The sequence below is a fragment of the Cryptomeria japonica genome, chromosome 9 (assembly GCF_030272615.1).
Source record: "Cryptomeria japonica chromosome 9, Sugi_1.0, whole genome shotgun sequence".
Classification (NCBI taxonomy): domain Eukaryota; kingdom Viridiplantae; phylum Streptophyta; class Pinopsida; order Cupressales; family Cupressaceae; genus Cryptomeria; species Cryptomeria japonica.
The window spans coordinates 574,128,852-574,200,940 of record NC_081413.1 but is presented as its reverse complement, the minus strand read 5'-3'; the positions used below and the strand labels follow the sequence as shown (position 1 = coordinate 574,200,940).

At 37.7% G+C, this 72,089-nt stretch overlaps 1 protein-coding gene across 2 annotated transcripts; it reads right to left on the bottom strand.

The window, feature by feature from the left end:
• Window positions 1-31,029: 31,029 nt before the first annotated feature.
• LOC131062891 (uncharacterized) lies at window positions 31,030-41,892 on the bottom strand. Of its 2 annotated transcripts, XM_057996630.2 has the most exons (6): window positions 41,662-41,892; window positions 34,629-35,348; window positions 34,365-34,537; window positions 32,086-34,255; window positions 31,907-31,971; window positions 31,030-31,703 (listed from the first exon to the last, which is right to left on the bottom strand). In XM_057996630.2, the coding sequence occupies exons 1-5, from the start codon at window positions 41,689-41,691 to the stop codon at window positions 31,918-31,920; spliced, it is 3,147 nt and encodes a 1,048-aa protein (XP_057852613.2). In that variant the 5' UTR covers window positions 41,692-41,892; the 3' UTR covers window positions 31,030-31,703; window positions 31,907-31,917. The 2 variants fall into 2 exon arrangements, with proteins under 2 accessions (XP_057852613.2, XP_057852612.2); XM_057996629.2 differs by having other exon boundaries at window positions 31,700-31,971.
• Window positions 41,893-72,089: the final 30,197 nt, after the last annotated feature.

The following is a 72,089-nucleotide window of genomic DNA, read 5'->3' as shown; positions in this document are numbered from 1 at the left end:
CAAGAGTCCTACAATTCTATGTTGTCAAGGCTTGAAGCCTTAGAGTCAGATCAGAGAAGAAATGTTGACATGGGAGATGTGAGTGATGAGAAGGAATAAGAAGAGTCTCAAGAGGCAAAGGAGGAAGAGAAGATAGATCTTGAAGAGAAACAGATAATTAGGTTGTTAAAGGAAGTAAGAAGTGACCAATATAAGGTAAGGTTTGATTTACCTATGTATGGTGGGAATCTGAATGAGGAGGAACTACTATATTGGATTGCAACCATGGATACCTATTGTGAAAGTGAAGATGTATCTAATGATCAAATGGTCAAGGTGGAAAAGACCAAATTGAAAGGGCATGCACTTCTATAGTGGAATTATGAACAAGTTGAGAGGAGAAAGAGGGGAAAAGCCAAGATAACATCTTGGGACAGGATGGTTGCAAAACTGGAAGGTAAATTCCTCCTAGAGATTATGAAGTTCAATTGTTTAAGAAATTGTAAAGTTTAAAACAAAAGGATTTAGATGTGAAGACATACACTGATGAGTTTTATAAGTTAAGCATAAGGGTAGGAAGAGATGGTGATGAAGTTGAAAAAGTGGTTAGAGACCTTGGTGGCCTTAGGTTTTACATACAAGATGAGTTAGTTGTTGCTAACCCAATAACTGTGGAAGAATGTTTTCAATTGGCTATCAGGGTGGAGGAGAAGATAAAGAGAAGGAAAGATAAGTCTAATAGGGGAAGATACAACAATACAAGAGGAAGGGGATTCTTTTCTACAAGAAAGAAGCCATATGAGGAACAAGAAGAAGCAAGTAAGGGTAAGGAGCAAAGTGTTGATGCAAGAGGCGAATTTAGGGGTACAAGAGGCAAATTTGGAGGAGAAAGGAGCTCAAGTACTTGTACAAGAAGATGCTACAATTATCAAGAGATTGGACACCCAATATTTAATTGTCTGGAAAGGCAAGGATCCACATCAAGTGGTGGTGAAAAGAGGAGTGAGAAGATAGTACAACTAGTCCAAAAGGAAGGAGATGACAATGCCAACTCTCATGGTCTGGTAAATTATTTTTCAGAGGTAGGAGAGTCACTAATGCTGAGAAGAACTTTGTTGTAGGGCCCTAAGGAAGAAGACATCAGTCAAAGGAGGAGTTTATTCAGGACTACGTGCAAATGTAGAAGTAAGGTATGCAAAGTTGTCATCGATTTAGGTTCACAAGATAACATGGTCTCTAGGGAGATGGTAGATAAGTTGAATATAGATAGAATATCTCATGAAGCACCTTATAAAGTCTCTTGGGTAAATTATCATCAATCATTGTTGGTGAATGAGCAATAATTTGTTGAGTTTCAGATTGATGAGTACAAGGATAGGGTTTCATGTGATGTCTTACCTATGGATTGTTGTCATTTGCTATTGGGAAGACCCTAGCAATTTGATAAAAGGACAATATATGATGGTAGAGAAAACACCTACCTTATCAAGAAAGATGCAAAATCATTTATACTAACTTCTTTGCAGGAAGATGAGAAGGTGAAAGGTAAAACCAAGATTGTGATGTTTGGCAAGAAGGAACCTGTAAGGTGTGATGAAATTGAAGCCATTTCAAGGCTTGAAAATACTAAGACAACTGGGTTGCTTGATGGAGTGTTGATTGGGAGAGTCATGTGTCCATTTGTGGAGGAAAAAATTAGTCAACAAACAGAGATTCCAGGTACAACAACTTTGGTTCAGATGGGAAGGACAGAAGATTCAATGGAAAGAGTGCAAGTGCAAGCACCAAATGACACCTCTAGGTGTGAACCAAGGATGGCAATGGATTTTAACCCCATAATATCTGATATGTCTCTGTATTTTGGTTTATATCCTTTTGTTTCAAGTTTCAAAATATTTCAACAACAACATGGAGTTGGATGGTACTCATAGGACATGAGTTTTCCCTTAGGGGGGGTGTAAGCACCTAGATGGCCATATGCTTCTTTTTGGCTATGTTGAGTCATTTTAAGTTTCAAAGGCATGTCAAGATATAGTAAAGGTCATGAATAACCATTATCATGTAATAAGGTCCTTGAAGACCAATTTGTAATGTCTAAGTTCAATATGTGGTCCTACTTGTCTCATATTGTCAAAATTGTCCTTATAGGGTTGAAGTATGTCCAAGACTTCAAATGAGGTATTTTATCATGTATGAAGGATATTTTTTCCTAATTGGATGTATTAATGATTCTTTTAAGTCATATAGGTCTCATTTTGGGTTTATAGTCAAGTTGCACAAAAAATGTCAAAATTGACAATGTTGTCAATGCAAAATTTGTTGTAAAAAGGTGCATTAGGAAGTGGTTTGTTGGTAGTTGGTGTTCAAAGGGTGGTTATGAATGTTGGAGGGATGGAGAAGCCTTTAAATATATTAATTTCCATGGCCAAGTTCTGGTGGGATCATGTATTGAGGCATAAGCAATAAAAAATCAAAGCTTACCATGTTTTTTTCTTGTTTTATAGGTGTGGCAGTCTTATACCAAGTGGTTTTCACTGTGAAATCCTTATTGTAGACATATGAAACATATTTGAATTGAAATAGAAATGCGTCCCTGAATTTTTGGCTTTGGTTTTAATCATTTTCACTTTGTTTTGAGCAAGTTATCATAAATTTTGTAAAATCAGTCATTAACCCTTGCTAGGGTAACCAATGACATAAAAATATGTAATTTTTGGTCATCCCATCATTAAATGCTCATTCAAATGGTTGGGATGACCCTTGTAATTTTATATTTTCAGTTTTTCTTCCTTTTAGGGTGCCACATACAAGTTTGCATGTGCCAAAGGGTGACACAAATCTAAATTTTTTGTGTCTCAGTCTAAAAATGACAACAAGTTGGTGATGTGTGGGTTGATATAAGTGAAAGATTAGGCTCCCAAAGGTTTTTTGAATTCTTGGAGAGGTGTGAGGGGTTATTTTAGACCCTAATCAATTATTTGTTGCCCTTTATTTGTTAAAATACCTTTTTAATGGCTGTCCTAAAACTGGGTATGTTGTTGTCCTAATGAACTAGTAACCTAAGATTTTGTGAATATGATGCAAATAAAGGGTTTGGTGAGTGTAGGAAACTTGGGAAAGGTGTGTGGGGGTCCTTAGTAATCTCTGAAGGTGATAGGAAGCCTTGGTGAGAGGGTTTGACTCAAACTATTATGACTATCCTAAACAAAGTTATGGCTGCCACAGTGAACCAGTGATATAGCAACAAGTTTTCTTTATGGATTTTAGGGTGGATGGGAGGGTGAAGGATGATTATTTTCCTATGTTGAAGAGTCTCTTAAAGGGTGTCTTGAAGTCCCTTGGGTTGGTAAATATCTACTTGTCATTGTGAGTTATGCTTATGGACAAGTTGGGGTCCTAATAGGAGTTGGTCTTGTGTGAGTAGGGTTTAAGGGTTTGGTGTGATCTAGGGGTTGGAGAGACTCATATTTGCATTGAATTTTTTTTTAACCCAATGTAATGAATTTGAATGGTTGTACAAGGTTTGGGAGGCATGAGTACACTTTTGGGGTGTTGAAGCTTATTGAGCACCTATTAGCCTTGTGAGGGCTCTTAAGAGTTTGTGAAGAGTTGACACCTATTTGAATAGGTGAGTTGGGAGAAAGATCTCCCTAGTTTGTTGTGTTTGTTGGATTCTCTGCATCAGAGTGAAACTTGCTAGAGGACAAAATGGATTGGGGAAATATTACCAAAGATAAATATATGGAAAATTCTAATCAAAGTTGTCTTCCTTCTAATCATGATCTTCCCAATGGATCGGTAATATGGAACAACATTCTCAACATTATAAAAGTTTGTAGGAAAAGGATCAAATGAAGGATAAGGGATGGAAAATGAATTATTTTTTGGAATGACGCTTGGATGGAAGGCCCTCCTTTGTCTTCAAATAAAAAAATTTACTAACCTAGAGGAATTCTCTCTAGACTAAATGAAATTTTTATTCATGGGTATATTCATTGGGGGGAACGAAGACCTCGATGGAAAAAATTATAGGAACAAATGATGGGAGATTCTAGACCAAGGAACGACAAACAACAAATTCTTTATAATACTGTTCAACTACTTCAGAAGTTGATAGGTGAAAATATTTTGTGTTCCTACTCAAATATGGATGAAATTTTATGGACCCCTATCCTTCAAGGCGCTTCTTAGTGAAATTAGCTTATCCCTTATGTAAGACCATCAAAATCAAATTCCAAAATTTAATTAGAACATGATTTGGAACCCTCATTTGATCCGTACAATCAACTACTTTTGGTGGACATTGACACATAACAAGATCTCAACAATAGATCATTTGCATAAAAGAGGCTTCTAATTCATTAATAGATGCAGCTTGTGTTATCAAGTTGATGAAAACAGTGATCATCTGTTCTTTGATTGCACCTATTCAAGAGAACTTTGGTCATATATTCTACAATTCCTTCCCTACCACTGGATTTTTTCTAACTCTCTAAAATATTTCATGATCAATTGGTATTACAACCCTCCATTCTCTCATAATATTATATAGTATTTTTGGAAACAAATTTCCTCCATTTTTGGCTTCGGGCCTCTGGAAAGAAAGAAACAACTGCATATTTAGGGATAAGAAAAATGAAATAGTATGGAGCTATTTTAAAGTATTTTTAAAAGCATAAAGGATAATTTAAGCTCAAGATATTATGATTATTCTCAAACGGTGTCATCTTACCAGTATCTAAGAATCAAGTAAAATATGGGAAATTGTTTATGATCTTTCAAATATCAACTAGATTAAAATTCTCAAAATAAAAAATTCAACATGGACAACCCATGATGTACGATGATCAAACTAAATTTTGATGGTTGCTCAAAAGAGAATATTGGAGAGGTGGTTGCAAGAGGTGTAATAAGAGATGATAGAGGAGATTAAATAGAATCTTATGCTAAGAGTCTTGGTAAGAGCTCTAATAATGAAGTTAAAGTAATAATGGCTTAGCTCTCTCTCTCTCTCTCTCTCTCTCTCTCTCTCTCTCTCTCTCTCTCTCTCTCTCTCTCTCTCTCTCTCTCTCTCTCTCTCTCTCTCTCTCTTTCCACCCATCTATCTTCCCAATCACTATCTTTTCCTCTCTCCCTCCTCCTCTACTTTTATCTAGCCTCACTCTCGACCACCTTTCCTCCATACTCTCTCTCTCCTTCCCTCGCTACTTACATCTATCTCTCCTCTCTCTCTCTCTTAGCATACCTCTCTCTTCCTCTAAAATTAAAATTAAAAATCATATGGTAATTTCTTTTATTGAACACGTGTGGGAAGATAGAGATGGATGAGAAGATGTATGTTTCAAAATTTATATACAAAATGGATCTAATATTTTGGTTAAGACAATATTTGTAGAGAAGAAAATGGAGGTGATCAAGTTTTTTTCATGAACTTTATCCTCAAGTGAAGGATAAGACATTAAAATGAGGTGGATTTGCATTTTTCTAATTATTACTGAAATTTTTTTATTTTTAAAGGGTCTTGGGGTTCTTGTGGTAGTCCAATTCATAGTTCCTAGGTAGACCTCCTCAAGGTAGCATCTATTTGTGTGGAGGTTGAATTTCCAAAGAGGTAAAGGTTGTGCCTTGGACCCACCAATATCTATGTAAAAAGACATGATTTTGAGGAAATTTTTCTCCATATTCTATATTTTTTGGTTGAGAGGTTGTCTATAAAGATAGATAATCATTTGGTACGAAAAAATTTAGGGTAAAGACAAAAAAATGATGTTGTTAGATTTGGGCATTAAATAAATGGGATATTAAAGGGAGTATGGAATTATGGCTATTTACCTAAGGTAGTCTTCTTATTTTCATTCTTTCCAAGAATATGTTAGAAGTATTCTTATTGGTGGTACTTAGTTCTTGTGGAAGTCAACTATCTTTCTCAAAAATGGCTCTCAAATTTTGATCTATGAAAGGAAAATATTAATATCACATCAATCTAGGTGTGGCTCTCTAGGCTTGTCATGGAGTAGTATGAAGGGAGGTACTATTTTGGATTACAAAACCATTTGGTGGCTGATCAATGACAATTGATCTTGTTATGAGATATAACAAATTTTTGGTGTTTGCTAGAACCTATGTCAATATTGGTTTTCTTTTGTTATTGAATTGTATTTCTACTCGTATACTATTTATGTCGACTTGAATTTCATCATCAGAATACTACCTACAACATGTTAGTTTCACAAAATACAAAGGAAATGCTACAGGAAATCCAAACTCAACCAATGAAACTACACGAAATACATATTAAAATAAAACATTATTTTTACCTTCATGATTTAAGTCTCATTGTGTCCTAACTCCATTGTTCCTGGTTGTAGATGGTGCGCTCTCAGACAAGCATTGATAGCTTCCAAGATGGCATATGAAGAATGGACTGATAATTGATAGTTAGCTGATACTATGATATGTAATGCTAAATGATTATGCTATTTGCTTCAAGATTAAAACTCACGGATGCATAAGTTTTCTCAAATGATTAGCTTGAAAACTCATTTGAAGACAAACTTGAAGACTAACTCTTTCTCAACTCAAACTCCTGATTTTATAGACTTTGAGAGGATAAGATGATGTGGGTCATATCAATGGTCATGATCAGATCTACAGGGTGAAGGTTGAGAGAAAGGGGGAAGGAGAAGACAAGTGTCACTCATCTCACCTTGACTGGGTTGCTGACTGAGGGAATCTAGGGATGTTTGGAGAAAATTTAGGCATGAGAGGACAAGTGGACTCAAGTCCTTCCTAAGATGTAGGGATGTTGGAGAGAATATAGAAGAAGGTTATGAAATATGTGTACGTACACAATATTTCATTAAATTTGGAAGTTGAAGATAAATGATGAATTAATATTTAATAAATATTAATTTCCTTAGCCACATGATGGATGAGTTGGCAAAGGGAAGATGAAGTGGATATGGAAGGTGAGTTGGAAGGGATCAAATAATTTAAGAAATCATTTAATATTTGAGACTATAGGATAGAAGAATAATCATTAAATATTAGATACTTAATTGATTGAAGGAGATAATTAAATATTAGATATTAAATTAATTAGAGAAATAGAATAGATGAATTAATTAATAAAATATTTCTATTAAATTAATTAATAGAAAGACGCGAAAATGAATTAAATAAATTAATCCTTTCAAATTAACTATTTAATAGAAGAATAATTATTAAATAGATATAAAATATTTATTTAATCGCTCATAGCCATTTTTATGTGTATACATTTTGCCCCTCTTTAAAATGATGTTGAGACAACATTGTTTCAAAGATTAAATCAAGTCTCGATAGTGCGCCTGATGGAGATGAAAATCTTGATTGTGTGCCCCCTTGGGAGATTGATCGTGAAATTGTTGAGAATTTTGGTTTGAATGATTGATCTCATGATAATTGAAAAGTTCTGTCAATTAAATTCATTTGTGAAAAACAAATTAAATTGCCCCATTGAAAAGCATTAATTACCCTTTTAAATAGTAATTATAAAATTAACCATGGTTAATTTTAATTTCATTTTCATCCTTGTCAGCTTGTGAAGAAAATTGTCTTGGTGAGGTGGCGAAATGGTGATTCCTTTGGAGAACCATCGATTTGAGTACGTTTGGCGATATCAACAACCTCCTGAGTATGGGTATCCGGTATGTATCTTATCTCGAGCTTTGTTTGCAACTTGTCGCACAATTTTTCATGTTTTTTGGCGTGTTTTTGGATTTTTTGATTTTTTTTGCAATTTTCGATATTTGGTTAGCACTTTTGCATTTAGGTTTAGCACATTTGCATTTAGGTTAGCGCATTTGCCAATGTTAGCGCATGTGCTCATTTTGGTAGTGCATGTGTTAGGAATTTTAGCGCATTTGCTTAGGTTTGCGCATTCACATTTAAAGTTAGCGCATTTGGTTTGTTTCACGCATATGTTCTTGGGGTTATCGCTTTTGTTAAAACAGTTAGCGCATTTGCTTTGTTTAGCATTTGCGTTCAATAGGATAGCACTTTTGTTAAAAGGGTTAGCGCATATGCTCTAGATGAATGCTTTTGATAGATTTCATAGCCAAAAATCACTTTGTTGATTAGATTTAGGCATCTCTGATGCACAATTATGATGAGTAGGTACTTGATTGATTTATTGATGTTGTTTGATAGATCGATTTGATTTGTTTGGATAGATTATCTCTAAGAAACCGAATTAGTTTCTGATTTAAGAGCATAGTAGAGTTTTGATTGAACTCAGTGATTGATAGAAAACCATGTTTGATAGGTTTAAAATGATTTGATAGCCTAATTTGCTTCATTTTGAAAAGATTGATATGATAGATTAGCGATCTCTTTGATTTGATAGATAGATGAGTGATGATTGATCGAATTCTCTTGGTAAACGAGAGAAACTAGATGTTCTCTAGTGTTGGAAGAAATTCTTAGTGATGTGGCACTTAATGCCAGAGATTACACAGGCAGAGGTGAGACATATAGATGCATGTGGATTACGCCATATGTTATACATGCCTGATATTACCCACAATAGGGGTTTGTTGACAGCGTTAGCCGAGAGATTGCATAGCGAGCATAACACTTTCCACCTGCCCACGGGTGAGATTAGTGTGACCCTTGAGGATGTGTATAGGATTCTTCATATCCCCGTGACTAGCGAGCTAGTTCAGTATGATTTTTAGGATCGTGTAGGGACAGAGGCTTGCAAAGCCGTACTTGGCGATGAGAGCATCTCGAGAGAAGAGATCCGATGGGAGGATATGATTATGTATTACGAGACTCTCCCTATGATTCTTGCAGGTTTGATTGGGGGATTTATTTGTCCAGATAGGAGATCTCAAAGTTTTGTTGTTGGGTGGGGTGAGATTCTTCAGAGCATGATGCAGCATCAAACTCGATATATGTGTGGTGTTTGTATGCTTGCTCATTTATATCACAATCTTCATCAAGTTGTTTATGATGAGAGTGTTGGTCTGTCGACAGGATGTACACTTTTGCAGATCTAGTGCTGGGAGCATATTGCTATCACTCAGCCATCCATCATAGAGATCATGGAGAGAGGTAGCCATATTTTTATCTGTATGCAGGTATCCTTACTCAGCATAAGCTGGGTAAGATGGAGTATTGGCATTAGGTTCTTGATTCATTGGATAGTGTTATTTGGAGACCATATGTTGATTGTGAGCCATGGATGGATGATGCACGAACATTACCATTTATTATGCAGAGTAGATATATTATTGGTCGGACTCCATACAGTGTTGAGCAACAGTTGATGAGTTGTATTCTTAGACAGTTCAGTATCATTCAGTCTATGCCTACTGGTGTCACGATATATGCTTGGCGGTACAGAGATAGGTGAGATTGGGGACCTTCTTTGTCATTTGAAATTTTGCTCACGTAGAGTTTCTTGCTACTCCTAGGGTGGCTTATGATATGAGATTGCACATTCTAGATCCTGGGGTTACTGCAGATTATGCTTAGTAAATACTAGCACATCCATTTCCTCGTATTACTGTTCCAGCAGATCCTCCTCCTAGCTTAGGAGATGAGGATAATGATTCAGATGATCCAGTTATCAGGAGACGGAGACAGAGATGAGATCTTCGAGTTGCATAGGAGGCTAGAGGAGGTGGAGATGAGGGTGGAGATGGAGGTGGTGGCGGTAGGAGACCCAGACGGAGAGGAGGTCGATTGAGAGTCTGTGGAGGACCGTTTGGACTAGTTGGCAAGATTGGGAGACGGCTTCCTATGGGTGGGAGAGAGGTTGGACGGATTGGGAGGGATACTGGCAGGGTAGGGATGAGATCACCGAGAGGGTTGCCATTGATAGGAGGAGGCAGGATGACTGGATTGGATGGGGGTTACGGGAGAGGCGTTGATTTTGGTCAGATTCAGCTAGACCCTAGGGTTATTGCAGTGCATGGTGGAGAGGATGAGGATCCAGAGGATCATGTGCCACTCATTAGACGACAGGTTTTGAGAGCTACTCGGACTGAGATTCCAGCTAGTGGGAAGGGAGGTGGAGATGAGGGTATTGGGGTTCATGTGCTAGAGTAGGATGTACCAGAGAAGGAGACCATTGATAGTCTCAGAGCACAGATAGATCAGCTTAGAGCACAGATACAGACACTCATGATAGAGAGAGACACAATTGTTAGGAGACAATAGGATACTCAGGGCCTTCTTGATCATATTCAGTAGGTTGGATCAGGCACTCTCTCAGTTGATACTGTTAGAGCACTAGTTCGGGTTGGGAAGGAGACTTCCCATTGGCGACAACTATATGAGGATTTAGTCGCAGAGAGCGAGAGAGAAGGTAATTATCATACCACCGTGAGGATGGATACTAGTAGCGGTGGAGTCATGGGACCTCCTCAGAGGAGTGATAGTGGTACAGGACAGCCACAAAGACGGATAGAGTCAGGTGGTAGTGGTACAGGACAACCTTGACTTGACTTTGTATTGATGAGGCATTTGTACTTTTGATGTGATATCATTGTATACTTGGACTTTAATTGTTGATGATGATCTATATGCAGACATGGACTCTATATGATGATGATCTTTATTATGCATGTTACTCTATTTTATGATGATCTATATGCATTGATTATATGGATGCAGTGATTAAATGGATGATGTGATGATCTTTTTTTTCTTTATTATGATGATGCTTTATATGATGATGCAATGATAAATGTTTTTTTGATTTTTGAATTTGATGACCTTGGATGCAACTAAAAATGATTAGTAACTTAAATGATGCAAATGCAATGATCTATATGGGAATGCAAATGAATGATTATGTAATATATTATTCAAATGTTTTTTTGTTTTTTTATATGTAATGCTTACAATGATTATGAATCTAAGTGCAAAGATGCAACTAAATGATCTTAATGAACTTTCATGATAATGCAAATAATAATGATGATACACTACATGATTAATGAAATGAACTTAATTGAATGCAAACTAATGCAATGATTTAAATGCAACTAAATGAAATAGACGAGGATTAAAATGATTCTAAAAATGAATGCACCTATAATGATCAAATGCAAATTGTTTTTGTTTGTCCAAATATACACAATCTTTATTCATCACCGTTGATCTGTGAATGAAATGAGATGCTTATAATGCAACTGACATTGAATGCTTATAATGCAGATGAATAATGAGCTAATGAAATGATCTAACTAAAAATGGTACTGCCATTCTTCACATGCTTATCTTGTAACAGTGCTTGATTTCATCGTTGAGGTTTAAAATGTTGTAAGAAAATACAAGCAACTTGACATAATGATTCAAGATGACCTGAGGTTTTATTACATGGATTTTGATATAGCAAGTTAATACAAGCAACATGATATAATGAATCAAGTTTACTTGAGTATTTCTTGTAGAACAGACAAGGATTATCTCCTTTCATGCATGACTTTGAATGTCATCCTTGATCTTTTGCCAATCATATCCTTAGACAAGTACATACCTTAATAAGAGATAAACCATAGACAACAATCAAAGAAAAATAATCATGCCCCATTGTAGCTTCTCTAGTCATGGACATCCTTGAGTCGCATAGAGTACATGATTAGAAATAAAATCAAGATATAAACACTAAATCTTGTATGTCATTCACATGTTCTTATGGTCATTAACTGATGTAATCATCTTGATGAATGATCTTTGATAATCCTTTATTACTTTCTATTTGATTCTTCGGTTTCTGAGTTTCACGATTCAGTTGTCATGAAATGCCTTGATTTTCATTGCTTTGTTGCTCGTTATCTATTTCAAAATCCTAGGTGTTTTTGGTTTTTCTAAGTTTTTTGAATGTTTTGGATTTTCAAAGATTCAAAAGATCACCTTAGCAAAAGGAATTAGGATTTTTCCCCCAGCTGAAACAAAACTTTATTATGGATGTATGAATTGATCAAGATCTAAACCATGGAGGGATACGAATGCAGATTGATTGATTCTGATAAAATATAAAACAGTGACTACAACAAGTATGTCAAAGATTCATAACTGTTAGTAAGCTGCATATTTTCTACTAAATGGTTCAGAGCAATAGATGCGAAAGATGAAATGGATGCGCTAGGATAGATGGAAGCGATAGATGCGATAGGATGGAGTGGATAGGTGCGCAAAGAGATCTCATAGATGGAAGGACTCACTTTTTAGATAGCGCCTCTTTGCCAGGTTTTCACCACTTGTTTTTATTGCACATTTTGATTTATTTTTCTGATTTTATTTTTGTCTTTCCTGATTTTTGAGAGATGAAACATGTACTGCCATCAATTGATAAAGATAAGACTAACCAGAACAAAATCTAGTAGTCATACTGATCTATGTCATTGTTTTGGTTTGTTCGATAATTGATAAGAATGTCTGGTTTCAAAGAGTGAGTATCCCGTGTAAGACCGATTTGTCTGGTTTCAAGTGTACCTATCCCTGTATAAGACATGTTGATGCTGATAGATTTTGAGTGATGAATTGATTAACAAGACATGTGATCAGTTTGATTGCAAACTTTGATAGTTTTCTTGTTGTTGATTTGATGGATGTGCCATGCACTCATGCTTTGATTTTTAATTTTGTTCTTTTAATTTTTTTAATTTTTTTAATTTTTAGTTTTTGGACATTTTTTTATTTTTTTGAACTTTTTGGATTAGAAAAAAAAGATGTATTTGGTTGCCCTAATGTATAGAAAGACAAGGAATGGATGAATAGATGACTAAACCATTGAGGTAGAAATGTATAGGAGAAAGACGAAAGTAGCATATGAGGAGACACATCAAGAACTTCTTAAAATCATATTTTTGTCCTTAGTTTTGATCAAGATCAAGGATGGAAAAGAGGATATGGATGGAGACAGGATATGGATAGGAGAAACAAGATCATAGATAGTGATAGATGATGGAATAAATGAATAGTTGGGATAGATGGTATAGATTAGCATGAAGCAAGATCATAGATAGCAATGGATGAATTTAGATAGAGTAATGGATACTGGATGAAGGATAATGGGAGATGTGGTATGAAGAATAGAGTGGATGAAACTTTAACCCCAAGTATAGAAGTCTCCATTTGTAAAGAGGTGATGTGTAAGATTGTCACAGTATTTAGCACCACCTGAATAAGTGTTCCTGAACTTTTAAAAGATAGAGACCCAACCCACACTTAGAACCTCTGATAAATTCAACCAAGCATATCTAACCACTAGGAAGTAGACTCAAAAGGGAAGAAATCCCAAACTGGATCAAGGTACTTAGTCTTTGATTACCCATGTGTGTGCAATTGGGTTCATTATGGCTCATATGATCATTGTAATCTTCAGAATCCAACATGGCTAGCTACATGAGTTACCTTGACTTCAAAAGCATCCTGGATAGAGCCTCGCTGCCAGAAAGAATCCATAGCTCCAACAAGGTTATCGTTGTAATATCACAAATATTGCTCCATTGCTAGCCAGGTGTCCATATCCCCAATGGAGTTATTCACATATTCCCATAGCCAAGATTTTGATATTTCATTTTTTTTCTTTTATTTTGGATATTTATTTTCTTGATCATGCTTTGGATCTTTTGATATTATCTTTTTCTTTTCTTATTTTGATTGCATTGGCTTGTAAGTAATGAAACTTACATGGGTCTGATAATTACAGTGGTGCTGAAGCAAGATTTTAGATTTTTCACTAGCCATCTCTTCGACTAAGAGATCACAATGATTTAGAGCAATTGATTAAGTGTATGAGATATAGTAATCAAAAGATGTCGGTACCAAGATACGATAAGTGGTTATTTTCTGGATTGAGTGTGTATCCCAACCAAAAGATAATGTTGAAGAGGAATAACCTCAGATTCTGAAGTGTATCATGAATAGATATCTAGGAAAAGGATTGAACATGAGATTTGAGCATGGGCAAGCAAGTGACAAAATGACACAAATGCCTATTTCACAGATGATGAATTTATGCAAAGGATTGAATGAAAGGGATGGAAGGATAGAAAATATGTGTTGGATAATAGATAGAATGTTTGAAGATTTGTGCGAGGATAGATGGAAATGTATTCAAGATGAGTGTTGGTACACAACTTTAGAAGTAATGAAGATATGGAGGAAAATTGAATTTTGGGACATAAGAACCCAAAATAGATAAAGGAAATGATGGAAAAATAGTTTTGAAAAGATGTTTAGATAGATGTTTGAAAGAAGTTCAAAGATGTGTGCCTTTGTTGATCTTTCTTATGGATCATTTGAGGTGATGGAATGGTGGATGGAGGGAAGTAAGGACCCAAGATGGATGGAAGGGATGGAGAGTTTAAATTTGGAATGAAAGGACCTAAAATGGATTTGGAGGATGAAGAGTTGACTTTGGAACGAAAGGACCTAAAATGGATTTGGAGGATGAAGAGTTTGACTTTAGAACAAAAGGACCTAAAATGGATTTGGAGGATGAAGAGTTTGACTTTGAAATGAAAGGACCTAAAATGGATTTGGAGGATGAAGAGTTTTCTTGATCTTGATCTTGACTTGGAGTAGGATCATTTGAGTTTGTGCTTTTCTCTTGATTTTGAATTAGATTAGTGAAGGAGATGGAAGGGTATCATGCTCTTGCTTAGGAGGTGGATGTTGAATGGGACTCTGCTCTTGAGATAAAAGGGGGTCATCGTGGATGGAATACCAAAATTTTAGGGGATCATCATAAAATTCTTGATAGGTAGGATCTTGATAAAAAATGGGATTAGATTGGAGAGCCATCATATCTTGATCTTGATTTAGGCTAGGACTCATTTCCTTTGAATAAGCTTCTTCTTTTTCAAGCGACACGGGATGGTCACATGAGTGATCAAAGTTTCAATTTAGATAGGTTGATGTTGTTGAATAGATGGATACTTCATTTTAGATACTCAAGCTCACTAAATTGAATGAAGGGTTTGTTCGATAGGCCCCTATGACAAAGCACGTCAAATGATATGGATAAAGTCTCTTGATATGGAAACTTGATTTGACTAACTTGAATACCTAGCTAGGTATTGTTGTCGTTGAGATAGTTGGATGATAAACTCTTGATCACTTGGTTTGATACTCCCCTAATCTTGTTGGATGAAAATCTTTCCTAAAGATAGTTGAAAAGTTGATAACCACCTCAAAAAAAGTGCTTTGTTGGATTTTGAAATTCTTCTCTCTAAGGTTGCTCTTTTCTCTTTGTTTTGAATTGATTGTTGTATTGGTTGATTTGCAAGATATTTCAATGTTCATAACAAGAAGACATAGCACACATGAAAATAATGATCATCCCTATGCTAAACATTGAGTGTATGTTTTTGTGAGGATATTTTCAAATCCCCAATGTTTCACTGGTTTGATTCACAATAAAGGACACATCAGATAGACACTTTATTCAAAGGTCATCAACAATACCATAGCCCACTAGTCTCGATACTCCGTCAGCTCAAATAGCCTTGTCACCCCCTAGAGGGTGCCCTTTTTTTGCCTTTTTTCTAGAAATTAACCCAAAGTGAATTGCTTCATAGTTGGGTAGTTATCTTGGGAGATATATGGTGAGTAATCTTGGGGGTGGATTCTTCCCCACCCTTGCACTATGATATTGCCAATGTAAGGCAATTGGCTTGGCTCAAAGCTTCTACTTCTATGGTTCGTAGTAAGGATTTTGTTCAGCACGAAAAATGATAAAATCAATTAAGAGGCTTCCCAACCTTTAGAACAAAGGCTTTTCGCATCACAAGGATACTAGGGGAAGCCTATCATACACACTTTTGTTGGAGGGGATTTTCATCAGCCTCCACATTTGATTATAGTGGGTTGGTAAACTTGGTAATAAAGTTGTTGCCCACTTGGATCGTACCCTTCTCACTAGCCCTTTCGAGGCTTTGGGAAGGCAGACCCTCTAAAGGATTTAATTGCTTGAAAGTAAAGAAAGCATAAAAGAGTGGGTTTGGCTTTTTGGTCACCCAATTAACGGGAGAGCATATACCTACCACTTAAGACAAAGCAATCAAAGTTCTTTTTTAACTTTTTCAAAGCAATTGTTGGCTAAGTCTTATTTGGAGATGTTGCTCCAACAAGCATGGTGTTTATTTTATCCCCACATAGCAAATGATTTTCTAAACTAGAAATTGGAAATCCTGGTCAACAAAATGAAAATTGTTGCAAAAAGTAACTTGCTTCCTAAAAATGGACAAGTTGATTGTTCTTTTTAACTTGCAAAAAAAAAAAGATTGATTGTGTTTTTTACCTTTGCAAGAAAATGAAAGATTGTTGTTCTTTTTAGAGCCCAAAATTTGAGGTGTGAATCCCAACTTTGCAAGAAAGTAAATGTTTGATTTGGTTTTCTTTTTTCCTTGCAAATGTGATTATTTTTAGAGCCCAAAAACAAGTGAGGTAATTTTTAGAACACCAAATTGAAAAATGAAGTTCTTTTTACCCAAAAGGAAATATAAGTTCTTTTTAACCAACTTTGAAAAACCTAGAAAAGAAATCACTAAATCCTAACTTAACTCCTCCAGATCTGCATGAAACTGTTAGAAACCTACAATAAAAAAAGAAGTTAGTGAAAATCCAAAACCTTAGGTGGGCTTCCACAAGCCTAATTTCAAATCTTGGTTACAAATTTTTCACTCCTGATTCTGAAATGCCCTGAAATTTGACTAAGTCTGAAATTTGGAGGATCTTTCAAAAACTAGATTTTGCATTATAACTCCTAGAGGTCTGAAACCCCTCTCAAACATCCTGACAATATATATGGAATTTAACTTAAAGTATAAGAAAGTATAAGAAAGAGAAAAGAGAAAAGGAAATGTCACTTATACTTAAATGTTATATTCCATATATATTGTCCTTCCACAAGCCTAATTTCAAGATTTGATTACAAATTTTGCACTCTATTTCAAATGTGCTATCTTAGAAAACATATGCGCTAAAACAATTGTCAAATTAGCTAAACCATCTGTCAAATGTGCTAACCTATGTTCAGATGATGTGGCTTAGATCAACGCTCATGATTAGATTTGCAGATTTGGATGGTTGTGAGCAAAGGTGAAGGTTGAGAGAAAGGGGGAAGGAGAAGACAAATGTCACTCATCTCACCTTGACTGGGTTGCTGATTGAGGGAATCTAGGGATGATTGGAGAAAATTTAGGCATGAGAGGACAAGTGGACTCAAGTCCTTCCTAAGATGTAGGGATGTTGGAGAGAATATAGAAGAAGGTTATGAAATATGTGTACGTACACAATATTTCATTAAATTTAGAAGTTGAAGATAAATGATGAATTAATATTTAAGAAATATTAATTTCCTTAGCCACCTGATGGATGAGTTGGCAAAGAGAATATGAAGTGGAGATGGAAGGTGAGTTGGAAAAGGGATTAAATAATTTAAGAAATCATTTAATATTTGAGACTATAGGATAGAAGAATAATCATTAAATATTAGATATTTAATTGATTGAAGGATATAATTAAATATTAGATATATAATTAATTAGAGGAATAGAATAGATGAATTAATTAATAAAATATTTCATTTAAATTAATTAATAGAAAGACACGAAAATGAATTAAATAAATTAATCTTTTCAAATTAACTATTTAATAGAAGAATAATTATTAAATAAATATAAAATATTTATTTAATCGCTCATAGCCATTTTTATGTGTATACACTATCTATGTTATTCAATGGGTCACCTTCAAGTTTTTTTGGTTGTAGGTATGGCATCAAACCATGTGTAATGGAGGGAATTTGTCACCTCAAGGATGACAAATCCTCAAGGACAAATTATCCTTATGATTACCTCTGCGAACTAGCGCTAAGGTGAGCCAAAGGATAACAGATTTATACAAGGAGCGTCAGCCACCCGATAAGTGTCTTTGGACAGCTCTGCAGAGCCTCTATCCTCAGGACGAGCGCACGAAATTGGGACACCAACGCAACGCATTGTCGTCCTATACGAATGGAGCACAAAGTCTAAGCTAAACAATATTGGAAATTATGAAAAACATGGATTACGAAACAAAATAAAGAAAATGCTAAAGAATAAGAAAATCTCACAATTGGTCCACACTGTGAAGCCTCCAGCAAGATAATCTCCTCTTCGTGAAATTGTGCCTACACATGCAAGAGAGAAAATGTTGGGGTTGTGTTTTGGAGTCTGCCTAAGTTAGACCCCCACTTTGGTGTTTCCACCTCCATGGACAACCCAGAAAGCCATGGGAAAGGAAGATGATGAAGAAGCTGATAAAAAAGAATGTAAAGACCGATACAAAGACAATGCTATGTTATTTGATAATTAGAAAATAAACGAGATATTGAAAGTGGAGGATAGAGTTAGATTACTCCCCTAGTGCTTGGCAAGTGTTGGAATGCTTGATAAACTTGGTAGATTGGCAATGCTGCAACAATGGTGGTGGTGTCTCCAAGAGCTTCAATTTCCAAGAGCAAGTCTCCAATCTGCCAAAAGATCCTTTAGAAATGTCTCAAAACCAAGGATATGGGCTAAGGGACGATCTTGAATGTCGTTGGTCGCCCAGGGAGGCGTTACGATTCTTTCCTGGCATGGGTCATAACGTCTCAATGGGTTGGCAAGTTGGTGGGACAGTAGCGCGTCACGTGGACGTCTCTGCGTCACGTCTGTATCTTGTGAATCTATCAGATCGACAGAGTTGGTAACACCTTTGGGGAAGATGACATCGATTTCTTTGGTGGACAAAAGGACAAGTTGGTGAACATGTCCTCCAAGAAGCGTGGGGGAGGTGCCACATGTCGCAATTGCCACTAAAGGTGATAAGGGCGATATTTTTGACTCTACATTTTGCCCCCACTTTAGCAAGCATGTCTCTGTTAAGTGATGCGAAGCTAAAGTAGGAAATGCAGAAAAGGTGAAAAGGAGAAAATATTGTGATAATCAGACAAAGTTGCCCCCAATGATATGATGCTAGAATTTTGGAATAGAAATCAGTACTTGGAACATCGACAACACGCTAGTTGTAGTCTAGCCTGATGGATGATAAGATATGATAAAGAAGTTGGAACAAAGCGCAACAAGAACAAGCCTCGTCGTGGAGGAAAGTACCCAATGATAAAAAGATACAAGATAAGGCAGTCACCATTGGTACAAGATACATTGATATGGTTAGCATGATGCGCCATGTCAAGAGCCATATGATAGGGCGTGATAACCTGATATGGATGACCATATGATAGGGCAAATTGGAATGTCGATATGGATAATCATATGATAGGGCAAATAATAACGTCGATATGGATAACCATATGATAGAGAAAATGATATACCGACATGGGTAGCGAGGTGTTGGATCACCATGCGATAGGGCAAATAAGTTATCTGACATGGGTAGCGACATGCTAGATTTCCATGCGGTAGGGAAATTGGAATTGGAACATAGTAGATTGGCCTCTACCAAGGCAAGAAGATGATGCAGATTGGAAAGATGGTTTAGCCCCCATGTAGGAAATCTTTGGAACAGATCAAGTGGTTTGGCCCCCACCTAGGCACACATGATAAAGAAAATGCATGAAAAAGCATAAAAAATAAAGGCACAAATGCAGAAATGATGATATGATGCCCCCCCTCCCTTAGAATGATATGCATGAAAGGCATGCCATTCTAAGGAGAAGAAGAGTTGTGGCACATCAACATAACGAGATGTTTCCATGGAATGCCACCAAGAGATAGTGACACATAAATGTCCACAACATCAAAAGATGCAATGCAAGAGGATAGGGGGATCTGATAGTATGGCATCAGAACACATAGTAGTGTCAAAAAGACAAAGTATCACTGCAAGATGGGTGTCTCTTCATAGTGCCAAATTTATCGGATCTAAAGAAGAGCACAGGAAGACAAAGATAAAATAAAAATTTGGGTCAACATGGAAGAAAGCAAAGAATGCCCCCAACGCTTTGCATCGTCCTGAATGTCGAAAAGCAAGATACGACAAATAGAAGGAGGTAAATAAATAGAGGAATGTGTACGATAAAAAATGCCTTGTATCTGAGCACCTACGAAGTAACTCGGGTCCTATAGGAGAGAACAACAAATAAAGACAGTCAACCTCCCATATCCAGGTACCTACGGGGTGACCTGGGTCCCATGGGAGGGAACAAATAGATAAAGAAACCACGAGGGAACACAACCACACACACATGCAAGTAGATGGAGATGAAAAAGAAAAGTCATAACGATCAACCCTTAGGAGGGGGTTGCATTGTAGGAGATCATCATCCTCAAGAAGAGCCTCGTCCTCCCAAATGAGGTCATAGGGAGAGGGGGGCGAGCTCAAAGAGGGACTATTCCAAGGGCCACATCGAGTGCCTCACCAACAACGAGAGCAAGAGACGAAGCAACAACAATGTCTTCGTTTACAAGCTCAGAGGAGGCAAGGGTCAATGATTATGTGAAGATCATAGACAAGGTCAAAATGTCCTCCAAGGAGATGAACATGCAGGCCTCCGGAGAGGAAGCAGGTGACTCACTTGGAGAAGATGGAACAAGGAAAAGACTATCAACCTCGAGAAGGGGGCCAGTGACAAACTCAGGAGAAGGTGGGGCCTTCTTGATCATGCAAACAGAGACAGGAAAACCAGTAGGCACTGAAACAGGCAAAGGAAGGGATGAAGAATATACCTGTGAAGACTTGTGTCGTTGAAATGTCGAAACAGGGCCCTACTCCAACTTGTGTTTACATAGAATAGGAGTGTCAGGCCTCCTATCAACCATAGCAGGTTGAAGGACCCCAGGAAAGATGCAATGTTGAAGGGGTGGTAGAACAGGTGGAGCAGTGGAAGTTGCACTACGGACCACATGTCTGTGTGGCATATCCAAAGGCACGAACAAGGGCGAAGTGTCCGACAAAGAACTGATAAGTAGAGGCTCTGAGGAAGGAGCAATGAAGACCTGCACCCGCTTAGGGGAAGGGTCATCAAAGGTCCCTAGAGCAGCGGGAAGCGAAACCGAAATTGATGCAAAAGTGGGACTCGCCGAAGGAATGGGCTACGAGATAGCAGCGCTGGAAGATGCACCAACTGACTGTAAGGTAGTGTCACGCGCTTGAGCCTGGGCCCGTTAGAAGTGTTTACGCTGGTTTTGACAGAGGTGGGGACCACCAGCCCCAGTCTGAGATGAATTGGGGCCTCTAGGGTCGGATCAAAGATAGGAGAAGGCCTAACCAATGAAATAGGAGGGACATCATGAATGGGCACCACATTCATAGTGACGGGTGCCCGACCTTGCTTCGCTCGAGGAGCGGGTGGAGGGATAGGAGGCGCCAACGTGGTCTATGATGTAGATGTAAGTGGAGATGAAGGAACTCGAGACGAGCACTTCCTTTCTGCATAGCGAGATGGCCTAGGGCTATAGGCCATGATGGGAAGCTCGAAGGGTGGGCGGGTCATGGACTTTGGCAGTGAAGGTGCCTTTCCTTTGGTTGCACTAGGTGCAGTCGCAGGAATAGAGGACACCACTGGGGTCTGCACGGTCCTAGGCGGATGAGTAAATCTGTGGAAGCAGGTTTAGCCTCGACCTCCTGTGATGGAGGGACATGTGGCACAACCCATTCCAAGACTGAGATCTCAAGTGCAGAAGTTGATGTAGGAGGCGACAAAGGTATGGCAGGTTGTGTCGACGTAGAAGCTGACTCCCCCACCTTGTATTTATAATATGCACGGTATAAAAGGTCACTGCGGGGAAGCATGGGCCCAATCGGGGCAAGCCAGAAGTGATCCAAAGAGAAGTCCCCATGAGCAATCAATGGTCGATAGCCAGTGTCCTAGACGACATGCACTGCACCCTTAATTTTTAAGAACTTGTGAACCACAGAAGGAACCACCTCTATGGCGATCAACCACAAGATCTCGAGTTTGACTTGGAAGAGATCATATTCAAAGATGATAGTAAAAACCAAGGACACCGCCTTGGGATCTATCATGACCATCAAGGTGATGCTACCCAATGGGCTGATAGAGAATCCATGGTGGGTCTACAAGGTAGTGCGACACTCGTCATAGACTAGCCTATGCCATCCATTCACGAAGAGTCTCTCCTCCTTGATGACATCAACTCTGCTGGAGGGGTCAACCATCAAACCTGTGATAGTTTGACCGTTAAATCGAGTAGGGATATAGAGAGGAGAAGGCTCTCCACAATATGGAGCATCGAGAGGTGTGAATGAGAGAAGAATGTCAGACACCTTCCCCTTTTGGGCAAGGGGGACACGATAGGGGTGACAGTCACCATATTGACATATAGACCACCATCCAAGGCCAGATTAGATGTAGAAATCACATTTGTCAAGTGCGGAGGAAACGGGTTGGTACAGATTTGCAGGACACTGTTCGTTTTATCTATGGACTTGTTCAACTTGTGTTTCCTTGCGTCAACTTTGATAGCCCCACTGTCGATGTGGTCTTGGACAATGTGTCTAAGATGATAACATCTCTCAGTGTGATGACCAAGAACACGATGGTAATGACAATACTTCGACCCATCGAACCAGCGGGGTAGGGTCGGCTATTTGACAAAGGATTAGGCTCAAAAAGGGTGATCAGGTTGTCTCACAACAACCGTTGCATGATACTAAATAAGGGTTGTTAAATTTTGTGAAGAATAGGTTTTGCAAAGATTAAGAGGCAACTATCGGAGGAGTAGCCTCTATATTAGCCACAACTTTATTCCTCCGAGACCCATCTGAGGACGTGCCAGGAAAAGACCCACCACAAGGGTTCGAAAAAGAGTCTTCAAACTACGTCACGGTGTGTTGGTAATCGGTCAAGGCAAAGCACATGCTAGCAAAGTTCTGATAACAATTCAGGGACAACTTCTCCCTCAATGTCAGTTGCGGGTTGCCTATGGAAATACGTTGTAATTCGTTATCTGACAGGGCAAAGGGGATCTTAGTTGAGATCACCTGATATCATGAGATAAGATCCGTCACCTTCTCATTTGTTTTATGCTTACAATGAACAAGGTCAGATATAGTGACCTTGTTGCCTATGTTAGCCTGAAACCTCTTGAGAAAGAGATCCATCAGTTGGTCAAAGGTGCGAATGGAATGGTCACATAGATAATTGTACCATTCCACCACAGTCCCTTTGAGGGAAGGAGAATACAACTTAAGGAGAACAAAATCCAGATTGTGATAGTCACTACAAATGGTAAAAAATGAATTGATGTGAGTGTTTGGGTCACCATCTCCACTAAACCTATCAAACTTCAACGAATCGACGGTTGTTGGAAGGATGGTATTCAAGATAGTGATGTCTAAAGGGCTCTTCTTATAGTATGCGGGTGCAGATGATTGGTCGGAAGCAGACGCCAGAGAAGTTAGTTGCAACTAAAGTTGGCCCATGTTTTGTAGTATAGTATTTAGAACCGGGTTTGTAGGCAGAGGAGGAGGTGGTGGAGCTACACCACCTCCCCCGTCAGATGACATGTCGGTTGACGTGGTACTGGCAGAGACAACTGCAATATGGGCAATAGTGGATAAAGCAGTCGAGTCACTAGCCATACCCGTGTTACCTAAAGGAATAGAGGAGGCACTGATACTGGGGATGGTGGAATCCACCATGCAATCTCCCAACCCTGGGATGCTAATAGCGACCTGGGACCCAAATGGATCAAACTGGGTGTCCACAAGGGGTACCCTGGCTAGGGGCACATGGCTTTTAACAATCATGGATAGGGCCCTCAACATCTCTAGGCCTCTTCTGTTGGATATCAACATGTCTTTCAGTGTGCTGACGACATTCCTGGCCTGGGGGATGACGTTCTCTCGGTTCAGGGATCCCTCAAAATCTCTCAGATTCTGCTCTAAAGAATTGAACTGCTCAAAATCTATGGACTCAACAGAATCGTGATCGATAGCAGGAGAGGAAGACGAGGTAGAACTCCTAGGAGAGTTAGGTTGCAAATTAGGAGAAGATCCCCCGGTTATAATAGATTTTAGACTATGAGAGGTCAAGAACTCATTGGGATCGAATGACTGCTCACCCTGCATGGCACCGGGTAGAGGAGGACTATAGCGATTAGGAGTGAAACTCCTCTTGGATGACCTCTTGACTACGACTCCTATCGCAGTCTAGGTCGTAAAGCTCATAAGTTGATCAATAACCAAATCACGGAACAGGGACACCTATGCAAGTCTTTGGAAAAAAGATGTAGGACTGTTTTGTTTTGATGTGTTAAAGATAAAAACGTGAAAGGGAAAAAGATGTTTGTTGTTCTCGGTTTTTGTTTTGTCCTTTTAAAAAAAAAAAAAAAAAGTTTTTAAATTAATGAGATGAAAAGTAAAACAACTATATTAAATTGGAAAAAGAAATGAAATAAAGCAACTAAGATATACTAGAAAGATAAAACACAGATGAATCCCCCTTCACGTCGGGTTCACCAAAATGTAATGGAGGGAATTTGTCACCTCAAGGATGATGAATCCTTAAGGATAAATTGTCCTTCCAATTACCTCTACGTACTAGTGCTAAGATGAGCCAGGGGAGAACAAATTTATACAAGGAGCATCAGCCACTCGAGAAGCATCTCTGGACGGCTCTGCAGAGCCTCTATCCTTGGGACGAGCATGCAAAGTTGGGACACCAACGCGACGCGCTATCATCCTATACAGACGAAGCGCAAAGTCTGAGCAGAAAGTCCTGGACATGTTGACAGAACTTATAAACCATCTAAACAATATTGGAAATTATGAAAAACACGGATTACGAAATAGAATAAGGAAAATGCTAAAGAATAAGAAAATCTCACAACTGGTCCACGTTGTGAAGCCTCTCGCAAGATAATCTCCTCTTCACGAAGTTGTGCCTACACACATGCAAGAGATAAAATGTTGGGGTTGTGTTTTGGAGCCTGCCTAAGTCAGACCCACGTTTTGGTGTTTCCACCTCCACGAACAACCCAGAAAGCCACGAGAAAGGAGGATGATGAAGAAGCTAATAAAGAAGAATGTAAAGACCAATACAAAGACAATGCTATGCTATTTGATAATTGGAAAATAAATGAGATATTGAAAGTGTGGGATAGAGTTAGATTACTCCCCTAGTGCTTGGCAAGTGTTGGAATGCTTGATAAACTTGGTAGCTTGACGATGTTGCAACAATGGTGGTGGTGTCTCCAAGAGCTTCAAGTTCCAAGAGCAAGTCTCCAATTTGCCAAAAAATCATTTGGAAATGTCCTAAAACCAAGGATATAGGCTAAGGGACGAGCTTGAAGGTTGGTGACCGCGCAGGGAGGCGTTATGATTCTTTCCTGGCGCGGGTCGTAATGTCCCAAGGGCCACCTGCTGGCTGGCAGGTTGGCAGGATGGTAGAGCGTCGTGCGAACATCTCTGCGTCACGTCTACGTCCTGCAAATTTGTCAAATCGACAGAGTTGGTAATGCCTCCGGGGAAGCTGACATGGAATTCTTCGGTGGACAAAAGGACTAAAGATATTTTTGACTCTACACCATGATATATGTCACTATAAGGCCACTTCCAAGCTATCTGTTCTAACCATTTCATGTTATTAAGAAATCGTCACCGAGTTATCTAATTAAATTTTTAATTATCTTCTTTTAAGTACTTTATTCTTGAATTCAAAAGGGGTATTAAGGTGACCTCTTTGCACCAAGCTCTAATCCTTCTATTAATCAACCATGTTTGACCCATAAAACCCCAACCTATTATTGAGACCAATAGTTATATTCCTAGATATTCTTTTTTTCTAGACTTCCCTCACAAGAAGAGGCATTCCTCCCTGTCTTTTCCTTTTTATTCCTACAAGAAATAACATCAGCTACCTTTTCCCTCTCAAGAACAATCTTATCCTCTTTGCTTGAATTTGACACTCCTTCATTAGGATAACCTTACCAATCTTGTCTCTACTCCCTCCAGGAATGAGGTTCATGGCATATTGTTTGTTGGTGCTAGAGCTCTAATAGAGGAAGAACCAAAACTGTTTCTAGGGTAAAAAGTAGAATGTTGGCAATATGTGTTGACATTGATGTCAACGTGATGTCTAACAATATATGTTGTATGTTGTCTTTGATCATTGACAATTGTTATGTTGTCATTGATGTCAAGTTGTTGTCATTCATGTCAACCTACATTTTGTGTGTTGTCATTGATGATATGGTGATTGGTTGAATAATGATTGTTGCAATTGATGAAGTTGTAAGATTTTGACATAGTATGATGGTCTGTCAGCAGTATGGAAGATTGTGACAAATGTTATAACTAATTGTCAAGTGTTGCCATTACAATAGGTTGATTGAAAATTTTCCTTGTGAATATCTCCTTTTTTGGCATTGATAACTACAATCTTTATGTTTTTTATTATGTAAGCAACAAGAAGAAGGGTGTTGACCCTTAATATAGTTGCCCTTAGGTGACAAAAGAGAACACAAAATAGGGGTGAGAGCCCCGAACAAAAAAAGGTTGGACAGGCCCAGGGAAAAACTTTCAAACTAGCTACAACCCAAACCCAAATCAAGGAGGGGAGAAACACTCGAGCATTGACAAAGAGGAGTTTGGGGGAAGGTGGAAGACTTCCGCTTCCACCTGCGAGAAACCATAGTCCGGGCAATACTATCATTAGGACCATCAAAAGAAGGATCAAGTGGGGAGTACCCCACAGGGACTCGAACTGCAATGGCAGCAAATTGCTGCTGCAAAACATCAGCAGGATGTTGTAGCGAAACAACATCAAGAGCAGATTCGACAGGAGAAGAACAGAGCTACAGAGCAGGGGAAACGGGAGAAACAAAAGAGGGGTACTTAGGGATGGAAAAGGCCACAATAGTGGTAGTAGGAGGATCGATGGTAGCTTCAGTAGTATTGAGAGGCACAACATCAACTTGGGAGGAGATGTCATCCTAACGGGTGGAACCAACAAAATCTAAGTCAGATGCATTGGTAGTCAAGTGATTTGAAGTAACATCCTTCCACTAAGTTGCAACACCTTTGTGATGTGGCAGAGAGTAATCTAAAGCTAGATGACCCAATGAGAAGCATCCCGAACAGTGAAAGGGGAGGCCCTCGTAATCCAACAGCTGAGACCAAGGCCTATCCCCTACCATAAGAACCACATCCCCAGGGAGAGGAGAAGAGACGACAATATTGAATAAGACACAGGCAAAGGTAGAATGACCCATGGAAGACATGGCATCATCAACCTTCAAGAAGCGACCAATACAATCACCAAAGGCTTCATAGCAAGAAAACTAAAAAAAATGAAGGGGGAGATTAGGAAGGTGAACCCGAATTGGACGCACATTAAGAGGTTCAATAAGGGGGTTAAAGGAAGTTGTTTGGGACTTAACAGAGAGAGAGTGGTCACCCCAGGGCCACAACTTGCCCAAAGTTAAATCACGATCAAAAGAAGAAGCAAATGAAGCAACAAAAATTCCTTTAGCACAAGGGAAAATGTCAATGCTATGAGCAACCAAAGGCTTCCAGGAATCACTCACCCAACAATGGAGGTCTGGGAGCGAAGGCCAAAACCCAACAAATCTGCACACCAAAGCACAGCATTGGTAGAATCCAATATTATCCACAACAACCTGACCACAAACCACCATAGTGGAGGACTTGGCGAAGGGAAAAGGGTGAGTCCCCTTAGGAGAAGAATAGCAAATCTGGCCACATGAGCAAAGCTACATTTACTAGCAAAAGAAGAACATTTGGGCGGAACCTTGACACCCACCACAAGGTCACCATCAGCAGCAATAGAGACACCACCAGGCTAAGCGTCCAAAGCACTAACACCCACAAGAAGGGCACCCGTAGGGGGAGAGGGGGGTGGGGGGCTTGACCCAACCACAACAGCAACAACAGCTCCAAGGGAACCCGTGGGGGAGAAACCCAACACGACCACAGCAGAAGCGACGGCGCCAACGGAAGCACCCACGCGAGGTAGAGGGAGATCACCTAGCACACAGGGTAAGGCACGAGGAGGAGCAACAGAGGCGGACAAACAAGATTCGACATGTAGAGACGCACGGGTGGGAGAGCTAGCATTCAAAAAAGCACAAGCAAGAGAGTCGTTAGTCAGGTCCATGTTAGGACTAGTGTTACATTCGATATTACAATCAGTATGTTATATTGGTACTAGGTGTTGTCATTTATGTCGCATGGTGCAATTGAGTGCAAAGATATGATGATAGAGATTATTGCAATTGTTAGATATTGTCGTTATTGATGTTACTACTGATATTGATTAGGCCCATTGCTTTGCTAATGAAATATATGTTGCTCTTTATTGGAATTATAACTATTGGATAGTGTAGATCGAGTTGAAATGAACATATAGATGGTCGATGTTCTTGTGCAAAGGATTATTGCAAATTGGGTTAACATTAATAAAGGATCCCAAATGAGAGTTGAGCATAAATTTCATGTTTGATGTCCAACCTTTGGGTGTTGATAGACAACATGTTATGCTGTTATGCTTAACAATATCGATGCTTATAATGATAATTAAAAGTTGCTCTACCAGTTTTGTGCTATGCAGATTATTGGTGCAGTTACTTGTTCTTGTATGATATTGATGTTGACAATTGTTTTGTCAAATGTGCATCCATATGTATATGTATATGTATATGCATATTATATTTGATATTTTCACATGTTTGATTACATACTTGATAGATTGTTTTGCATATTTAAAAGCGAAAAAAATTTGAAATCAAGTACAAGAAATAATTTTCTTTAGTAGTATCAAAAGAATTATATTTTTTTTTAATGTGATATTAAAATTATCAATTTAAATTAAAATCTATTTAATAGTATAATTTTGTAATATATATTTTAAAATCTCTCTTAAAAAGATTATTATTTTAATAATATTATCATTTAAAATTATATACTCTCAAATACATCATATGATAATAAAAAAAATAAGTTTTAACAATGAAGAGCAATATTTTTTCAATGTTTCATCATAGGCATAATGTCCATCATTAAAAATTAGAAGTATTCAATTTGACGTGTGACGTTTTTTTAATTTTATATTATTTTTATTACAAAATTAATACATTAATATTCTTAATAAATATATGTAAAAACATAAACAAAGATTACAATGTTTTAAATATATAATATACTAAAATAGCAATATAATAACAGATTAAAAATAATATTATTAATTTTGAGAATTGAAAGTGTTCCTACATCCACTTTTTCTAAAGAATAAGAATATAAATGAATATAATACAATAATAATAATGTACTCTTAAAAGATTTGTTAGTTTTATCAAGAGTTTAATGATAATGATAATGATGGGACCCTCCTCACATCCATAGGATAGGTCATCCAATCCACCCTAGATCAAGAGGGAGAATACATAGCTAGAACATTAAACTTAGAATTCACACATAACACTCCAAAATGTTTCTTCGTAAAAACGTAAAAAGATAATAGGTTTTCATCCTCAATCTCCTTCACATTTTCCAACCTTAATCAACCCCACAGATGTGCACCAATTGGAAATTCTCCAAGTCCCTTATTCCTCCATCACAAGAATATTGGATACTTATATTCATATTATGTGAATATTAGGTAAATGATAGGGTGACAGGGTACTCTTAACCACAAGAACAAACCCTTATGGGTGTTGTCCTACACAAACCCTAACACACGGCGAACCAAAACCCTCTCTAGTGTGGTCTACTCCCACACATATACATACTCATATAGACACATAAATACTCATACACTACTACAAGACTTGCACATGGTTCAATCACAAATTTCACAAATAAGTAACACAACTAAGAATTGGTTCTATACCCAAAACTTTTCAAGTGTTTTTAAAACAAGAGACCTCAACAAGCTATCCAAGAAGATGTGGTCTTGATGGTGAATCCTTTCACATTTCATCCTCACAATCTTCTAACCTTCCCAAAATCCTCTTCCAAAAACTCTCACAAGAACAAGAACTCCAAAATTCAAGAGTGCAAAACAACCCCCTCTACCAAAGAAACAATGAAATTGTAATGAGAAAGAAATAGACTCTCACACATGACTTTCCAACCAATTCCCAACCAACTTAATTCTTGTCAATGTGGGTAATGGAAGTTTTAAAACCTTAAAATAAAAATTGAAATCTGTTTTTATATTTTAATAAACCCTTAAGACCCAAACTTCGAGGAAAACAAAATAAATAATATAACCAACATTATTTGACAACAATTATAATTTGCACATCTCACAACATCAATACACAATAACTTTTCAAATAATTTGGTTATATTCCCCCTCTTTCCTATGGGAAGATTGTACCTACTAACTCAACAAACAATGTCAGTATGACATAAAGAATAATAATGAGAATCATCTACATGTACTTAAAAAATATTTGAAACATCCATCCTTCTCAGAGGACAATTTATACAAAATCATTCATAAACTACATAGAGATTAAATCTTTGAAACATGTACTTAGGAAAATATTTGAAACATAGAGATTAAACTACTACCCATAACATATGAAAACATTATATGTAAATCACATCATAAAAAACACATCAAGAAAAAAAGAACCACATAAGGTGTGGTCTTACAATATTTCTTTCTCTATCACTATATCTCACCATCTATACATCTCTTTCCCTCTTTCTCTATATCTCTCTATCTCTCCCTTTACTTCTATCTATCTATTTCTCTCCTTCTTCCTCCCTCTATCTTCCTCTCTCCCCTCTATATCTAGACATGTCCCCCCTCTCTCTCCATCTTCCTATACCTCTATCTCTATACTTCTTTTCCTCTCTATCTCTCCCTCTTTCTATAATATAAGAGTTCCTATATCTATCTTTTGCTCTCTCATTCTCTTCCTCTCTCCTCTATAGATTTATCTCTCTATACAAGTAGTTGTGATTTTAAAGTTGCTAGTGTTGTTCATGAGTACTTATCTAAAAAGTAATAAATCAATAATGTCACATTGGTGCATCAATAAAATATGATTTATGCACAATTATGTCTACCAATTTTTTGGATCTTATTGCATACCTCAACAAAAACATATTGATGTGACATCATTCTGATAATATAAACCTAAAACGTTAGTTAAACAAAGGCCTTATCAAATAAATTATTGTAAATTTGAATGAATCGAAAAAGATGGCCTACGGTTTGAAATTTCATGTTTTCCTTGACAAGTTCCCTTATTCGGCGAATGTCTCCCAATTTTGCTCTTGAATTCGCTGTACTAATTCAAATGGATGAACTTATCATGGAAGTTTCGAAGTTCTAAAACGTGATTGGCTTCAAGTGGCTTAACAAATCAAACCCAAATAGTAAAATTTCCTTCCGAACAAACTCACCATGCTTTCACACTTCCACTTCGATTTTAAACCTTGAATTTTGCATGATGGAGCTCGTCCATGCTTCACATAATCGGCCATCACCCAAATTGAGCAATTAAATTTTCAGCTCGGCCTGGTCGCATTTTTTTTAAATAAGCTCTCATGTGAACCCTTTCTGGGACGCATCCTCCAGAAAAATGTCTGACAGCTTGAAAGACCTCAATACTAATAGGCGGCTTAATACAACTACATCTTGAATTTGCTCGAGTGTAGAAAGTCATCACCAGGACATTAATGATTACAGTATCTGCATCTTGAATTTGTTCTAGTGCACGCCAAAACATAATGGTCTGCATATAAAAGATTAATCTGAATTTGTTCAAGAGCTACACAACTAAATCCACCATCAAACCACTAATGAACTGCTTAAAACAGCTTCATCTTGAAATTGTTTAAGAACTGCATAAAAAAAACCTACACGAAAACATTACTAGACTGACTACAATAGCTTCATATTGAGTTTATTCAAGTGCTGCACATTATAAGTCTTCACCATAAGAACAATCAGTGTGAAGGTGGCTGACTCTTTTCTTCCTCTTCTGCCTTACGCCAAGCAGCCTTCAGCACATGCCAAAAATAAACAGCAATTACTAATTTCAATTGCAAGCCAAACTAGCCAAAAGTTGAAATGTTTTCAAATGATTAAAATGATGATAATAACATACAGCTTACCTGCTCCAGCTTGAGTTTAGACATATGTGGTTTCAGCACATTTCCAAGGCCCACACCTCCCCATATACTCTGTAATTCTTGGTCTCTGGTATTCCTCCGCCTTTGCCAAGGATTATTCCCAGATGCAGCCAAGGCAGCTGCTTCTTGTTTTTCAATCTCAAGTCTTGACATCTTCTTGATGGGTGCTGGAAAAGGGTTGGTTTTAGATGTTCCGGTAATATTATCATTACCCTGCTTCAACTGGTTGCTCTTAGCATATGAGAGATGAGAAATTTCACTGCACAATCCTTGGATCTTTGCATCTGGTTTAGTACACAATTCAGTATATTCAGGTATAAAGACACCGTTACTCTGAATTTGATTCTCCCCACTCCGGTCAGGATGCTGACCTTCTAACTCACCAGATGAAGCTGTGGAAGTTGCACAGACATTTCTTGAGATTTCTCTATTACAAACTGCAAGTTTCTCCCGTTCAAGCCTTGAAACATGTTTGACTAGAACCTTATCTAAACCTTCCTCAGACTTCTCGTTATGGAAGCGCTCCTTTCTCCATATGCTTTGAGATGTTGTGGAAGCTCTTTTTGCTGCTTCAATTTCTTGTTGAAATTTGGGAACCCGTTTGATCAGTACACTTCCTAAATCAGGGATGGATACAGAAGAGGAATTATGCTGTAATATATTCTCTACATTGTGAATGTTTCCAGACTGGATGAATACAGGTTTCTCCACTGCAGAGGTAACACAATCTTCCCTGTACTGAGAAGCATAATCATTTGTATTGTCTTGTGCATTCCTTCTGTGGTTACAAACATCGGGACCATCAAAAAAATTTATCTCGGAATTTGTAGATGCCAAGTTTCTTTGTTCGTCATGTGCCTTTGCAAAAGCAATTGCTGCTGCCTTCTCCTTTTCTAACCTGGAGACTCTCTTAATGAGAATCTTATCTAAACTCTCAACTTGTTCTTTAGACTCTTTTTTACCAATATTAGTCTGTTTAATTTCGTCAAAAAGAGTATCACCTATCATATTTGCATCTTTGTTCTCTTTTCTATTGGCAAAACCCTTAAAAAAATTGTTTTTCATTGTAGAATCTTGTTTCTTCAGAATGTCACCCAATCCAAGTGTACTGTGCTCATTTGTACAAGATCTTATAGATTTGGTGGCCTTTTTATCTTCAAGTGTCATGCCTTTTGCAGCTGCTTCCTGCTTATTTCTTTCCAAGACTGATACGCGTTTAACAAGAACTTTATCAAGACTTTCCACTATTTGCCCCGACTGTTGACGGCATCTTAGCTCCTCTCCTTTGTATGACTTTTTGGCTTCTGCTATTTCTTTCTCCAATTTCGATTTATGCTTTACAAGAACACTTCCTAAATCAGGTACATTTTCCTGACAAATTTTCTTTTTAGAAGCTCTAGATAAGACAGTGGACTTAGAAGCTGCAGCCTTTTCTGCCTCCAAACGAGAAACATGCTTAACTAGTATATCTGCAAGGCCACAGCCGCTGTTCTTATCTTTTACTTCCACATTTTGTTCTTGAAGCAAAGCACCCAATCCACGAGTAGACACTACTTGTTCTAGAGATATAAGCTCTTTAGTGCTGAGAAATTTCATCCGTTCCACCATTAGCTTCACCAAATCCTCAGATGCTTCAAGATTTGATGGAATCTCTTTAAATATTTTGTTTCCCAGTGGTAGCTTACCAGCTTCATGTTTAGTACGGGTATCTTTCTCTCCTTTCAATTCAGAATCATGTTGAGTGTTGGTTTCAAAACATCCTTCATGCAAGCCAGTCTTTTCATCCAGACCCTCGAGAATTTCTGATTCATCAATGCAAGCAAGACCTAGTGCATCTCCATTGCAGATCCTAGACTTGCATTTATCAGCTGCTTTAACACCTAGGGTAGAATCAGATAGTTGAGACAACCTCCTGAAAGCAACTTTAACAGCTGCTGAGACTTCTTTGTCCACCTCAAATGCAGTTTCAAAAGATGCAGTTATGGTATTACTTAAGCCTTCTTCATTATTTGGACTCCCTCCTTCACATGAATGGTTAGAAGTGCTTGGGTTGCTCTTCATAATCACACCAAGTGCTACTGCCTTATCAAGAACTTCTGATGCCTTTGTCTCAGCTTTCTTCAACTCCTCTGCAGCTAACCCACAAGGAATTCTGCACAGAAAAGGAAAAGAAGCTGAGCATGGAATCTAACCTCAAGTGTTCAAGACTGCTACATTAGTTATTGTTTACAACACAGAAATCTAAACAACATAATTACAACCCTGCCGCCACTAAGATACGACACCAGGATGCTTCTACAAAAGCAGCTTTGCGAGTTTTTATGGCTTCTTTTGCTACAGCTTGTACTGCACGTTTTTCCCTCTCAACTCTGGGCAATATAATGTTTGAACCCACCAAAGTTTCATCTAGGGATGCCTTTATTCCCTCTGCTTCCTGCAAGTAAAACCGCAGAAAGAATATGAATATGTTTGGAAGATTTATCTTCATTTATAGTCACTCAAATGGATAAGAAATTAAAGCATACCTGCAACATTCTGATCTTGCGTTCAAGAAAAGATTCTGTCTTCTTACGCGGAAACCAGTTCAACGGAGATTTTTTCCGGTAAGGAGTCTTGGTAATTCTTGAACCTATACATCGAGGACCTGGGCTTTGCACGTTCAAGTCTGTTTTCACAATCTTGTTAGTCTTTCCAACACTAGATTTGTTGATAATAGGCTTCCATACACCAAGAGATCTGGGTGTATTATGTGCAGCATCATTAGCTGCCCGAATACACAAAACACCAACATTATGCTCACTGCTGGAAATGAGATGTGGAATTAGGAATTGTTTTTCTTGCAAACATTCTGGATGAATTTCATTTCCCAGCATTGCATTAGAAATTTCATTTTCCACAGACTTGATTTCATCTGAATGTTGCTCTGATTTTTCTAGATTTTGACATGTCCCAAGAGGGTTTTCATTGCAATCTTCCCCACTTGATGTTACAGACTTTAAGTGAAGATACTCATCAAGGTTTACTTTCTTCAATTCCTCTTCTTTGATGTAAATTGTTTCAAATGGAGAGTTATCTAGGAACGACTGGCATTTCTCATTTGTATTCTTTTTGACATTTAGGATGGCATTTCTACTATCATCAGTAGATGTGTTGTTTTGCTCGGCTATTGAGGCATTCTGAATAGCATCAACCTCACAGACAGAGTTCAAGTACTTCTCTGATTCTAATGCTGCAGATTCAATTTCCTGTAAAATGAATGAAATATGAGTTTACAAGTGACACGCACAGTATTAGTACCTTGGGTAGAGAAAGTTAACGAGTCTTGACCAAATTATGTCCATAATAATTATCCATAATTCTTGACTTTCTCGTATACAGCTATTTATAGAAACTTAAATAACAGGTAAACCAAACCAGTATTTGATAAAAATCTTATCTTTCCAAAACATGAATAATTTAAATTATATCCCTAGATAAGATTACTGTCTAAGTCCCACACTACAAATATAATTTATAGCCCCTTTACTACTTACTATCTTGAAACAACAATTGTTATACAATGAAACAATGACCACTCAAATGAAGAATGCACAAAGAGAAAACTTGTGATATAAAGAAACCGAAATATGTTTATTTCCCTACCTTGATATAATGAGCAAGCATACTCATGGCTCGTACAATATCAAATAAAAAGAGGGCAGCACCGAAGGTGGGTCCCAAACACGGAGATTATGGTTGCTAAACCAGACATAATGTTATGTCCTGCCTTTGTCATATATGAGAGTCTTATAAAGAATGCTAACGGAGACATCAGTTTCTACAAAGATCATTTTGTTTCTACACATTTACACATCTAAAGGCATCTTGATAAGGATAAATTGTTCAAGCCTCTATGAGAAAAGGAATCACAAAAAGAAATGAGCACACCTTATTGCATGTTCATTCCGTAACCTACTTAAAAAACTAAAAGCAAAATTAATCATTTCAAATTTCAATGCATTCAATTATCAGAACAAACCGTATACAAGTGATAGATGTTTCGTCCCATTCATAGTCATTGAAATCGCCAGGTTAATATTATAATCTTAGCTTGAATTTGGACACCCCGTAGTATGTGAATTTATGCATTTGGAGAGAATTATTGTTCAATACATATATAAAAATTACATAAACTCAATCTGTTATTGATGAAATGGTATTTGTGTTGAAAGTTTAACTGTTTAAGTTGTTTATATATTTTTTAAGTAGCATTCAATTGGTATCCCACTTCATTAAAGGAACTAGTTGAGACATATGTACCAACTCTCCTAGAGTTTGCAACATCAGGACTTGCTGCAAGAAATATCATTGGGAACTCCATAACACAAATAATCGATAGGAGTTTCATGCTAATATTTTTGCTTTTTACAATAATCGTTTCCTTATCAGCCTTTATTTCTAATATATATGGCACAAGAATATCCTTGACAAGAAGATAGCAGTGTTGCATTTATTGTGCCATTGATGAAAGGGTGGCGACACACTTTTTAAGTTGCTTTTTGCAAGACTAAATATAATTATATAGATAGAGGCCTTTGGTGTGAATATGACATCTTTGTACCAATATTTTGCCCAAGTAGCTAAAATCTTCCATAGAAATAAATCTGCAAACCAAAACATAAATATTTCATTTGAATTTAAATAGGAAAAAATTGGGCTTAGTAGGTTAAGGAAAAATCAGTAAAAATTACTGCAGAAATACATAAAGATTTAAAAAAAAAAAGCCATGTTTTTGAGAAAAACAGAAAATTGAAGTATATGAAATTATGAATGATGATTTAATCGGGGTTTTTCCATCATATCCAAGGTCAAAATCATTTGATCAATTTTTTCATAAAACTACACGTTTTTCAATGAAAAAAAATGGCCTGTAGACCAATCCGTAATTTATTCTGCAATTTATTAATGAGCTCTGCTTCTTTGATTTTGACTCTGTGAACATAACTTTAGAATTTAGTTGGAAACTGTATGGTCATCCAAGTGCATGAAAAGCTTTTCATGCATAATGAGAACAAAAAGAGAGGAATGTCCAGATAAAAACAACCCTTACACCATGAAGGACTAGACGAGCCGTTAGTAGAAAGAACAATTGCCCAACTATATAGCAATAGGAAACCTCCCAATATTAACGTGTCACATCACAAAATAATATTCAAGGCTAAATCAAGAAGACTCTACCCTGATAGAGAGTCTAGTCATAGTACGGATGGTTCTTCTCCTGTAAAGTGGAAACCTCCTCCCCTAGATTTAAAAAACTCAACACTGAAATCACATTCCAGGGCAATCCAGGCTCTAAAATGACAAGGAATCTATTTGGTACTCTTTTGAGTTTTAGTCTTAGTGTTTTTGCCCTTCCACTTGGGGTGGATTCGTACACGAATCTGAAGCAACAGGTAGGGGAAGGATGCACAATTTCTTGTTGATGTCCTCATACAAGCCATTGAGAAAGTTGAGCCAAATAGCATTGTCCAAGATATAACAAACAATGAAAAAAATTGCAAAGCAATTGATTTGTTGGTTGAGATAATTCTTCACGCATATTTTGGATACCTTGTACCATCCACTCACTCAACCTTATGTTACAAATTGTTGGCAACAAAATTGATTGAAGTTGTTGAAGGTAAGTTTTATGTTTCAGTTTAATCATGTTTTCTTCTTGGTTTTAATTTTTTAATTGAATAAATTGTTAAGACCTCCAACACAATCAACTTGAAACAACTTTTGAAGGTGGAGAGGCACTTCCTAGCATGGTATCAACCAACTTTGGTCAATACAAAGGAAATCCAAGACTAAGAGGGCAACAAATAGTATGTAGATGATCCTAGATAACACTTTGTGCAATCGTGTGAAACATCCTTTTACTTTCACTAAGTCCATCATAAGTATGATTCATATTACTAACATACACAAGCCATACTTGGAAGAGGTATATGATGGCATCAACTCAATTGAGAAGATGACAACCATTGCAAATGAGAAAAAGCAAGATCCTAAAAACACTTTCTTTAACAAGTGCACACAATTCTTGTTGGACTGTGGAACAAAATATCCACCATTCTACATCTTCTTATCTCTTTGCATTGACTCCAAAAAAAACTAGATCACCGAGGTCATTTCTTTCTCAAAATGAGTTGCACAATATAGAGATGTGGAAATTAGCAAAGGGTACAAACCAGTGTTTGCTAGATTTTCCTCTCATCCTAATTTGGAGAATGTGTTTATGAATGAGTTTTTTGATTTTGTACTCTCTAACAATCACAATGTAATGTCTCCAAATTTTCATAAAGTGAATTAAGTTAATTGATTAAGTTGTTCAAAAATTATTATTTCAAATGGGATGACTTTAATTGATTAATTCAATTAAAAAATAAAATAAAAATAATAAAATATTCACTTTATTAAAATAAGTTCTCCAGATGTGACAAATATTTAATGAGGTCTTACAAAAATTAAATGTCGCTGAATCTTCTAGATAGAGGTTGAAGTTCTTTATAAGGAAGCTTGTTGGGCTATAGTAAGCATGTTTTATGGATTTGATGTGATGAATTTATATGATGATTTATGAGAAGCTGAAGATAGAAACCTTCAGTAGAACAACGTGAGTTGAACAAAAACCTGACTCTTTCCAAAGGTGGATTCATAACAGAGTTCACTATTGGGCCAAATTTGTGAAGACTCCATTGGGACAAATTTGCAGGGGTTATGGATTTCATTCAGAAATAAAGGAACTTCCTGCAATTTTCATAATAAAAATATTTTGAATAGAAAATTAATCATATTATTAATGAAGAATAAAGTTTAGTGCTGTCAATTAATTATTGGTTTGGAAGTCTATTTAGAGGTGAAAGTCAAAGTTGAAGGTACAGATTTGAATTAACTATTACATGGTATCTTCATATTTATTGTTGCAAGGTGTGCGTCCTTGGTTTCCTTGCGCTGTGCAGCGCAGCGCTCGGGTTTGTGACATTGCTTAACCACCTCCTGTGGATTCTATAAGTCTAGTGGTTGTATCGGGCATTAACAGGTCAATCTTTTGGTGCAACAACGACCACACTTGTAATAAGTTGTATCAGAGCTTGGTCACAGATTCAAACCCCTCGCTTGCGCTGGGGGATTGTTGCAAGGTGTGTGCCCTTGGTCTCCTTGTGCTGTGCAACGCAGCACTTGGGTTTGTGACATGGCTTAACTGCCTCTTGTGGATTCTATAAGTCTAGTGGTTGTATCAGACACGATCTTTTGGTGCAACGGCAACCACACTTGTAAGTTGTAACATTTATGAGTATTCTTGAGGACAGCAACAGAAAACACGAATAAATCAGACCTAGTGCTATTTGCCTTGCGAGTTTGACGTGATATTTGAGGGCAGCTAGAGTTTGAACAAGTCTGAGATATTTGGGTATTTAAATCTGCATACTTACCTCAGAAAAAAAAATTGAAAAATCATTGTAATACATTTCTGAAAATTCTGGGATTCTGGGCAGAAATAAAGGGATTTTCTGTATTTTTCCTAATTTTAATATTACTGAGAAACTTGTTTCTTTTAGCAAAAAAAAATCAGATCATTTTTTATTTTTTTTGTTAACTTAGGGGTATCCCAGCGACCTCAATCCATGAGGAGAGCAGAGGCGAGACTAATCCCCTAAGGATGCACGAAGTCCCCGCAAGCCCCGTGCATCGGGTTAACCCGGGAGGAGAATCGAACCCAAAAACAATGGGGAGCAAACCCACAGCCCAAGCCAACTCTCCTAGCCGTGCGAGCCAGATCATTAATCTGATCATAATTTTGAGTTTATTGTAGAATTTCTTATATGCAAATAAAGTTTCAGATTTTTCTATGCCCTAGTTTTGGGAATATTGCTATTTTTTTATCATCACTATTTGGGGATATTACACACAAGAAGTATAACAAGGATGCTCATAATTAGTGATACCTCCATGACCAAACATTCCAACACCTATAGCTTCTTGTGGTCAAAGCTTTATCACAAATCATTATTTTCTTTTTGGAATCCTCTAAATTTGAATATGTTAATTTTTTAAACAATTTTTTTCAAGTTTGAAGTTTCATATAATTTTATAAGTTTATAACTCTAAATCTCTAATTTTGTCTCAACAAATTACCAAATTCTCTTTATCTAAATAGAATTGAAGTACATACAGCATCCACTCAATAAAGTACAACCAATTAGCATCAAGGTCAATAATTTAGTTTACTTTAACTTCTGCTTTTTTCGCACAAATAAAATGATTACAAAAAAGGGGCAATGAAATTGTGAGATGTAGAGCCAAAGCTAGCTAGCTTGTATGTTTCCACTGCCCAAAAATCATCATTTTTTGAGAATTCAGATAGTCAGCATACTATTAGGGTAAGTGCTAGTGGTGCTCCTTGTGATTTTTTGAATCCACCCACATATAATATCAGTGATGATTGTCGTTATCTTTATGAAAACCCATACAATGTTGATTGCTAATTTTATCATATTAATACTGAATAGTGAATATATATCATGACATGTTTTGACAAGATGATGTCAAAATAGCACTTTAATTTGTATGGTTGTTTTGTTTATTAATTATTACATGCATAGCATGTAGTATTTTTAACTTATTTTTGTTTTTTAACTATAAAAATGTATGTTATTATGTTTTTTATAATTTTTTATACAGGCATACTAACAAAACAAAACTAACCCCAAAGAAGTTAAACGAACAACTTAAACAAAATATAAAGAAGGTAAAAAATGTGTTTTAGGTCGCACCCAACCTAGACACCGAATTGACAAAATTGACCCAATTTATTAAAACTCTACAAAAGGATTTATTTCAATTTTATTTATGCATTGATAGAAATCTATGCTTATTGGGAAATTAACATGGATAATCAAAGCCCAGCGGCAGCAATTGATAAAGACTCAAATTCATATCTCAATTCTGATAAAGCAGAACAAAAAGCTCTTGGCTCTGTTTGTGTCCCAACTCGGTCTCTACTCCAGAGTAATGTCAAAGATTTACTAATCAAAGGAAAGCATGGATAAGTCAAAGATAAGGCTCAAGCTCATTTATATGTGTGCCTCTGTTTGTATGAATGATGTCTCGGATCTACCAATCAGAGGAAAGCATGGATAACCTCAAAGATTACACTACGGGGATGTCAAGTATTTAAAAATCAGATTAAATATGGATTATCTCCCAGGTTATGCGTGAGCTAAACTATGTTGGACTGTAAATGGAAGGATTATATTGTCAAACCCTAAAATAAAATGGATAATATCAAAAGATACTCAAAAATTTAAAGCATCAATTCTCATTATACCCGGCTAGACGATCAACTGGAAAACTTAATATATTTTTGTTTCTCCATGAGCTCAGTATATAGTTTTCACAAAGAAATGAAACAAAATAAAAGTAAATAAACCCTTCTCTAACAGAAACCAGGATCAAGCAGCCGTTCAATAGTATAATAGGCAGACAGAAGAGGGGGGGGGGGAATAAATAGTAGAGAAAAAGCACGAATTGTACCTGAGAAGCGCTCTCATCATCTGACGCCATGACAAAAAAGCATACCCTCCAAATTTAGCCTAAATTATTGAATAAGAAGTGAGAAAGACACCAAGATTTTCCAAATTCGTTAAAGAAGCTGGAATTATCCATAGACGTCGCTAATTTGGGGTGGATTTCGCCATTTTAGGGAAAAATTTCATCGAGAATAAAACCATAGCCAGCTTCATTGATTCAAACAGTGGAAGAGCGGGAAAATATATTTACCTAAAAATAACTTTTTTTTATATTAAGCTTATATATATTCTATTCTCTTATTTTTATAAAAATATTATTCAAGAAACGAGCAACTTAATTTTAGAGCAAGGTCCCATGGAGGGGCCTATGGCGATCTTTTTTAATAATAAAACATAGCTTAATGTACTCTTACGAAAAGCGAACATTTATGAGGGCTAAAGCACTTCAATGTAATTTGTGAAAGGTTGAGTTAGGACAATTAAGAGAACTAAAACTTTGTGGGTGGCAAAACCTATGAAATTAGGGCATGTTTTTTTTTCTTAGGTTTTGTGTTTATGGTGGTTAGATTATTATTAATATATTGATTAGTGTGTAAGATGATCTGGCTTGTATAAAAATGAGCAAAAAAATAAAATTGTATGCATTAAACACACTAGTTCATGTTGGTCAAACTCTGAAGTGTAAGCTTATTCTTGTGGACACGATAAAAGTTGATCTAATTGTGGTGCATCAATTGAATTCTCTTCTTCTCAAGGATTCAATAAGCAAGTGATGAGTGGAAGAGGCTTTGTAGAAATAGGCCCAGGAGCTTTTGGAGTATGAATAGAGGTGACACATATATTGTTTTGTGGAAGGATGTTTAATTATTGTTAGTTAACTTGCAACAAGGCTTCCAAGTGAGCATTCTCTCATTTGAAGGTTTCAATAAAATTCATTTGCTCTAGAACTTCCAAATAGGTGGTTTCAAACTAAATGTTTTCAAAAGGCGCAACTTGTTCAAGAGTAATAATTGAAGGGGCAACTTATTTCATAGCCATGGAAGTCTAGCATCGAAGGTTTCAATGGTCGAATTTTCAGGCCAGAGGTAGGGGTTTGCATAAGGGTTGATCTCTCCCATGGTGGCCACCAAAGCGGGTTTGGGAGGATCAATATGCTTGCTCAGGTCACTTTGAGAGATGGAACATGCGACTGGAAAATCAAAAGAGAAAGTGGTCTCCACCAAGAAGATGGGGGTATGCATAGATGGTGACAGGCAGGGCAGAGAATTTTGGCAAAATAACAAAGAAGTTTTGGAGACCAAAAGAGAATAGGTCTAAAATCACAAACAAAGCCAAATATATATAAAGAACAGCTAAGAGAAGAGTCTCCCTTCATGTTGAGGATGAAGAATGGAGATATGCAGTGCAAACTTTGAGGGGAAAAGGAATCTTCATTAAATGGGCAAGAGATTGGTCGCCCCTTCCAAAAGTTTAGAAATGGTCCAAGGATGTATGGGGCCAAGGGTGTCTTATCAAGTCACTTACGAATAGCTTCTTTCTGGTGATCTGCAAGGATGCCAAATCCAAGAATGATATTCTTCGAGGGGGGCCCTACATGTTGGGTGGAATGGGAGTTTACATAAAAAACTAGGAACCAAATTTTGATCCCCTCACAACCAACATTGAAGAGGTTCTCATCTGGAACAAGCTTTATAACTTGCCTCGTGAATATTGGGAAGAGGAAACATTCCAACAGATAGGCAACAAGCTTGGGAGATATTTAAAATCAGACAAGGTGGTGGATTTATGGATTTTAGTGTGTATACAAGGATTTGCATCATGTGGAGACCCATCCCTCCACTCCCGCAAGAGATAGAGCTGATAAAAAATGAAGGTATCTAGGTTCAAAAAATAGAAGTTGAAGCAATTGTGGACAGCTGCAAATCCTGCAAATGAGATGGTCATAAAACAAAGGAATGTAGGAGAAGAGACAAAGGAAACCTAAAGGAAGGAGAAGTTGACTTTAAAAATGGAGGGAGAATACAATTTTCAAACTATGAGGAATCATCACTAGTAAGAAATGTTATCTCAAAGAGCCCAAGAGATCATAAACCAAATGTGGGTCATATTCCCCTAGAACCTAATACTGGGGAAAATCAACAAGAGAGGATTCTAGAGATAGAGGGTAGAGGAGTAGTGGAAAACCTTGTAATGTGTACTAAAGAGGCTAACACAGACTATGCAGATCCTCAATCAACTGCTAGTAAAATTAACTTGCTACCAGAAGTAGAAATGCATAGATTGGAGAGAACAAACAATATGGGTTTGATCATTGATGGTTCAGAGATTGGGAAAAATCAATTGACTAGTCCATAATAGAATAATGGAAATGGTGAAGATAGACCCATTACAACGCCAAACAAAGTCTATCAAAGGAAATCCCCTTTAAAGAGAAGCAAAGTTGAGGTAGAGGAGGAGAAGGAGGTAACTGCAGATGGCGGTATCTTTGCTCATGACAAAAATTTTAAGACCTCAACGATTCATGTCTCTCCTAGAAGGCTTAGCTTTGAGGGAACAAAGTATCTAGAAACAAGGCAGAAACAGAAAAAGAATTATTGAACAAACAAAGACAACTTCAAGCAAACCTAATATTGGTGAGAAGATGAGCATGGGTAAAAAATCAAGGAGAGAGCTTTTAGTAATTGTTGGTCTAGTGCAAAAGGCCAAATGAAATTTGTAGGACACAAGATGCCATTGAGAGGGGGGGTGAATCACTGCTTTTCAATATTTTACTCTTTTAATCCTAAATGTGAATACCAGTTAACATATCAAAGACCAAGAAGACATACTAGTGAGATAAGGGAAGAGAACATTATGCAGGCACACACAAGGATACATCACACAACATCTGATATACGAGGAAAACCCAATATGGGCAAAACCTCGGTGAGAAATGTTGCTGGAGTCTACTACTCCAATCCAGCCTCACAAATAAAACTGTTACAACGTTTAGGGCACCAACCCCTGTTGATTTAGGGCACCAACTCTTGTTGATTTAGGGCACCAACTCAGTTATTACAATGAATACAAACAATACAATAGTTATAACCCTATTACAAATGAATTTTGTAACCTCTCACAATCAAATCACTCTACCAGTTCTACTCTTCTCAACCGGTCTTACTCTGCTCACACTGATCTTGCTTTCCTTCACTCTTTGTTGCAACCTTACCGGTTGATAACTATTTTTGTTACTCTGCCTCTTCTCATCGATTCACTTTTCTCTAGTCTCTACTAGTTCTCTGCTTACCAGTCAATCCCTGCTATGTTTCTGCCTTGTTGGATCTTCACTGACACTCCCACTTCACTGCAACACCCTTTGTTGCCTTCCTGTCAGTTCTAGCACTACCAGTTCACTTGACTGCTACACTCTTTGCAGCTTACCGGTCACTATAACCTTACTGGTTAAACCCCTCTTAAGCCCTCTTGTCGGTTGCACCTCCACACACTCTCAGTTGTTTATGATCTTCCACAGATTACACTTGGACTGAACCATTGATGCGCTCTTCTTCTCCTCTATCCGGCCTACAGCATCAGATCATCTGGCAGCATCAGTCAATTTCAATCTTCTACCTACCTATTTATCCATCAGTCTTCCCACCAAAACATAACTTCAAACTTAGTGCGCTAGGGTTTCCTTCACCAACCATGAGCTGAATCAGATCGGATCTGACCTCATCTCCGAGATTCATAACCTGTCACAAACCAGACGACACCGCCATATCTCATTTCTTCCAATACACGTTTGGTATATTTAGAAAACACAGCAAACTGATCATCGACCTGCTTATGTCAATCACAATAAATGATCTCTTTGTTTCCTATTCCAAATCAGATCTACAACTGGACATCCTTCATCGACCACTGCATTCCTTTGATCTTCAATCTGCATCGAGTCGCAAACCTTTGTAGCTCACCCGTGATTTTTGGGGTCGACATTAAATGTAGACTTAGTCATCAACTATCTCACCGACTCACACTTCACCGACCACTACACGTTTGACACCTAGAGTCCATGTGTCTTCTTTGTTGGCATCCACCTCAACTCCCTATGTCAGTTCAAGCATGGTCACCAACCACAACACACAACTGGGGTATACCTACTGATTCATCTCACCTTGTCAGCTATACACTAACCGATCAACCTTCAAACCATATAGTCACTTGTTCTGTTGGTGGGATCATATCAGCCTGATCACCGACTTTGTCAATCACAACATGTACCCAGAGTGGGTCACCATGCATAACTTCATCTGATGAGAGCTCTTCACTTTGTATCTTTTTCTCGCTTACTGGTTGTCCTACTTATCGATTGATAATGCATCTACTTGCATATCGATAATAACCTTGATGACACCATGCCATCAAACTTCAACTGTCATGCATCAACCTACATCTGCATTCTGATTGACATCGACATCTTGGAGTAGATCCATATTTGCAAGTGCTAAGCTTTTCCTTCTCCTTCATTATCTCCGATCTCACCTTAATCGGTTTGCCAAAGTGGCATACTCATCACTCTTTACTCTTCCTTCTTTGTCACGGTAGCTCATCATGTCTTCACTTTCTGATCTAGTGTTCATCTCATATTTTATACACTATAGGCTCCCTCATGTTCCACTTTGGTCTTTTGATATCAGCCTTCAACCACCTGCCTTATTTTTCTTGACTGATTTATCTCAGAGATTTATAATGCATTCCATGCATGTTGGGAGGTAAGCTAAGTATTACCACTTACCAGTGGGAGTAGATGGACCAATGCACTAAACATGCCAACACCTAGTGGAAATAGATCTTTGTCACTTGTTGACAACCATCTGATGGGAACCGATTGTCCTTACATTGTGCTCACTGCTTCCGGCATAGCACCAATATGACTTTGCTAACATTGAGCAGATACATCATCAAGTAGACATATGACCCAGTAACCTTCCCATATGTCTTCCTTGCTAACTTGAGGCAGCACACTTTCTATCATTCTTCTCTACATTTGGTGGCATCATCTTTATCCTGTGGGGGTCCTGTTGTATGACATCAAACAAACAGCATACCAGTTGTCTGCCCTTCTTCATTAGCTCAACCTTGCTTTCTTGATGGTCACAATGCTTACCGGTTGGCAACAACATACTGCCAACACATCACTCACCGATTGACATACCATACTGGTCTCCAATACTTGCTCACCGGTCAACATTTTATACTTATTGATGACATGATATACCGGTTGACATAAATGACAACACAATCCAGTTGACATCGATGACAACACAATGCCAACAAGCTCCCCCTTTGGGATTGATGTCAACACATGTAGTTTCCGAAATACTATAGATTTTCTCTCCCCCTTTGACAACAATGGCAAAGGGTATTGACAGAATTTTCTACTAGTTGCTTCTCCCCCTTTGACCATTTCACTCTGCATCCTCTCAACCAACAACATTGGAGATAGAGGGCTCAGACACCAATTGACACCAATTGTATATACCAATCTGATACCAATTGTAGAAAAGTGTGTCATTGAATTTCACTTACCTGCTGGTCAGACTGCATCTTCTCCCCCTTTGATATGCAGAAAGTTATTCTGACACCAATTTGTTGATACCTAGTGTTGATGCTGAAACTGACACTAATTTGATATCACTTGTATGTTCTCCCCATGTGTCTAGCATGTCTAATACCAATCAAAAGATATGGTTGTGAACTCCTCCTAAACCATAGATCTCAGGTCTTCTTTGCCTATTAGGTCCTAAATCGGGACTTCAATCTGCACCTTGTACCGGTAGAGCTAAGTATATGTGATTTGCATATGGTCTTTCACTTCCATGGTATCCATCACATCTTGTGACGTGATCTTTCATGACCACAATGCCAAGACTTATCAACATTATGTCAACTACCAAACCAGTTGGCCCAAAATGATACATGCACATGAGGCTGACTACCAGAGCAACACATTTTCCATTTAAGACCTTCCAATGTCACCTAAGACATAATTTCCTCAATCCAAGCCACATGAGTCACTGCATTGATCCTAGAACACATTGACTCACACAATCTGCAATACGGGTTGACCCTATACCGGTCCAATATTTCTAACGAAACACTTTTCTCTAACCTTTGTCTTCTGGAGTCAAATACCTCTTATGTCAATTTGCAGTTTGAGCCATCCATTGACACTTGCAGCAACAATCCATCTCACACATGTAGATGTGTAGCTAAGGCGGTGACTACACACACTGTCATTTCATCTTCTTCCTTGTACGGACAACAACTTGCCCTTCCATTTGTCCTTTGCATTATGGGAATGAATGATGTGATCAATATGTAGTTCCCCCTAAGGTCCTGCATCTCCTTAAGCTTTAGGAGATATCACCTATGCATTGAATGCACAATGTTTGTCCATGGCCATATCCTCTTGTTTCTTTCTCGATATTTTCTTGATTTCTCTCCTTTTCTCACTTGCAGTCTTTGGAGTAGTGTTTACTTCCTTTTGTTGATTGGTCCTCGCTCCAAGAACATTGTTGTAGTAGCAAACTGTGTTCATGCCAAACAATTGATTTGAGGATCTGCTATCAAACCAATTTGATCTTCTTCCTCTGATCATGTTGTTGTAGCCAACTACTAGAACTAGTGGATTTCCTAATCTTGCAGGAACACTTCTCCTTTTGTTCCATGTTGGTCTTTGACTCTCATGTGCTCTATAACTACTTCCATATTGAGCATGATTGTTCCACCGGCTGCCATATGTCTGGATTATTTTCAACCTTCATTCATGACTTCTATGGCTAAATCCATTGCAGTTATAACACATGATTTTTACATTTCTCGAAGTAGCAAATGGACTCTTCCTATCATAGATAGGATCAAATCTATGCAGAAGTCTGCATGATGAACTTTCATGTCCATGTCTATAACATCTATGACAAACTACATTCCTATTTCTAGAGAATGCACCTTGACCACATTCAGGCCCTTTCCTACATTCATTTCCCCTATCACCATAATCTTTGCATGAGAAATAGTAACAGGAGAATGAGGGCATATAACTTACAAATTTATTTTGCCAAACATGAGGTGATATTTCCGGTTTGGCTTCTCCATTTCCACTTCTCTGGGGACTTGTCTTGAGTTGTCTGGTCACTGCAGTCCTTTCATCTGATCCCTTCTTTTCCCACACTTGCTTTGTCTTGTGGGCAACAACATTTCTTTGTCTTCTACCGGCTATAGGTCTTCTAGGTTGTTTTCTCATGTTCTTGTTTGTGATGAAGCCATCTTCTATCAACTTTCCTTTCCCTTTAGGATCAACAATATTCTTCCTTGCATCACCGGTCTTCATCCTCATGTCTTCACCAGTTGTAGTTAGGACAACCTTCTTCCTAGGAGTATTTCTAAAGATGAAGGTCTGTCCTTTGTCATTTCCACTTGAGGAGACAAACTGAATGTCTTTTTTGGAGACATCCTTGCTTGTGGAGCACTCATCGACATCACATCCAATTCCTCCAATATCCTTGGAGTGTTTTTTGTTTGCTCAACATTTTATCCAAGGCTTCAGAGCTTCTATCAAACTTGATCCTCACCTTGAGCTCATCTTGACACTTCTCAAGGTTTTTTTTGAGATTCTCCATTTCATCTTTTAGTTGTTGATACTCTTTATACTTGGCTTCTAGCTCTGATTCTAAATCTTTGCACCTGCACTTCTTGATATGCAAATCTGATTTTGATTCTACATACATCCTTTTAGCATCATCCACTTGTGCTTTCAAATTTGCAAAGGTTGACTCTGACATTTGATCAACCAGTCTTGTTCCACAATAGTAGCATTCATGAACATCTTGTATTCTTTTCTTACTCTACTAAGATCCTCGAGTGCACTTACAAGCTCTCCTTCAAGATCAACCTCGGCTCCAGCTTCTTCTTCATCTTCTTCATCATTGCCAAACACAGCTCGCCAGTAGGATTGATTTGTGTTATCTCTTCTTGATGCATGCATATCACTTTCTCTCTCTTGGGCCATGAAGAGATAGGTTTCCTCTTCATCATTACTGCAACAACTGACTGGCCTATCTTCTCTATGTACTCATGTGTTCCATTTCTCTTCTTGCTCTCATAAACTGGTTTTGCAGTGCTAGGTCCATTTCCATATAGTTTCTTCAGTCTATCCCACAACCTCTTTGCTGATTTGCATTTGTCCACCTGTGAAGAAACATCACCGAAAATTCCACTGAGTATAGACTTCATTGCTTCATCATTATACCTGTATCTTCTTTCTGCTTCAGGACCGATGGGAGGACTCACCGAACTAGAGAGACCATTAACAATTGACATCCATACATCATAGCGTAAAGAGGATAGGTAAACTTCCATTCTACAACTCTAAATGAAATAGTTTGACCCATCAAACACCAGAGTAGGGGTTGACACAAAATTGACCATTGTTTTCACAAACCAGAATCGACCCAAGCTAGAGAAAGCTTATCTAATTGGGAACCTAAGGCTCTGATACCAATTGTAGAACACAAGATGCCACTGAGAGGGGGGTGAATCAGTGGTTTTTAATATTTTACTCTTTCAATCCTAAACGTGAATACTGGTTAACATATCAAATACCAAGAAGACATTCTGGTGAGATAAGGGAAGAGAACAGTATGTAGGGACACACAAGGATATATCACAAAACACTAGACATACGAGGAAAACCCAATATGGGAAAAAACTTAGTGAGAAATTTTGCTGGAGTCTACTACTCCAATCTAGCCTCACAAATAAAACTGTTACAATGTTTAGGGTACCAACCCAAGGAGCGCCAACCCCTGCTGATTTAGGGCACCAACCCAAGGAGCACCAACCCCTGCTAATTTAGGGCACCAACCCAAGGAGCACCAACCCCTGCACCGAGCACCAACTTAGTGATTACAATGAATACAAACAATACAGTAGTTATAACCCGGTTACAAATGAATTTTGTAACCTATCACAATCAAACCACTCTACCGGTTCTACTCCTCTCAATCGGTCTTCCTCTTCTCTGTTCTCTGATGGTTCTCTGCTCACATTGATCTTGCTATCCTTCACTCTCTATTGCAACCTTACCGGTTGAGTCCTCTTTCTGTTACTCTACCTCTACTCTATCAGTTCACTTTTCTCTGATCTCTATTGATTCACTTGACTGCTACACTCTTTGCAGCTTACTAGACAGTCTAACCTTACCGGTTAAACCCCTCTTAAGCCCTCTTGTTGGTTGCACCTCGACACACTCTCAATCATTTATGATCTTCCACAGATTACACTCGGACTAAACCACTGATATGCTCTTCTTCTCCTCTATCTGGCCTGTAGCATCAGATAATCTGGCAGCATCAATCAATTTCAATCTTCTGCCTGCCTATTTATCCATCATTCTTCCTGCCAAAACATAACTTCAAACTTGGTGCGCTAGGGTTTCCTTCACCAACCACAAGATGAATAAGATTAGATCTAATCTCATCTCTAAGATTCACAACCTACTACAAACCAGACGACACTGCCATATCTCATTTCTTCCAATACATGTTTGCTATATTTAGCAAACATGACAAACTGATCATCAACCTGCTTCTGTCAATCACAATAAATAATCTCTTTTTTTCCTATTCCAAATCAGATCTGCAATTAGATGTCCTTCATCGACCCCTGCATTCCTTTGATCTTCACTCTGCATCGAACTACAAATCTCTGCAACTCACCCATGATTTTTGGGGTCGACATTAAATGCAGACTTAGTTGGCAACTACCTCACCGACTCACACTTCACCAACCACTTCACGTTTGACACCTAGAGTCCATGTGTCTTCTTTATCAACATCCACCTCAACTCCCTATGTCAGTTCAAGCATGGTCACCGACCACAACACACAACCAAGGTATACCTAACGGTTCATCTGACCTTGCCGGTTATACACTAACTGGTTAACCTTCAAACCATGCAGTCGCTTGTTCTGTCGATGGGATCATATAAGCCCGATCATTGACTTTGTCAATCACAGCATGTACCCAGAGTGGGTCGCCATGCATAACTTCATCTGATGAGAGCTCTTCACTTTGTATCTTTTGCTCGCTTACTAGTTGTCCTACTTATCGGTTGATAATGCATCTACTTGCATACCGATAATAACCTTGATGATACCAAGCCATCAAACTTCAGCTGTCATGCATCAACCTACATCTGCATTCTGGTTGACATCAACATCTCAGAGTAGATTCATGTCTGCAAGTGCTAAGCTTTTTCTTCTCCTTCATTAGCTCGAATCTCACCTTAATTGGTTTGCCAAAGTGGCAAACTCGTCACTCTTTACTGTTCCTTCTTTGTCCCAGTAGCTCATCATGCCTTCACTTTCTGATCCAGTGTTCATCTTTGATTTTATACACTAGAGGCTCCCTCATGTTCCACTTTGGTCTTCCGGTATAAGCCTTCAACCACCTGCCTTGTATTTATTGACTGATCTATCTTGGAGAGTTATAATGCATTCCATGCATGTTGGGAGATAAGCTAAGTATTACCACTTACCGATGGGAGTAGATGGACCAATGCACTAAACATGCCAACACCCGGTGGAAATGGATCTTTGTCACTTGATGACAACCATCTAATGGGAACCGATTGTCCTTACATTGTGCTCACTGCTTTCGACATAGCACTGATATGACTTTGCTGACATTGAGCAAATACATCATCAAGTAGACATATGACCTGGTAACCTTCCCATATGTCTTCCTTGCTAACTTGAGGCATCACACATTTATCATTCTTCTCTTCATTCAGTGACATCATCTTTATCCCGTGGGAGTCCTGTTGTATGAAATCAAAGAAACAACATACCAGTTGTCTGCCCTTCTTCATTAGCTCAACCTTGCTTTCTTACCGGTCACAATGGTTACCAGTTGGCAACAACATACTGCCAACACATCACTCATCGGTTGACATACCATATTGGTCTCCAATACTTGCTCACTGGTCAACATTACATACTTATCGGTGACATGCTATACAAGTTAACATCAATGACAACATAATCTGGTTGACATCAATGACAACACAATGCTAACAAAATTAAGATCTAGGAAGGGTGCCTCCCTTCTCAGGGAGCAATGAAGATACTTTTAGGGAATGTTAAGGGTTGTAATTCCCTTGACAAAAAACACCTAATTAAAAGAGGTTTTGATCAGGCGTGCCCAAAAATTGTGACGTTGCAAGAAACAAAGATGAAAATAGAGGACATTAATTAATTTCAAAAGGGGTTGCAGTCTTGGCAAGGGTCCTTTATGGAAGTGGAAGGGGCCTCGAGTGGTCTAGGAATCCTATGGAAAACACAATTGATCAAAGGAGAATTGATAATACATAATAGATTTTGGTTGGTAGTAAGAATCAATGCACTATTCAAAAAAAGGGATTATGTCCTCATTAATGTCTATGGTCCAGTAGCTGCCAGAGAAAAAGAAGAGGTATGGTCTCAAATTTCAATCTTTCTTAGATCTTTGGGAAATAATCTGGTGATTTTAGGAGGAGATTTCAATTCTATAAGGAACCCAATAGAAAAGGTTGGTGGAGATAGGGGGATAAATAAATTTCAGCTTGCTTTCCTGAATTTTATAACTAAAAAAGTTCTCCTAGATCCTAAATTTAGGAATGGAAGCTTCACTTGGAAAAATAGACAAGTGGGGAATAGATGCATTTCTCATAAACTTGATAGTTTCTTATTGTCTGAAAGCTACAATAATAATCAAATCTCATGGGAGGCATCTATCCTTCCCTATTCTAGGTTGGATCATTTTCCTATCTCCCTCATCCTCTAATGTGATTTTGTCCTTTTAAGATGCCTTTTAAATTTGAGAAAATGTGGTTACAAGATGATAATTTGAAGAACCTCATTGAGCAATGGTGGAACAAGGCTCCTTTTAAATTGGGAACAAGGGCAATGGTGGTAGCTACAAAATTACAGTTTCTAAAAGGAAAATTGAAGGAATGGAATCGTATTCATTTTAGTAATATCTTTGCAGATTAGATTAGAATTGAGATGGAGTTGGCAGAGGTAAATGGAAAAGTCATACAACAAGGGATGACGACAACAAAGTTTCAAAGGGAAAAGACTTTGCATCAAAAATTGGTAGAGAACCTTGCAAGAGAGGAAGTATTTTGGAGACAAAATTCAAGGGAATGTTGGCTTCGAGAGGGGGATCATAACACAAAGTTTTTTCATATATCTACAAAGACTAAACGAAGAACAAACAGACTTAGTGAGATCAAGAACAAGCAAGGATTTTTACTCTATGATATTGATGATATCAATAATGAGGCAATTTCTTACTTCACAAATCTACTATCTGTAGAGAATGTTGATGTTATTTAGAGAGAGACGGGGTGTTTATGGACTATATTCCTAGTTTGATTACAGAAGCACATAATGCTAGGTTGATGCAAAAGGTCTCACTAGAAGAGGTGAAAATTGCCTTATTTTCTATGGAGGGAGACAAAGCACCAAGTCCAAATGGTTTCCCACCGTCTTTTTTCCAAAAGTTATGGGATATCACTAAGACATACCTATGGGAAATGGTTGAAGAGTCAAGACATAAAAGGTACTTGTCGAAGGAGCTGAATAACACTTTGATCACCCTCATTCCCAAGAAAGAATTAGTTCAATCTTTTGATGGCATGCACCCAATATCCTTATGTAATACCACATATAAAATCATTGCAATAATAAATGGCAAACTAACTTAAAGCTATACTTCTTGAAATAATCTCTAAAGAACAAAGTGACTTTACTCCCAATATTTCCATAGTTGAAGGTATCAGTGTGGCTCATGAGGCGATCTATTCAATTAGAAAGGCAAAGACCAATATGATGCTTATCAAACTGGATATGAAGAAGGCACATGACCATATGACTTGAAGCTTTCTTCTCCAAGTCATGCAATGTTTTGGATTCCACCCTCATTGGCTTGAAAGGATTAAGAGTTGCATCTCTGCATTGAGGTTCTCGGTGCTTGTCAATGGAAGTCTACAAGGTTTTTTCTCCACTTCAAGGGGGATTAGATAGGAGGGCCATTTATCCCCTTTCCTCTTTATTATTACGACAAAGGCATTGGGAAGAATGATCAAAAAATGTTGACAAGAGGGTAGATGGAAAGGTATTAAGATAGCTCGTGGGGTGGAAGCAGTAACACACACACAATTTGTAGATGATGCTCCTCTTATGGGGGACATGACCTTAAGAGAAGCTAGAGTCATCCGCTCAACTTTGGATAAATAATGTTGAATCTTAGGTTAGGAAATCAATTGGTACGAGTTAGAATTTTATTGTTTCAATATTGCACTGGATGTCCAAAGAGAAATTGATAGAATCCTAGGAATTAGAATAGGAAGACTTTTAGGGAAGTTTTTGGGTATTCTTTTGTTTTTAGGAGCCAATAGATCTAAACTTTGGAATAAACTTATTGAAAGCTGCTTGGGTCACTTAGAAATTTGGAAAAGTAGGTGGTTGACATCGGTAGGTGGGATCATCATGTTGAAATCAGTCACCTCTACAATCCCTGTATTCTCCATGACGTGTCTGAGAATCCCAGTAAAAGTTTTAAGAATCATTGAAAGGGGAATGAGAAAAAAATTTTGGAATAGAAATCAGGAAAAGGGTAAAATCCCACTGTTGGTCCGGGATAAAATATGTAAGACCAATAAATTTGGGGGGTGCATGAATTAGATATTGGAGCCTGGTTAATGAAGCCATGGGATACAACTTGATTTGGAGCATGCATTCCAATCCTAATAAGAAGTGGGCAAGAATATTATCTAATAAATACTTGGATAGCCAAAGTGTAGATATAATTTTGACAATAAGGAATCCATGTAGGGGCTCTGATATTTGGAATTTCTTGTTGGAATGTAGGAGAGTGATTGTAGATCATCTATCATGGAATATTGGTAATGGTAGATGGGCAAATTTTTGGTCTGACTCGTGGGAGGGTTTTCCTAATTTGAGCATTGATGAGACATGGTAGGAAATATTAGATATTGCAGTAAGGAGATGCGGGACAAAAGTGGCAGATTACGTGATTAGAGATGATCATCGAGGAATAGTTAAATGGAAATGGAAGGATCAATGGGAGTTAAATCTATCGAGAGACCTAAATGCTTGCTTGAGAGAGATGTTAAATGGTAAAGCCATTGTGCTCTTGGAGGAGGAAGACAAATTGATTTGGTGTGGAGCCAAAAGCGGGAAATAATCTGTTCAAATAGCGCACAATCTGCTAGAATCATAATTGATAGATAAAAATTAGCCTATTTAGTTATGTTGGAATGCCAATTGTCTCCCAAAAACGGGATCCTTCACATGGCTTGTGTTGAGGGGAAGAACACTCACTAGGGATTGCTTAAACAAACTAGGTTTTATAGGTCCCTTTAGATGTGTAATGTGGGAGGAAGATTTGGAAACTGGAAATCACCTTTTTCTTCATTATCCTATTGCTCATGGATGCTGGATGAATTTTTTAAGGAGATTGGATTGGATCCCCCCTTTATCTGTTGATTTAAAAACTTGGTTTCAAAGCCAGGGAATTAGGGAGAGAAAATCTGTCTACTCAAAGCATTTGGAATAATGCTCCATCTGCACTAATCTAGGAGATATGAAAAGAATGAAACTGAATAATATTCCAAGGAGTAGAAGAAAATGAAGATCATCTCTAGTGTGGAATAGAATGATCCATCTTGGAGCTGGTTAGTTTGGTTACGTAAAAAATAAATGTTAGCAAGCATCCTTATAATTGGCTGGATAGAAAAATCCAATCTCATTAGCCCCTTATAAAATACAAGCCCATTAATGGGCCTTAAAGGGTTAATCCTTCACATTAAACAGTCTTCCAAACATCTTGGATACCATTGGAGCAGGGTTGGATCAAGGTCAATTTTGATAGTGTAGCATGTGGCAATCCCAGCCTGTCGGGTGCAAGCTGTATTGCAAGGGATTGTCATGGCCATATTATTGCTAAATGAAATTAGCGCTTAGGAGTGAGATCTAATGATGTGGTTGAAGTCAAGGAAACCCTTCTAGTAGTTCAACTGGTTGGAAGATTGGGAGTGGAAAATCTACATCTTGAAGGTGGTTCCCAGATTATTATTCATGCGATCCTTAAGGGCAAGACAAAAAATTGGAAGCTTGATCATGAAATTTAGGGTATTAGAAATCTCCTCACCTCTCTCCAAAGATTAAAGGTTTCCCATGTTTGGAGATATGGAAACAAAGAAGCAGATGTATGTGCAAATCAAGCTTTCGATCTTCTTGAAGGTGAAATCAAATTGTGCATTTCGCATCCAAATGGTCAAATTTTTGAAGGATTTTGAAGGCTATGTTGGTTGACATTCATTCATTGTGAGTTGTGTTGGTGGGTGATGAGGGAGTATGGGATGACTGGATTCATTTTCTTTTAAAATGGGGATATAACCCCCTGCCAAATATCATTAATGTTGGGAAATTTGTGAAGTGTTTCTTTTAAATGCATATCCTAGCTAGATTATCCTGTTGTACGACTGGAAGTTGAGGTTGCAACGTTTCGCTAGGGTGGTGATAGCCTTCCTAGGCATCATACACAATTTAACGATGATCATGGATAGACTAAAGGCTAGCTCTAGTTTCTATCCCCGAAAAGCTAGGTGCATTAAAGGAAAATATATCTACTAGAGATTTCGATCACAGTTGAGTTGGTGTGATCATTGTTTTTTCGATTCAATATGGCTACATTTATATTCTTGGGTAGTGAAGTGTCCTTTATGGATATATGTTTATTTATGGTAAAGAGATTCTCAAAGTTACTAGTTTCTTCTAGAGTAAGAGTGCCTTGGTGTGATTGGGAAGTCAACATTCGTAGGGAAAATGGAAGCAAATTTTTCTTTGATGGCCGCAAAACCTATGGTAGCCTTCTAGGGTCATATAATGGATGAAAGGATATCAAATGTGTTCAAATTCAATGATAAAGAATTCTTAATTTGTGTCAAAATCATTCTTGGAGATGAATACTTGAAGGCACATTTCAAATACATAACCAATCTCGATATAGTCCCCATGTTTTTCACTTGGTGCTTTGAACTAGAATCCAAAGAAATAGTTCAATGGGTGGTTAGTAGTTGTATCAGGGAAGAATAGTATGGGGGCTTGGAGAGCTTTATGGGCATGGCAAGGGAAGGTAAAGGTTTTTTTGTAGAGGTGGTGTGTGGTTGCATGTGAGCGAATTCATTCCCTCTCTGCACCCTTTCCTATTATGGAGTGCTAAGATCAACAAAGAGGTTCGCAAAGCCTTTGCACAAATTGGAATGAACAAGGTGAAAGACTATCTGAGGACTAAGAAGGAACAAAGTATTAGGAAGGAACTGGAAAAATGCAGGCTATATGAGGCACATCTGACACTAGCGTCAATAGATTCGTCATCAAGGCACAAACGAGGTAGGTCGCGGGGGTCAAAAAAGAAAGCGGGTCAGATGTTGTGGATTGGATTTCCTCTTGAACACAGGGATGTCGTAGGTGGCTCAAATATTACAAATGGCCAAATGGTGGCAATAGGCAACAAAAGCAAAGAGATCATGGTAGAAAGTTAGTTTTTGCTCGGTTCATACATTTTGTAATGATTTTCATTGTTGTTGTTGTTGTGTTTGTATTCATGTCGAATGGATATTTTCACTATTGTTGTGTTTTAGCAGGGTCGAGGTGGTGAATATTTTTGGTATGTTGACGTAGTTGCAACAGGATGGAGGTCTATGTGGCAATTTGTATGCCTTGTAAGTTTTTTTTAGGATGGGTATGAGATGTGGATCTTTTACAAAGTTTTTATATCTCGGATGGCAATGTAGTTCTTTAATATTTCCAATAAAAAGCAACATTTACCAATTAAAAAAAAATTTAAAAATTTAATATTTCTCTCAATATTTCTCTCAACAAATGTAACCTTAATCCAAGGCATGTGAGAATAAAGTCAAATGCAATCCTTAAAATCAAGTTAACTAAGTTGACACACTTTAATGGTAGTTAAGGTTAAATTTTGTGTTGGTCACTTTGTGAGTTTTTATGTCTTTTATGTTTTAGTTCAGTTGTTAGTTGACTTTATTGTTCAAATGTTTTTTTTTTTGGTTATTTTTTGTATTTTCAAGCATATAAAAAATAATTATACTTTTATTAAATATATGCAACGATATTTTTTGTGTTTTGCTTGTAAGAGAAGCTAATTTTTGTAATTAATCAAGCAAATTTAATGGGTCACTCTCCTTGGTTCTAATATTATTTTTTGGGTAATTTAATTAAGGGGCAGGGTTCTATCCTTTTAAATTTATAAAGTGATAGAAATGGTTGGTGTAAAACAATGGATGTTTAAACACCACATAATTCTCATCTTAGAGACACAAGTTTCTAATTGAGTAGCTATCCAAAACCCCACTATCCTAGCTCATTTATCTTATCAATCCGAGGACGTATAGCTTCAAATATGCACTAGGAGTGCCAAAGAACAAATCTCTCCTATTCTAAGCAGTTGGAAATACTAAATATTCATAAGGAACTTTGCTTCAGAGTTATAACTTAGAGAAACTATGCTAACTTCTACCAACAAAATGTAAGTTCTTCTAACTTATGCAGAAATGACTGGTTTGTTCTATTGCGGTTGCAGGAACAAACACATAGTTACAATCCAATGGTTGTAGGAACAGACAATGAGCAATCTAACATAACAGAATTAAACAACTTCGAAAGATAAATTGCATAAAAACAACCAGACATAATCCTCACCAAGTGGGACCCCTTAAGCGAGTCTTCTGGATTATGAGTTATAATAGAAGCTAACTATAAGGCTTGCATAATCATATCATAACACCATGAACTTATTCAAGAAAGTAGATATGCTCCTTTATTCAAAATCAATTCAACAACATAACATGGTCTAATATAAAAATTAACAACTAACTAACTAGGAAACTCGAGAAGGATTTATAACATTCATCCTTACAAGAGTTTTCTACAAGAGCCGCCCACTTCTTAATATCTAGGTGGAGGCTTTTATTTAGAATATGAAATCTAAGAGAACTAAGAAAACATGACTCTGCTCCATCTTTGAACATTTGTAAATCTTTCCTAGATATGCTCCAACATCCAACATGGCTATTAACAGAATTATTAATAGGTCATGACTGCTTTTGAAGATTCCTTAATGAGCTCGAACAACTAGTGCTCAAGCTGTAACAACCCTTGACCTTTTCATACCTTGTTGTTTAGTCATGTCAATGTTGTCATGCTGCTATCAATAAAGCCATGTTTCATAACAAAAAGTACTCCACGCAGCTGCAACATCAAGGTTAGAACAAGCACTCCCATCCACATTTCATGATCATTTATTGCAACACATTCATCAACATACAAAGACAGTAAATATTTATATTTGCATTCATAAGGTTTGTTATTTTGTCAAAATAAAGGTTTCAAACTATAGACAACGTGATCATCAAATAGGTTCAAAAAGTCAGTCAAAACCTAATATAAAGTCCCATTAGTAAGTATATAAGAGTCCTAAGCATGGTAAAATGACTGCAAATAAAGGCATAAAACTAAGACTCATCATCCCCTTGAATTGAAGGTTTTGATGGTCCACCAACAAAAGTTTTATGGTTCTCTTTCCAAGTAAGAAACCTGAAATCTGCAACAGAAGTTTCTCCCCTTGTTTTAGCAATAGAACTCCAAGAGAATCCTTGGTCCTTTTTGAAAATTTCCCATCTATCTCTTTCCTGCTCCACATCATAATATTGAAGTTCTTCCAAGTGCGGAATAGGCCACCAAAACATACATGGCTGGAAGATTAGTGGTATCTATTTCTCCTATTAAGTCTAACCCAAATGAATGTAGGTAGCTGCCCTTTTGAGTGCTACATGGTAATTTCTGAGTGAATTAGGTTCTACCCTCTTTAGATATGTAGGGAACCAATTCCACCTACGGGCTAGGTGTCCATATACTAATCTTACTATTGTTTTTGCAATTTGTTCATACTCACCATAGACTTCCTCTCTCAATGTCAACATCCTTTTCTTAACATCTAGTTCAACAGTCAATTGATTCCACCTATAATAGATTTCATCAGGGTCCCCTACTTCAACTCTTAATGGAAACGGAACAATTTGCTCCATATCTAAGTATTTCCTAGCTTGTTCACCCTTGTTATTTTCATTTTGAATGTAGGACACAAATGCCCTAAGGTGAATATCCCCAATTGAGAGAAGTGGATTCCATTGTGGAGTATATGGGATGACATAGTTATGGAGATAGAATTCCCCCAACAAATTTTTCTGTTGAGGAGATGAAGTATTATATGATGAATACTAAGAGGGGGGGTGAATTAGTATGCCAAAAATCTTTGCACTTAAACACTTTGCAAGACTGACAGTAAACCGGTAAAACAATTTAGTAGACAAACCGGTTAACAAATATGCAAACCAAATAGCTAATAATGTATTCACCCACAGAAGCACAAACACCATAACACAAGAGATTTTAACGTGGAAACCCAAATGGGAAAAACCACGAGGAGATGGAACTCACAAGTAACTATCTACAGAATAGGAACCAAACCGGTTAAGGTCTTACAATGTTCTTTACCATAATAGATCCTATTAGGAATCTCAATCTTTGTTAGGAGATAAGTCTAATTAAAGACTACCTTGCTAGAGGATTTTAGATCCACAGATGTGAACCACCTTGTTAGAGGATTTACAAAAGGCTTTTGGGCCTACCTGGTTAAGGGCTACAGACTTGTCAAATATGTGAGTAATCAACAAGTGTTTGATCTAGCTAGTTGCACAGATTGCTTGGTTAGATCCTTGGTAGCTCATTCCTAATGCACTCCAACATTACTTTTGTCTTCTACACATCCATATTCTCTCCAACTCCTCAATCACCTTAAACCCTAGCAACAACATAAACTTTCGCTATATCCACATCAACAACCTAAAACCTTAGACATGATGTCCTTATAAAGGAATCTGATTTCATGTTGGTCCAATAGGATTACATTACAAATTCCTAGGTTCAATGAACCTGGACATACTTGGTACCACAACACAAAAAACACCGTTAATGTGTCGGTACCGTCAAACAATTGGTGGATGGTAACTCATTACAAAATGCCGATTGGTAACTCATCACAGAGTATTACTGGTTCATACAAAATGCCAATTGCCAGTTTGACAAAAATGAAGACTGGTAAAAATGTGTTATGCCACTTTAATTCCTCGAACCGCTTGGAGTCAACATGTTGCTTCAGACCGGGAAACACATTCTGCAAAACATCAATAGTCTAAAGAATATAATACAACATACCGGTTGGAACAAATACCGGTTGTGCTCTAACTCATACATATAAAGAGGATCTCAATGCAAGTGTGTGTCCATCAATGACAATCACAACATAAACATCAAAAATACCAACAATCTCCCCCTTTGGCATTGATGGCAACACTTAGGAAAATAAAATTTTGGCATCTAAGTGTTTTACAACAAAATCATGCCATTAGCAAAATTGCTCCCCCTAAGCATATACACTATCCCTTTAACAATACAATGTATAGCACTTTTGCATATAGAGCATAAACATTGAGATATTCAGAGCATATAATCAAAATTTTGATTACCAAATACTTCTCCAAATATAATTCTTCTCCCCCTTTGCCAACAATGACAAAGTACAACCGAACAACCCTGTTTTAATTTGATATTGAAAATAATAAAAGTTTATGACAACAAGGAATGATGCTTGTTAAAAACAGATTTAAAGTCCTGCTCCTTCTTCCATTGAATGATTTCAAGGCACTCTTGAGCTACCTTGATGCTCTGCATTAGCTCCGTTTCACTTGCAGACTGGAGATCGATAGGACTGGAGAGATTAGCTGGTTTGGCTTGACTCCCGGTTGCCTTCGGAGTCTCTATCTGGGTGCTCTTCTCCACTTCTCCTACCTTGTCCTCTTCCACTTTCTTCTTCTCCACTTCTCTCCTCTTCTCTGCTTCCTTATCCTCCTCTTCCTTCTTCCTTTTCTCTACTTCTCTCCTCTTTTCCTCTTCTTTTTCTCCCTCTTCCTTCTTCTTCTCCTATTCCTTATCTTCTTCTTCCTTCTTTTTCTTTTCATCTTCTTGCTTCTTTTTCTCTTCTTCATCCTTGTTCTTCTTCTCCTCTTCATCTTTCTTCTTCTTCTCTTCTTCATCCTTCTTTTTTCTCTCTTCTTCATCTTTCTTCTTCTTCTCTTCTTCATCCTTCTTCTTTCTCTCTTCTTCATCTTTCTTCTTCTTCTCTTCTTCATCCCTTTTCCGCTTCTCTTCTTCATCCTTTTTCCTCTGCTCTGCCTCTTCCTTTGCCACTTCCTGTCTATCCTCGACTCGCTTATCAACCTATTTAGCCTGTTGCTTCTATCTTGTTGCCTCAGATGGTGTTTCCTGAGTAACATCCTCAACGTCTAGAGCATCAACATCAATGGTGTTGATCGGTTCAACAATCAGATTTCCTTCATCATCAAATACTTCGTCCGGTTTGGATATAACCGGTTCTTTTTCTTTCATTGCTGGTGGTTCCTCAATCGGTGTTATCCTCTCTAGGTAGGTGCCGGTTCTCTTTGCCTTAGGATCAAGCGGTGAGGCAATAAGGGTAGAGGCATACCCTTCTAGCATATCGTATATCACCTCATAGCCCATTGGCTCCACTTCTTCCTATCTAGGCTCAATAGCCTCCATTATGCATTTATCTACTTGGATGGTGAAGTAGATACCATCTTCATATTTCTTGACTATCTCACCTGATATCCTCACTCTTTGGCTCATTTTCCTTCTGAACTCATCAAAATACTTGTTCAGAACATTAGGGTAGCTGGTTCCAATTGCTTCAATGCTTTCCTTGATTTGCTTGGTCACCAGTTGGTCACCAGACCATTGGACATCTCCTACTCTTGGAAAGTAGCCTTGTAAATAGAAGAACAACCCAACCAGTAGTTGTCCAAACTTGAACCTAAGTGCATTATCCTATTTGATTGACTTTAGATTCAACAGGAGTTGTCTCTGCATATCGATGCATAGATCAAATGATGCATCCTCTATCATCTGGTAAGCGACATTTAACGTTGCAGCAGATACAGAGTTAATTTTGCTGGTTGAGAATGTTCGATATCCAATCACCATGCATGCATACTTCACTAGATCATCCTTGATATAATTTACTGTCATGCCTCGTGAGTCGCTCACTGAACTGGCGAGCTTGGACATTTAAGTTTTGCTTACCGTCCTCAGGCTGACACTTCCCCTGTGTTGTAGAATCTGATGACTACATGAATTGCCTGCGACATGATATCATGTGTTCTCTCCAGGTACATCTTATCACCATGGACTCTGCTTAGAATGATCCTTATATGATCCTTTGTGAAATCCTCCAGGAAGTAAACAACATTGTGGAGCTTTTTCTTCTCCAAAATATTAAACTCCGATTTGATCTTCTTATCTTTTCCACAAAATAAACGTAACTGGGTGTGGATAGCTAGAGACCCTAGGTCTTCAATCTTGCAATCTACGTAGTCAGAAATTCCCTCTTCTACTATCACACCAGCCGAAACTTGTGATAGGGCATTATACTTGGACTTTCGTTGAATAAAACTTGCAGACTCAATAGATGCACTAGAAATGGTATGAGATGCGGAAGCCATGATAGAAATCTTAAGAACTCGAGAAATACCTTTTGAAACACGTGAAATTAGGGCTTGTTGATTCTCCTTCACTTCACAGTCTGTCGGTTCCTGAATCACCGCTTTGTGTTCTCCACTTGACCATTTCCAGTTTGAATTTGAATGTCCTTCACGGTTTCTCAATTTCTCAAAATCTCTGCTCAAATCACCTTTTCGTTGCTCTGCTCTTTGAAAAACTTTTCTTCGCTTGAAAATTGATAGTGAGAAATGATTTGAAAAATGCTTTTAAACATATTCCTCACCTACTGTCATTAATGCTCCTCCATTAGGGCGTAAAACCTAATTTGCCTTTTTACCATTTTCGGTCTTCTGCCAAACGACAGGTATAACATACCGGTTAAGGTCTTTTACCGGTGTAAACTAGGGGTTTGAAACATTTTGCCGTTTGCTCCCCCTAAGCTTTTCTGAAGCTTAGTTTGCCGGTTCCGTGATTTCCACACTAGGTGCAGAAATTGGTTCCTCTTGTAGCACCACTGGTTTCTCCTTCCAGATTTTGTTCATGTCCGCTTGAATAGTGTCAACATCAATGTTTCCTTCCGGAGTGACCGGTATATCATAAGATATGTTCTTTCTTGATCTACAGAATCTGGAAATGTGACCCGGTTTGTTGCAGTGATAGCAGACCAATCTAGGTGCTCTCCCAAGGTCCATTGTTCATGTTTCCATTCTTCCTTCTGCATGTTGCAGCAGTGTGACCACGACCATGACAAATCATACAATTTGCTCTCCATCTGGTTGCCGCTTGATAACCACCGCTTCTTGGCTGATGATTGAAGGCATTAAACCAATTGTGATTCCAGTTCACAAAAGGTTCAAGACCAACTCCTTGGGTCCTCTAAGGATATCTTCCAGTGTTATTCATAACAGACTTGCATTCAGATGTTCTATGCCCATACTTGTTGCATGCATAATAGTTACCATCAAATATATAGGATCTAGGCTTATCATTTAGGAAATAAGGAAAATTGTTGTAAGCCTTACTCCTACACACATTTACAGTATGTCCTTCTTTAAGATAGTTAAAGAAAACAGGTTTAAACTTTTGCTTACCTCTATCCTTTGATGTCGGTTGTTTATTTGATGTTCCAACATTTGTACCAGAGGTCTCACCTTCCTCATGACCGGAATAACCAAGTCCATTGGTATTCTTGACCGGTTTGGCAGATTCAAGCTTTTGCTCTAGCTTGACAGTACTCTTGTTGAACTTAGCAAGTATTTCCTTTGACTCAGAGAGTTCTTTGGAAATAGAAGCATTTGTTTCCAATAGGTTTTCATTCTCAGAGATGGCAGTGTTTAGTTCTCCTTACATGTCTTCCTTTTCCACTTTTCTTGCATGGAGTTGAGCATTTAGGGCACTCATCTCTTGTTTCAGCTTGGAGATCTCATGATCTCTTTCTTTCACTAGATCTTCAGCTTTCCTCTGGTTCTCAAGCTCTTGACACATCCGGATAGTCAGTCCTTCCAACTCCTTTCTCAGGTTGGAGTTTGATTCATTCAACTTATTTACTTCTACAATTAGGGTTTCCATGTCTACTTCATCTGAAGAACTATTTTCAGATAGCTCCATCAGCTTTTTTGCATGTTCTCTTCTTTTTGCTTGAGATGCCTTGTATTTGACCATAAGATCATCATAGGCTTGCTCAAACTGAGTGAGCCGATGGGTAAGTTCCCTCAAAGTGTATTCCCCCATATCTCTTTCCAAGTGGTTAAACTTATAGAAAGGTTAGCTCTGATACCAATTGATGAATACTAAGAGGGGGGGGGTGAATTAGTATGCCAAAAATATTTGCACTTAAACACTTTGCAAGATTGACAGTAAACAGGTAAAACAATTTAGCAAACAAACTGGTTAACAAATATGCAAACCAAATAGCTAATAATGCATTCACCCACAGAAGCACAAACACCATAACACAAGAGATTTTGACGTGGAAACCCAAATGGGAAAAACCATGGTGAGATGGAACTCACAAGTAACTATCTGCAGAATAGGAACCAAACCGGTTAAGGTCTTACAATGTTCTTTACCATAATAGATCCTGTTAGGAATCTCAATCTCTGTTAGGAGATAAGTCTAATTAAAGAATACCTTGCTAGAGGATTTTAGATCCACAAATGTGAACCACCTTGTTAGAGGATTTACAAAAGGCTTTTAGGCCTACCCGGTTAAGGGCTACAGACTTGTCAAAGATGTGAGTAATCAACAAGTGTTTGATCTAGCTAGTTGCACAGACTACTTGGTTAGATCCTTGGTAGCTCATTCCTAATGCACTCCAACATTACTTCAGTCTTCTACACATTCATATTCTCTCCAACTCCTCAATCACCTTAAACCCTAGCAACAACATAAACTTTCACTATATCCACATCAACAATCTAAAACCCTAGACATGATGTCCTTATAAAGGAATTTGATTTCATGTTGGTCCAATAGGATTACATTACAATTTCTTAGGTTCAATGAACCTAGACATACTTGGTACCATGACACAAAAAACACCGTTAATGTGTCGGCACCGTCAAACAATCGGTGGATGGTAACTCATTACAAAATGTTGGCTGGTAACTCATCACAGAGTATTACCAGTTCATACAAAATGCCGGTTGTCGGTTTAACAAAAATGAAGACTGGTAAAAATGTGTTATGCCGCTTTAATTCCTTGAACCACTTGGAGTCAACATGTCACTTCAGACCGAGAAACACATTCTGCAAAACATCAATAGTCTAAAGACTATAATACAACATACTGGTTGGAACAAATACCGGTTGTGCTCTAACTCATACATATAAAGAGGATCTCAATGTAAGTGTGTGTCCATCAATGACAATCACAACATAAACATAAAAAATGCCAACATTATATGCACTCACAAATTCTTCGGGAGTCACCAAGGATGAATTTAATCTTGACAAATCCCTTCTTATCTTGTAGGAAAGGTGTAGTTCCTTTAGGTAAAGGGAGTATGCCCTAGGAGGTGATCTACACTCAATTGCCTAAGGTAGTAAGGTAGATATATTATCTATTGTATCCTCCAATTTATTTATTTCTACATCTTTCTTTTTCAATTTGTCTTCTAACATTTCTTTCTTCTTTTTCCATTCTTCCCTCTTTTCTAATAATTTTCATAAGTGAAGAGTGAGTGAAGCCCAACAAAATGAGGGTGGATTATGTGTACTTGTTGAGATCTTCATCCTCTACTCCTCCAGATTTACTTTTTTTGTAGCTTCAACCAAGTTCTCTAACCCAGATGCAGTAGTCTCATTCTCAATAGATGGTTGTTCATGATGCGGCTGTTCATAATTATGGGTGTCTTAATATTTAGTTCAATCTGAATTTCTCCAAAATGAACTGACACCTCTTCTTCTGCATCTTCTTCCTCTTCTGCTACGACATCTTGTGTCTCTTTTTCTGCCATAAACTGAGTTATATCTTGAGCCACATCCCCTGCTCCATAGCATGTTGCATCACCTAATTCTTCTTCTCCTAACTTTCCTTCAGACTCCCCCTTGGATAAATCTTCAGAATGGGATAGTTCTTGATCCTGGCCTTCCTCTTCACTAGCAGAGGAAGATGGAGATGTAAATTCAAGAGAATTCCTTTAAGGAGCTTCTTCTTCCTCGATATCTAAGCTAGGGATGTCGATCTTTTCTCCTTCAATAGTTTTTCTCTTGAACTTCTTCTTCAACCTATGGTTGCTCCTAGTAGGACATTTTCTTGCAGAAGCTTTATTTATTTGCTTCCATTGTTGTCCAGTTTGACTTTCTTTAGCAATTGGTTTCTTCAATTTCTGTGTTGTTGCAGGAAGTTTAAATTTCTTCACTTTTTATTTATCAACAATGGTTCTGTGTAACACTATCTCTCTCAAAGTAATACTAGGAGGCTTAACCTTCATTCTTTGCTTCACCATTGTTCCCTTTGTTTGTTTCTTATTTTTATCCTTAGCTGATAACCCTCATGCCACAAGGGTTTTCTCTGCAAATTTTTGAGTTGGACCCTCATGCTTACTAGAAGAATATTCAGTAGGAACTTTAGTTGCTTTGGAAGATGAAGCACCTTCAACTTCTCCAATGCTAGGCATCTTCCTTAATGGTCGAGGCTTACTTATATCAAGAAAATCTATCCACTACATTCCAAGATTTGTTTCCACTAGGCTTTGTTCAATCAATAATTGAATTAAGCAATGGTGGGAAACCGAATGAGAATTACCTTTTTGTAGTTGGGCAGCCATTTGTTTCATCATGTTGTAAAGGAAATTGAGGACATCATGTGTCAACCATGCCTTAAATGACTCAATAATTTGAAATGAATGGAGTGTAACTATGACTGTCGTCCCTCACAGGTGAGGTACATAATAATATACTTTACTCTGTGAGCCTAGAGAGGTGGGAGTGACAATCAACGTGTTCCTTTGGTGACATGTAGTGGAGGGTCGTCATGTTCTGTGAATCAAGAACTGGTTGACCTAGCATCTTTTGTTTTAGAAAAAGGCTCTCCGTCCCTAGGCAAGCCCATAACTTGTGAAACGCGTTCCTCTGAAATAGGCACCCTTAACCCCTTTACTACTGCTTGATCATCTTTCAATGATTGTGCAAACTCTAGAGATATTTTCATCAAAGGCATGTAGCTTTAGAAAATAATCTAGCCATCCACAACCTCTAAACAGAGGTTCGCAATCTTGATCATTTAACAACAAACTATGATCTATAGGTTCTTGTCAAATTGGAGGACCTCCCATTGCCTAAGCAAAGACCAATGCCTTCAAGAAAACCCCTCTGTTATGCTGAAATTAAAAAAATATGAATTTCTCTCTTTCCCGGCCTTAGGATGAAATAATGAACTATACTACAACAAGGCTTTCATATATAACAAGAAATGGATTGTAGCAAGAGTAATAAAAGGTCAGATCACATAGTCTTGCTAAAAGAAAATTTAAATTTTGATAAGAATTGGGGTTGTCTTGACATTAGCTTGGTCTTAACATTAGGGTGTAGTAAAAATTGACTTTAAAAACCAACCTAAGTTAACATGTCAACTAAAATTTATACCAACCTAATAATGACAATATCTATTAAGCATAATCTATTCCCCCCCCAATTGAAGATAGACACAGGTGTCCACACATGCGGATAGGTAGGATAGAGGAATACAATTATAAATATTTACATCAATGATATGATAGAAAATGTGGAACAAAAAGAATATAATCATGAAAGCAATTGGAAAGTACTCACTTGGTTGAGGATAGTATCCTGGCGCGCTTGTAGGACTATTGGCACACGTGAAGTGAAAGGATTGCATTTGTAAATGTTCAATTAATGATTGTGGTGACAAAATTGAAAATGGAAGAAAATAAGTATGAGTGAAGTGGAAGTGACGTGGAATGAAATGGAGAAAAGAACTCCATGTGGACATAGAGTTATTATTATGGTGAATTTGTATTGTGCTCAAACTAGTGGTGGATCTAGAGGATCACTAGCAATGGCTACAGGAGAATTTTGAAGTTCCTCAAATTGCTACAAAAATTCTTCCTCAATACTGGGCTTGTGATAAAGATGAAGACGGTGGCCATCGACTAATAGTCAGAATTTGGCATTATCAATAGTGACCAGTTTGACTTCTCCATTAGAGTACACTTGTTCGATCTTGTATGGACCAAGCCACCATGTTTCTAATTTGCCCAAATTGTCTTTATAGCTGGAATCATATAACAAATACTAGTCACTTGCATGAAATGCTTTTGTTTTAATATACTTATCATGACAATTCATACGAGGTTGTTGAACCAGAATTGTAGTTTACAGAGTAGATTTCCTTAATTCATCCAATTGATTAAGTTGTAGAATTCTTTCCTTTTGTGCTTTTGATAGGTTCATTCCCAATTCTATTGTAGTACGTAGAGTTTTGTGTTCAAAGTCTATGGGTATTACTGCAGTTTTTCCATACACTAGTTCAAAGGGTGTAAACCCTGCAGTGGTTTTCCAGGAGATTATGTATGCCCATACTACTTCTTGTAGGTGATTTGTCTAAATCCCTTTTATGTATGACTACAGTTTTTGTCAATAATGCTTCAATTTATTTGTTGGTCACCTCAACTTGGCCATTGGCCTGTGGGTGATAAGGTGTGGAATTTTTGTGTCTCATGTTATATTATTCTATCATAGCAACAATCAAATTAGATGTAAACTGGGCACCTTGATTTGTAACAAGTTCTCTAGGAACTCCATACCTTGTAAAGATCTCTTCATATAAAAACTCTGCAACCTTCTTGTCCCTAGCATGTTTCATGGCCCTTACCTCTACCCACTTGGAAAGGTAGTCTGTACACACCAATATATAGTATTTTCTATTAGATAGGGGGTCAATTGAACTTATGAAATCCATTCCCCATTTATCAAAATGTGTGACAACAACTTGTGGATGCAAATACATCTCATCTGATCTAGTTGGGCAGCCCATTCTCTAACATCTATCACATTTCCTTGTATAGTGGACTATATCCTTATGGAGAGTAGGTCAATAATATCTTGTATTAAGTATCTTCATTGTTGTCCTTTTGGCTACAAAATGATCCCCCATAGGGTTCATCGTGACAGGCATGCAGAATGTCATATGTTTCATCTTCCCGGATGCATCTCCTCATGACATTATCTAGTCCTATGTAAAATAAGCATACATTGACCCGGGTATATGGAAAACTCTTTTCAATGAGGACCCTTCTATCCTTTAGTGAGAAATATGAGGGAACTTCACCCATAACCAAATAATTGGCTATATTAGCATACCAGGGTATATGAACACTGATGGAAAAGAGATGTTCATCTAGAAAAGAATCATCAATGATAGGTTCTTGAGGCTGATGTGTAATTCTAGACAAGAAGTCAGCTACTATATTTTCTTTACCTAGATTATCTATGATAGTCATATCAAACTCCTACATTAGAAGTAGCCATCTATCAAGTCTACCAGAAACAACTGGTTTATTCATGAGGTACTTGATTGATGTATGGTCAGTGTAAACATATACTTGGTATCCTATTACATGATGTTTGAACTTGTTGAAGGCATATATTAATGCTAACATTTATTTTTCTATTATAGTATAGTTCAATTCCACTCCTTGCAAATTTTTGCTTATATAGTAGATTGCATTCTCAATAGCTCTATCTTTCTGCACTAAAACTACTCCAACTGCATGGTCAGAGGCATCAGGATAAATATAGAATGACATATTCCACTTAGGTCCTTGAAGGACTGGATCTTGAGTAAGTACAACTTTGAGATCCTGGAAGGCTTTGCCACATGCCGGTGTCCATTGAAAATCCACATCCTTTAACAATAGGCTATACAAGGGACTTGCTATGGTGCTGAAATTTTTAATAAATCTCCTATAGTAGCCAACATGACCTAAAAAACTATAGATATATTTCTGTTTGGTGGGAATTGGAAGAGTTTTAATTACCTCAATCTTAACGGGATCCACTTGAATTCCCGTAGCTGAGATGTAGTGATCTAAGACCACTCCTTCTTGCATCATGAGAAAAAATTTCTCACTATTTAGTGAAAGATTATGATCCTCACACTGTTGTAGGACTTTGGATAAGTTATCAAGTGCTTCCTGAA

Excerpts from the sequence above, each read along its gene's own strand:
- LOC131062891 (XM_057996630.2), bottom strand. The coding sequence starts at position 41,691 with ATGGCGTCAGATGATGAGAGCGCTTCTCAG. Across the intron at positions 35,349-41,661 it reads ATGATGAGAGCGCTTCTCAG|GAAATTGAATCTGCAGCATT; the intron begins GTACAATTCGTG and ends TTCATTTTACAG. Across the intron at positions 34,538-34,628 it reads GCAAGATCAGAATGTTGCAG|GAAGCAGAGGGAATAAAGGC; the intron begins GTATGCTTTAAT and ends TTTTACTTGCAG.